We start from the raw sequence: 60,948 nt of genomic DNA, 5'->3' as shown, positions 1-60,948 counted from the left end.
TGAGCTAGCACTCCAAAGCCGATTTGCGTGGTACTTTAGCCATCAGCCAATAAACATTGCAGCTTTCATGAATTCAGCACAAAAACCACGCCAAACCAGTTAATTAAATAATTTTGCATGAAATGATCTTCATTCAAGCGCAAAGTTAACGTTAGTAATTTACTCCGTTCGCGTACTAACATACTAACATACATATTATGCTGTATGTAGTGCTGAGAGCCACAATGCCCGCGTAAGTTTGATGTGGAGCTCTAGCACAATAATTCACAATGGAGAGACTAATAAGATGGCGCTGCTCGTGGTAACGCTACTTTGCTCTCAGCGAATTTGACAGAATCGCTGTGTGTGTGATGTCGCACTTGTGCAATTTATTCGTGTGTTGTTTGTGTAATTTCTTCTTGCATTATTGTTCCCATTTACACATCTCTCTCATGCTACTGCACCAATATGACGGCACCCACTCTCTGATGGGCGCAACCTTGTTTCTATCTTTAACTCCGCCACGGGCGTACGGGCATTTATCGTTTTATTCTTCTTTTGTTAAGTGCGATAAAACGTTAGCAATCAGTGAACATAAAAAAAAATTGGTACTTATTTATTATATTACGGCCATACTAATCGAGTACATTTGTGCGTAATTGTCACTCAGCCAAACTTGCATTCGGCGCCCATGGGAGATACGAAATTGCAAGAGATGAACAAGTTTGCATTCCAAGAGACAAATCTCATAACAAAAGCGACCTTTCGCTTTTATAGAACACCATCAAGCAGCACACCATAAATTGGAGAATATGGGCTAACAGCGCTTTTTTCCTCCCCTTTTTCTCATTTAGTTTTGAGTTCTTCCTCTCCCTCTCCCTCGAGCAGAAAATTATGAAGACCTTTTACTTGAAATAAAAGCTGAAATTAATTTTGTATTTTATAGTTTTCCAACTTATAGTCCTGGATTATGTGTAGTGTCTATATGACTAATTTAAGACTTATTGCTTAGAAAATTCGAGCGATAAGCTAGAAAATGTAGATAATTTGCTTGTAGTGTACGTAAACATACTATAAGCATGCAGCTTTCGCCAGCCCTATTAAATCACGCTTTAGGCGTTCGCCTTCTTCGACTACTCGTTATATATAATAAAACTCGCTAAGGTTTGGGGTTTCGACTCGCGTGCGTTTTTTTGTACTCTACGTAGAAATTCAAAGAGATAAAATAAAAAATAGAATTTGTATAAATTTCACAGCTGGTGCAATATTAATGTGAATACATGTTGTTTTGTAGTTTAGTGTTCCAAAAATTATAAATACATGCATATGTAACAAGCAAGTGCACGTGTATGAGTATGATTACGATTCCATCCGCTAGAAAAAGAAAAACACGTAAAAAAATTTAAGCAATCGGCCATAGTTCCTTACCATCCACATAAACATGCAAACCGTTATTCAACAACACCAAATTCAATGCCATCTTTTCAGCACTCTCGCCAACCAAATTCTCACGCCCAAAACTGTGCACCCCTTTTTAGGTAAGCATTTTCGAAAAACATCATGCAACGCATTTGTAAGCGATTTTGTTTTCATAACTTTAGTAATAAACTAAACATTTCTTGTTGTACCACAAAATATCATTATTTAAAAAGAAAAATAATAATTTAAAAAAGCTGTTACTATTTATAATCAGCTTGTATCGCAACTGGTTTACTTTATCGTAACGTTAATAACTCAAAAACTACAAAAAAATTAAATACCTACTAATAACTAAACGTATTTATCAAAACAGTGTTGCATTTTGAGTATACTCGTACCAAAAAAATAACAAAAAATGCAAAACTTTTGAAAATTGTAACACCAATAGCACAAGAACAGGAGTAAAAATTCTTAGCAGAACATAAAAAATTAAGAAAACAAAATCCAATATTTACATAAAATAATTCTAAAAAAAATATTTAAATAAAAATGAAAGTGATTTTCACAAAACATTCTTGCGTACTATTTGAATAAATATATAAACGTATAAATATAAATGTTGCATATAAATTGCAAAAGCTGTAAAATTAAAAATAAATACCAAAATTATTACAACAAAACGTATGTTTTCTAAAAACCAAAAACAAAAAAAAATACAAGTAACCCCTACCAAGATAAACGTGGCACTTTAGAAAATTAATTTAATAAAGTACATAAATTATATAAAATAAAAAATAGTAAACACGTTTAATAGTAAAGAAATATATAAATACATTCAAAAATATGTATAATTTCGAAATTCATTATTACAAAAAACAAAAATGAATCTAAAAAAAACAGAAAAAGATGAATATAAAAATCTTCAAAACTCTAATTAAAATTAAGTAAATAAAACTAATATAACAGATAAGAGCAAAACAACAGCAGAAATCGTAAACCAGAAAATCGAAAGTAACAGGATTGTTAAGGAGTAAGCGGTGAAGACGTGTAAAAATAATAAATATGCAACAAAAAACAATAAAAGTGTTTTACTTAGAGTTAGGTTAGGCATGTATACACAGATGGCCCAAAGCTCGAGGGCGGGGTGGGCGGAGGTGTATACTCCGAACATCTGGGCATCTCCTTCAGTTTTCGGCTCCCCGACAACTGCAGTATCTTTCAGGCTGAACTGATGGCAAAAATGAAAGCCGCGACACTGATTCTTCTGATTCTGCATACATTTTCGCTGATAGCCAAGTGGCGACAAAATCCTTCACAAAACAGTCGACAACTTCCAAGGTGGCCATCTCTTAAAAGGATGGTTAAGTCATTTCACCTGACGGTAACATAGGTTCCTGGCCATCGTGACATTGAGGGTAACTGTAGAGCCGATGAACTAGCGAGACTCGGCACTAAATTGACCGATGAGTACATAGACAATGACATAGAGATACCCTTACAAACATGTAAGTTACTCATCCTTAAAGAAATTGTAAGGAAAGCAAACGAAAGATGGCGTAATGAAGCCACCAGCAAAATCGCCCGTCAACTGTGGCCGACTCTAAATGCTAAACGCACAGAATCTCTGCTAAGCCAAAACAAACACAGTTTCAGCACACTGATCTCAGTCATAATGGGGCATTGCCTAATAGGTAGACACGCCAAAAGGATGGGTGTGCAAACACATGACGTCTGTAGATGGTGTCTAGATGAGGACGAGGAAGAGACAATGTCCACTGTCCTGCTCTAGATTTTTGATAGATCGCAAATAAAAAAAAAAATCTTGACAAAATCGTGTGTCTTCGCATGTGAGCCCATTTATGGTGGCATAACAAACTCTATTAAATATAAATGGATGGAAATTTCAAGAATGATGGAAGTTGAAAGAGTGAGCTTTGTGGAGAAGGTGTATGAGAGTACGAATAAGAGCGAAGTTTTGTTAGGTTAGGTTAATAAGGAAAGGAAAATGATAGAAAAGAGAATATAACTGAAACGGTTCACAAAACAGGGCTAGTTTACCTGGGGTGACAGCCTTTGGTCGGGAAAACCCCGAGTCATTCCGGTAACGTAGATCCGGCTATCATGGGAATGCCGAATAACATCTACTGGAGCAGATCGGACCAGGCAGTGTTTAGACAGGCAATAAACGACATTCATCGGGAGACCATCACTACGTTCTTAAGCTTTCGACCACCGAATGCCACCTACAGCAGATGAAGAGCTCCATCTTCCCCGGGAGACCACACTGGCACAATTACGTTCTGGATATTGTGGCATGTTAAACTCCTACTTATCCAGAATTGACCCCGACATACCAATCATATGCCCTGCATGTGAAGGCACCCCGCAAGACACTAACCCCCTTTTCACATGACCCTCAAAACCCACTCATCTAACACCCCTAACCCTTTGGACCCAACATGTCGGAAAGCATGTTTCCTGGGCCTTTACCTTTAGATGAGTTAGACGAAGACGACCGGTGATATGCTCTACATTGACAGGGCTTGTATAACTGCTACAACAACAACAACAGCATATAACTGAAAAAATGTATAAATAAAAAATAGGTTTTAAACATAAACATATAAACAGTTGGCTTTGCCCAATTCGCTGAGAACTGCTGAGAAGTGGTGGGGCATATTTCTCAATCGTGCCTAAATTTCCCCTCTGACAACGGACAGCTGCTTTGATATGTTACTTAACCCTATAAGTACGAATATGTGTATGCCTGAATATTTTTAAACATCTATTTTCTTTGCATAAAATGTTTCTTTTTTTATTATATTTGCAAAATTGTTACTTGCGCTCGATTCGTACAAATCTGTTCATGACAATAAACGCTCCCTAAAGTACTGTTCAGTTCTATGCAATCAATGCAAATTTTATTACTTCTATTAATATAAAATATTTCAAATATTCTTATATTGTTTTTTTTTTTTTTTTGTTGGGTTCTTATCGTATATACATATGTATAAGAAAGTGTATATGTATATAAAAGCTCAGCATTACACACATTTTTTCACAGTATTGCACATTAAAGTAGCGAATCTCATGGCGAAAAATATTAACAAAAATAACAAAACCAAAACGAAGTGGCAACAAATCGCTAAATTTTGAAAAAAAATTTGTTTTTTTCTAAAAAATTTAATTTTCCTACAAACTATTTAGACTTGTTTTAATTTTTGTATCTAAAACATGTCCACAGCATATTTTTCAAGCATCCACCAGTCAACCCAGCAGCACCTTCCGCATCATGTAACCACTGGCGCCACTTGTCTGTGGTCGTTCCGGTTCCGGCTCAATACATTTGGAGGAGCATAAATATTGCAACAGCGGCACACGATACTTGCCGCAGAAGTCCACGAATTTTATATGTTCAACGCGATTGTCGAAGAAGACACCCTTACAGTTGGGGTTCACACAGCAGTTGGCGCTTTGCAGATACTCGTTTACTGTAAGTGGCACAATGCCCGGTCCGACGGGGATGGCGGTGACCTTGACAACGCGTGCAGCCAATTCCATCAGACTCGGAGGCATCATGGCGATATCCTGTACGAAGCGCACCACCAATGGATTATCGCGCAAACTTAACTGTAAGAGAGGGGAAATGAGGGATGTGTGAGAGAGTGTAAGATTAGTATATGAAACAAATTCAATGGAGCTGAGGTCTCTTGCTTCAGCATACCTCTGTTAAATTCTTCAAAGCAATTATATCTTTGGGCAAATGTCTAAGGCGATTTTTGTGCAACAGCAGAGACTTTAGACTATCCAAATGTGCAATGCTGGTTGGTATTTTCTCAATAAGATTATCACAAAGTACTAGTGCTTGCAATTGGCTGAGCGAACCCACCGCTTCGGGTACATCGTTGATGAGATTGCCGCCCAACGAGAGTACCTGTAAGCTGGAATTAAGAAAAAGTAAAAGCGATGGAATTATAGAGAGATGAAATAATTAAATTCATTAAAATGTAACAGATTAAAAGTTTTACTTGAACACTTTTTACTATCTTTTAATTATAGTTAAAATTCGTTTACTGCAAATCGTTACTAATTTTGATTATTTTTTAATTAAATTTAAATTTAAAAAAATTATTAAAAGTTCTACCTCTTACTATTTTTTAATTAATGTTAAAAATTTTCTATATACAATTTTCATTAAATCAAAGTTAAAAAAAAATTAAAAATAATTTTAATTAAAAAAAAGACTTTAATTAAAAACTTAAAAACAATGCATCTAAAAAAATTAATTGATTAAGTAACTAAAAAAACTTTAGTAAAAATTAAATAAAAAAATGTAAGAAATTTTAATTACAACAAAATTAAAAAAATTAACTTAATTAAAAAAAACATTTTTAAATAAATAAAAATAATGATTAAAAAAATTAAAAAATCTTAATTACAACAAAAGTAAAAAAAAAATTTAATTAAAAAAATTAAAAACAATTTATTAAAAAAGATTTAAAAATAAAAGTAAGTTTAAAATTAAAATTTTAGTTAAAATTGTGTGAATTCGGTCACGAATTCAAGTTGTGAAAAATTCTAGTTGAAAATTAAAATGAAAATTTTTTGCCTTTTATTATTTTTTATAAAAATTCTGATTTAAAATTCAGTCAAAGTTTAGAAAAATTCTAGTTGAAGATTAAAATGAAAATTAAGCTAGACCTAATAAAAAACTAAATATTTTTTAATTAAACTTTAAATACATTTTTTTGAATTAAAATTTCATGTTTTTTTTGGTAATTTTTGTTATTTCAAGTTTTTCAATAAAAAAATAAATTAAAATATTAAATTTCGTAAGAAAATATAAAATTTTGAAAAGTATAAAAAAATATTTAATTAAAATTTTTTTTTAATTTTCTTTTTTATTTCCATATTTATTTTATGCATTTTTAATTAAAATCTTTTAAATAAAAAGTGTATTTAATGATTTGCAAAAAATATTTTTAACTATTTTGTGGTTTTACAATACAATTTACCGAAAAAAAAAACTACAAAATAAATAAAAAGTTGGTTGTTTTAAATGCTGAGGAAGGTTGGTTTTTAAGTCGTTGAAAACAACTCATAACTTTTTCTTGAAATATAATTTTTATAAGATTATTTCACAACATCAATTCAACAAGTACAAAACTTTTGACTTTGCTCGCGTTTCTTCTGGGTTACATTAAATCCTTATTTAGGACCAAACTAATGTCAAAAATTTGAATCCTGTTAGTTTTAGCTATGGTTTAGAGACTCAGCGGGAGAAGAGTGACTACCAGTGAGCAATGGTTTTGGAACAGAGGACTTGGCTGTTTTCATATATTAGGACGCGCCACATCAAAGCCACTACCAATAAAAATATCGAATAATCTACGAATGGCAACCGACGCAAGTTCGCAAATCAAACAATTATAGAGCCACATACGAAAAATATACCCAATGCCCTCACCAGCCATGGCATGCGAATCAAAGCTCAAGCCCTCAAAGTACTCGTGGAATTCCCAGGCATAAGTGACTGTGAGGCAGCCAAAGGCGGATACTATCTGTGCGTAAGAACACCCAATTGGAGAGAGGCTTGGACTGACTTCAGCTGGCCAAAACCACTTAGGTTATTATTGCGTCGATAAGGAAGGATCAAATAAACACGTTTTATAATAATTTTCTATAGAAAAAATATGCACGTGCGGCTATGACATGATACATCTGTCCAAATACCTCACGTGCTATTCACGTGACCCACTATTTCAAAAATCAAATCAGCTGTCGCCCAAACACTTATTACAATACATACATATAAACGGTGATTTTTTAAGAGTTATAGGAAAGTTTTTCAAAAAAAACACACGTCAAATTCAGAAAAATGCATGAAATTTTTATTGAAATCGATAGTACAGTCCATATAATTTAATGTTTGAAGATTATTTAACGCAGATGTTGACCGCGACTGGCATACTATTTCCAATGTTTCGGCCGGTATCTCACATATAAATGCTTTAATGTTGTCTTCCAATGCGTTAATTGAAGCAGGCTTGTCTGAATAGACATGAGCTTTAACATAGTCCCAGAAAAAATAATCTAAAGGCGTTATATCGCACGATCTGGGTGGCCAATTCACAGGTCCCGAACGTGAAATAAAATGTTCACCGAACTCGCCTCTCAACAAGTCCATTGTTACGCGTGCTGGGTGGCATGTGACATCGTCTTGCTGAAACCACATGTCATCCAAGTCAAGCTCTTGCATATTGGGCAAAAAAAAGTTGGATATCATTTCACGGCAGCGCTCACCATTCACAGTTATGTTACGATACCCTGCATCTTTGAAGAAGTAAGGTCCAATGATACCTCCAGCCCATAAACCGCACCAAACTGTGCCCTTTTCTGGATACGTTGGTAGCTCTTGCAATTCTTCTGGCTGATCTTCACTCCAAAATCGACAATTCTGCTTATTTACGTACCCATTGATCCAAAAATGAGCTGAACACAATTTTTCGATAAAAAAGTGGATCTTAAACTTTCTTAAGAGAACACGCATTTTTATATATTAATAAAATGCAATGATTTGAAGCGTTGTTTGTTTGTAAGACGATTCATGGTTGAATTATAGACCAAACTGAAGATGTTTGACAGTGAAACAAAACACGAAACGTGCGTTAGCTGTTTAAACCAACTGTTTAAAGAGATAATAGCTAAAAAATCACCCGTTACTTAATACAACACATACATACGCATACTGTATACATATATATTTATGAGCTTATTATTGCATATTACTTAATTTATGATTACTCTGTTCTGGTTATCGCTAGAAAAATTACTATTGTTGGGCGTCACAACACACAACAGAATAATAAATGCAAGTAAGGCAATGTTAAACTTCAGACGGTACGTAACTTTCCATTTGTACGAGTATTTATGTATTTGTCCATCGCGTGTTTTAACGTAATCTCTGCTCTGGCTAGTGGTCCAATCAGAACTGATATGAACTCAGACGCGATAATTTGTCCATGTGTCAGAAGCGATTGCAAAAGTATTTGTATGCTGGGTGAAAGAATTTGATATATCTGCCTCGAAGACAGATCCGGAAGACTGGACTTAGAGCAAAATGGTTACTGGGTAAGTTGTATATATATATATATAATTTGTGGAATTGTGGTATATATATATACAACTTACCCAGCAACCATTTTGGCGCGTACACACTTGTTTTGGGGTGTTGGGCCGAGCTCATCCTCCTATTTGTGGTGTGCGTCTTGATGTGGTTCCACAAATGGAGGGACCTACAGTTTCAAGCCGACTCCGAACGGTAGATATTTTTTATGAGAAGCTTTTTCATGGCAGAAATACACTCGGAGGTTTGCTATTGCCTGCCGAGGGGCGACCGCTATTAGAAAAATTTTTTTTCTTAATTTTGATGTTTCACCGAGACTCGAACCTACGTTCTCTCTGTGAAATCCGAATGGTAGTCACGCACCAACCCATTCGGCTACGGAGCCCGCGTAAATTGTAGAAATGAAAATGAACAGTAGCACCTTCTGTGTATATACCAAGCTTTGAAGAGGAAGAGACGAATCACTCTGGAAGAATTTAAATACAACTCTGTGTACGATTTATCGCCACAGACTTATTGATTGTAAGATTATTTCGCAGCACAAATTCAACAAGCGCAAAAATTCTGAGTTCACTGAAGTTTCTATTTTCTAATTCTATTCTCGATTCTATTTAATAAAGTCATCCAGGAATTGTGGTATCAAACTGTTGCTAAATACCTGAAATTCCCTACGACAATCGGCTCTACATTACCAGAATGACCCGCATTTATATACTGTTAAGGGTCATCATTCAAGCAGCATTCTCTCTCTTTTGCATCACCTCTCGAAATCATAAAATACTTTGCGTCGGAAAGACTTTTACTGTTGGTTTTAATGAAAAAGAATTTTACAGGATTTCCAAAACTATTTTTTTTTCTCAAACTTTAACAAAAAAGTAATTTATTGCGAATTATTTCGTTCTTGGTCACAAGAGAGAGTTTTCGTTCGCGCGGACTATTCCGCTCTTGGTGATAGCAGAGAGTTTTTGTTCGCAGATTATTCCGTCGAATGGAATTCCAATTATACGATGAATAGTTTTTTTTTACATTACTATTAAAACCGAAGTGCATCTAAATAGTTAGTATAAGCAGAGAAAAATGGAATTTGAATTAAGCAGAGTCGAGTGTAGTACCTGCGGGCGTTAGCTCATACATACATATGTTTTGTGCATACATATCTACATACTCACGCCATACTCACGCATGGCAGCAGCCGTCGTAAAAGTGTTGTAAAGAAAAGTGCTCGGCAACAATCGGAAAAATATATGAAAATATTTCAAAACAGAAACAATTTAAACAAACGAATAACCAATAGTCAAGGTCCAAACCCTTGGCATGAACTTGAAGCATATTTTTTTAAATGGAAGCGCTGTGATGAGCGCTTAAAAAACAAGTTATTTGGCTTAGTAACAGATAAGCGCATAGTAAATGCCACATTATAATCTTTGTTTATATTTTGTTTCACAATGTTTGGTTTTAATTGATCACCTATAATATTTTTTATTTTATTTTATGGTATTTTAATTTACTTTTTCTTGCTTTTTTATTTTATGTTATATTTAATCTTATTTTATGTTATGTTATGTGTTGTTATTTAATTTAATGACGTTTTAATATACCTTATTTTACCTTTTATATATTTTTTTTCTTTTTATTATCTTTTTAATTTACTTTATTTTACTTTTTCTTATTTTTTTTTTCTTTTTATTATTTTATTTTATGTTAAGCAATGTATGCCTTGGCTATTTCGATTTGAGTCTCCACTATTGTTTTTCTAAGACTCCTTTCCTTTTCTTCTTCTTCTTAGCCGCCTTTACCTCTTTTGATGGTTGAGACGTGCTCCGTACCGGATATCATAATACTCTGCGTGCACTCTGATCGACGTTTTCTGTATCAGTTGTTTTTTGTTGTTGTTCTTCTTGTTGTTGAATTGATTTATTTTTTGTATTCTGGGTCTCTGCTTCAAGTCTCGCTATCTTTGCATGATTTACAGTTGTCATGAAACAGTTCCCATTATCTATGCAAGTGCAGGGAGGCCACGCGAGCCCTTATGGGAGGTTGTGTTTAGAACCAGATTCAGACACAAGTCATGAGTTGTCTCAGCTCAACCTGTACCACCAACTTAATGGTGGCGTAGCATAGAAGCTACTTGCAGGCCTGCCTCAGTTTTAACGAGACGGAAGCTGTAGTCTGTCAGCCATTTCAGAGAGAAATGTCACCCTCCTGTATTGAGGTGATAGAATACTCCTTTCAACAGCCCTTTGACTGTTTGATCGGAGTCACTTTTCCAGTATAGCATAATCAGGATCTTATGGTCTCGATCCTGATGAGCTTTGGTGCCCTGCAGCTGGAGGTTATCGTGCGATATGAGGCCCTTCAGGTATGCCTTACCGCGGGTGACCCGACCCGCTAGAGAATGCTATGTTGCGTTACGTCATGTTATTGAATTATGTTATATTTAATCTAATTCTGTGCTATATTATTGGAGGTTGAATTAGTTTTAAAGGTGACACACAGATGGCGCTATTTATCACTTTATCGCGTTGGCAATACTGAATATATATTCATGACAAAGCCTCATCCCTAGGCTTTGTTTATCAGTATCTGTCATTTCGCTGAAGTATAAACAACGCAGTGTTTTCGTGCTCCGAGTATGTCAACTTTCGTGCCGTCGAAACGCAATTTGCGGGAAGCTTTGCTTTTCTGCTTCAATTTGAAAAAAAATACAGCCCAAGCCCGTGAATTGCTGCAGGAGGCCTACCCAGACCATACTCCGTCGATTTCAACATGTGAGTACTGGTTTCGACGATTCAAAAGTGGTGATTTTCACACCGAAGACAAGGAGCGTCTTGGCCAGCCCAAAAAGTTCGAGGATGCGGAATTGGGGGAATTGGTAAACGAGGACTCGTGCCAAATCCAAGAAGAGCTTGCTGAATCATTGGGCGTTGATAAATCAACCGTTTGCAAGCGTCTAAAAGCGATGGGAATGATCCAAAAGCAAGGACATTGGGTCCCGTACGAGTTGAAGCTGCGCGACGTCGAACGGCGACTTTTTACGTGCGAATTGCTGATCGAGCGACAAAATCGGAAGGGTTTTTTGCATCGGGTGGTGACTGGCGACGAAAAATGGATCCACTACGATAACCCAAAACGCAAAAAATCATGGGGTTTGCCCGGCCACGCATCAACGTCGACGGCTAAGCAGAATATTCACGGCAAGAAAATCATGCTCTGCATTTGGTGGGATCAGGTCGGCGTCGTATATTTTGAGCTGCTCCAACCGGGCGAAACAATCACGGGGGATCGTTACCGACTGCAATTGATGCGTTTAAGCCGGGCATTGAAAGAAAAACGGCCGGAAACAGTAAAAAGGCACGACAAGGTTATTTTGCAACATGACAACGCTCGGCCGCATGTTGCTCAACCTGTCAAAAAATACCTTGGAACGCTTGGCTGGGAAGTGTTACCCCACCCGCCGTATAGTCCAGACATAGCTCCCTCCGATTATCATTTGTTCCGGCATATGAGTCTCGATTTGGCGGACCAGCGGTTCTCCTCGTACGAGGCTACCAAAATATGGGTTGAGTCATGGATAGCCAAGCAGCGGCCAGAATTTTGGAGAAACGGCATCCGGAAATTGCCCGAAAGATGGGCGAAAGTTGTAGCTAGCGATGGCCAATACTTCGAATAAAATATTTTGTACCGTTTTTTCACAATAAAGCCCCAAATCTTCGAAAAAAACCTTTAAAACTAATTCAACCTCCAATATATAATGTTATTATATTATATTTTACTTTTTTTTCTCAAGTTTTCTTTTTTTTATTTTTGAACTTATTTTACTTTATTTTAATTTCATTCCGTATTATTATCCATATCTTAATTAAATTTGTTTTATTTTATGTTATGTATATTATGTTGTGTTATGCTATGTTATGTTATGTTATATCATATCATTACGTCATTTTATTCTATGTTATGTTGTGTTATGTTTTTCATATTATTTTATTTTACTCAATTTTAATTTTAATTTTATTTATTAATTTTTTTGGTATTTTACGACATTTTTTATTTTAGTTTGCTTCATTTAGTTTTATTTTTTTTTTAATTTTTACTTTAAATTTCTTTTATTTTATTTTATCATATGTTATGTAAAGTCATGTCATGTTATTTGAACTTGAACATTTTTATGTTATTATATTTAATCTTATTCTATGTTATGTTGTGCTATGTTTTTGTACATTAATTTGTTTTACTCTATTTCAGTGTTAATTTATTTTAAATTTTTACTTTTTTATAATTTTTTATTTTTACTTTTTTGGTGTTGTATACATTTTTTTATTTTGTTTAACTTTATTTTAATTTAATTTTATATTTAATTTTGATTTTGATTTAAAATTTATTTTATTTTAGGTTATTATGTTATTCTATTTTGTTTAATCTTATTCTATGTTATGTTGTGTTATGTTTTCTTTGTATTTTATTACAAATTTTATTTTATTTGACTTTTTTTAATTTGTTACTATGCTATGTCATTTTATGTGATTATGACGTTATTTTATTTTATTTTTACTTCACTTTAATTACATTTTATTTTATTAATTTGCATTCAAATTAAACAAAAACTATGCCTATGACCGGCGATTGTTCTAATTTACTGTTTAATCGTAGTAATTAATTGCATTTATATAACTGACTCGCCAGTGGCCTTTCGCCACAAACAGGTTATCGTTTTTCGTAGTGCTGCGCTAGCTGATTATCAACAATCCATTTCACAACTGTCGGTTTTATTTCAGCATGTGTATAAATATTTCAATTCAAAATAACATGGGAGTTCATTTAAAGTAATAAAAATGCGACTACATTACTTTATCATATCAATCTACACACACATGCGCTAAGCGCCCACTAGTAGATGTAGATGAGGTTGCGAATCAGAGCATGGCGAGCTTGGCACTTTGTTCACTTTTGCAATGTATGCAGAAATCATTTTGCTGGCAAGTTTCTTGTTTTTCTTTTTATTAGTTATTATTTATGAAATTTTCACTCTTGAACTATTGGAAATATGCAAGTCTTTGTATTATTTGAAAAACACACTTCACAATAGCTGTAGACAATCAGCTAATATAGGCACTTACATATGTACATATGCACATACACACACACACATACACACAAAAGAATATACGGAAAAATGGCAATTGGTTAAATCGAAGAAGAACCAAAAGGGGTCTACGCAGAATACTCTAAAGCGAGACGATAAGAAGACGGAAAATAGCGACGCCAAAAACAATCGCAGACGGAGAAGACCACCACGTAAGGACGCTATTGTAGTCAAAAGCGCTGGTAGCATCTCATATGCCGAAATCCTGAAGCGCGTTAAGACAGAGCCAAGTCTTAAGGAGCTTAGCAATAATATACAAGGAGTAAAGAAAACAGCCAAAGGAGAGTTACTGCTGCTGCTAGAAAAATCATCAGACCCAAATACCTCGAAGGTCCATGAAGCTGTTAAGGCGGCCTTAGGGGAAACTGTAGATGTCAGGGCGCTTACGGAGCTGAGGCAGGTCGAAATTCGTGACCTTGATGAAATCACGACAAAGGAAGAAGTCCACGAAGCGGTAGTAAAACAATTTCAACAGCTAGAGGTACCTATCTCAGCCATCCTGGGTCTGCGAAAAGCTTATGGAGGAACACAAACGGCGACGTTAAAGGTAACACCGGAAATCGCTACCAAACTGGTGGAAGCTAATAAAATCCGTATAGGCCTCGTAATTTGTCGCATACGGGAGAAGATCGAGCCAAAAAGATGCTTTAAATGCATGGAATATGGGCATGTGGCAGTAAGCTGTAAAAGCACAGCTGACCTTACAAACACCTGCTTCAAATGTGGCAATAAGGACCACCAAGCCAAAAACTGCACACAAACAGCAAGCTGTATAATGTGCAAGAAGGAAAAGGCAAGTGATACGGCGCATGCGATGACCAGCAGTAAGTGCCCTCAATATCTGAGAGCTCTTAAAGATATTCGGCAGAAATGAAGATCTTGCAACTAAATCTCAACCACTGTGAAAGCGCCCAGGACCTACTCGAGCAGACCATACGGGAACACAAAATAGATGTTGCTATACTTAGTGAGCCCTATAAACACAAAAAAGGTAACGGCTGGGCCTCTGACACAACAGGCAAGTCAACGATTTGGAACTGTGGAGTAAATAGATCCCAACTGATGAGCGTGAATGCAGCCCGCGGATTCGTACGTGCACGCGTTGAAGGCACATACATTTACAGCTGTTATCTACCACCCAGCTTAACTCTGCTGGAAGCAACAGGCATCCTGGAGAACCTCGCCCAGGATGTAAAGGAGCATAGACCTGTCATCGTAGCCGGTGATTTCAACGCTTGGGCTGTTAACTGGGGATGCCCACGGACAAGCCCTAGAGGGCAAGCCCTGCTGGAAGCGTTCGCTATGCTAGATATAGCCTTGATGAACACAGGAAGTCAACAGACGTATCAAAAGGCGGGAATGGGGTCTATAATCGACCTTACCTTCGTGAGTTCTAGTCTTGTTCGCGACACGAAATGGTTCGTCAGCCAGCATTACACTCGGAGCGATCACCTCGCAATAATCTGTGAAATAAGGAAGCACGGCGAAGAAAGGTTCTCAAATAACTACGACACGCGGTACAAAATTAAAACAATGGAGGCTGAGATTATCGAAATCATGCTGGCAGATGTAACTCTCGGAGGGGATGCATCTGAGAAAACAAAACAAACCATGAGACACCTAACAGAGGCATGCGACGCAGCCATGTCCAAAACGAGGCCCAATAAGCGCAACAGCGAACCTGTCTACTGGTGGACAGCAGACATTGCAGAACTGCGCAGCGAATGTTTAAGAGCAAGGCGAATCTACCAACGATCTAGGGGTACGGACAGTTTTCAAGAAAACCAGCTCCAATATAAGCAAAGAAGGAAGGCCCTAAAAAAGGCAATCAAAAACAGTAAACGCCGGTGTTTCCTGCAGCTATGCGACGATGCCGATAACGACCCTTGGGGCCTCGGTTACAGGCTTGTTATGAAAAAGCTCAAAGTCTTTAAGCCACTCCCAACAACATGCCCAACTACACTGCGTAATGTAGTAGAAACTCTGTTCCCCGTCCAAGACACTACAAGAGACCACGAATTGGTAGGATCCTGTGAAGGCGACCAAAATTTGCAGCTAACCAACAAAGAAGAACTCCTTATGGTCATAAAACGGATTAAAAATAATAAAGCTCCCGGACCGGATGGAATCCCCAACGAGGCCTTAAAAGTTGCTATCCAAAGTCGTACCGACATTTTTGTAGATCTCTACAATACATGCCTAAAGGAAGGTACATTTCCAACCCAGTGGAAGTTGCAGAAACTGGTTTTAATACCAAAAGGATCCAAGCCTGCGGAAGACCCTACAGGCTACCGCCCCCTGTGCATGCTCGACACTGCAGGAAAAATCCTGGAACGACTGATTGCAGTCCGTCTGGAGGCTGCTATAGAGGATGTAGGCGGTCTATCACCCCGACAATTCGGATTCCGGAAAGCCCGTTCAACAACAGATGCTGTGTCTGCAGTCAAGACCATTGCGCAGAAGGCAATTGAAGGTACTCGATGGCTAAACGGTAGCAAGGAGTATTGCCTAATTGCGACACTAGACGTCAAGAACGCCTTCAATACGGCGAATTGGAGCAAAATTCTGATCGCCCTTGATAATTTCCACGTTCCAAGGTACATTCGCAGGATTGTCGCCAGTTACCTTTCCGACAGAACACTGCGCTATAAAACCGATGCTGGGGTAAAAGAGCACAAAATAACTGGCGGAGTTCCACAAGGCTCAGTCCTGGGACCCTTACTTTGGAACGTCATGTACGATGGAGTCTTGCGCCTCAGTCTGCCTCTAGGGTCGCAAATCATTGGATTTGCTGACGACATAGCTGTTGTGGTCGTGGCCAAAACACTCCGTCGAGCCGAAGAAACATGTAACCGGGCTGTCGGCATGGTAAAGAGATGGTTATGTAACAGTGGTCTAACTCTTGCGGACCATAAAACTGAAGTCGTACTAATTAGCAGCAGGAAGATTGTGGAGTCAGCTAATATAATGGTGGGCGACCATGGTATAGAATCGAAGCCATTCATTAAGTACCTGGGCGTAATAATTGACCGTAGGCTCAATTTTAAAGATCACTTGGTGTACGCGAGCAGCAGGGCGGCAGAAGCAGTAACTGCGCTAACACGACTAATGATGAATATCAGAGGCCCTAGGCAAAACAGCAGGAGACTTCTTAATACTGTGGTCTCATCGATTTTGCTGTACGCAGCTCCGGCATGGGCGGAAGCCACAAACTACAGCTCGTATGTGAAGTGTATGAAATCGGTGTACCGATTGAGTGCCCTCAGAGTGTGCTGCGCGTTCCGCACGGTATCGGAAGACGCCATTATGGTCATAGCAGGTCTACTCCCAATAAATTTAATGGCAAAAGAGTACGCTGAAGTTTACCAAAACAAAGCTACTTCAGAACGACAGACAATACGCAGGATAGCAAGGGAGCGCAGCCAGCGTTTATGGCAGGAAAAATGGAGCTCGTCTCCCAACGGACGTTGGACGTACCGTTTGATTCCCATTATTTCCAAATGGATTAACCGTGAACATGGACAGTTAGATTACTACCTGACCCAAATACTGACAGGACATGGGTGCTTCAAATCCTACTTATACAGGTTTAAGCACGAAGACGACCCGTACTGTTCTCATTGTGCACCAACTGCAGAAGACGCAGAACATGTTTTGTTTGTCTGTCCGCGATTTGCGTTAGAAAGGGGGGAACTAAGCACTAGGGTGGGGAAGCCAATTACGGCTGATAACCTAGTCGATATTATGATAGAGTCCGAAGAATATTGGTCCGCTGTATGTAATATGGCAAAAATAGTAATCTCCAAACTGCGTAGCGCTGAACAACAGCGCAGATCTTCATGAAGAGGCAATAGGCCGCTCCCCCTTCCGTGAAGTACTACTTAACGGTTGTCCCGCGGGAGGGAAACGGAGCTGGGGTGGGTTTTTAGTGGGTGAGCCGAAAGGCAAGTCTCACACTTTTCGGCTTTCAATGCTTTGTGCCACCTCCATAAAAAAAAAAAAAAAAAAAAAAAAAAAAAAAAAAAAAAAAAACACAAAAGAATATACATACGTGTAGATACCCAGACTTGATGCTGATAATCTTCGGCCGAAAGGGTCAGTGACGGCAATCAACGCTCAAAAATCGAAAATCACTGATATGGCAAAGTGTATTCAATTGAATTTAAATACATACAGACATGCATAGATGCCATATACTAACAGGCGTTTGGGTAAGCAACCTATAAACAAAGTAGCTGCTGCCTGTTTTCCACCGCTAAGTAGACAATCGTTAACCTTGGAGCGTTTTTTCTGACTTAAAAGCCCTTTGTTTGTGCGAAAAATTCAAAACACAAAGTACAAACTTGGAATGCTCCCAGCTAAAAAGGCCGACAAAATTATGTAAAACAGAATATTCCATTATTCGAAGCTTAAAAACCTCTTAAAGCGCTTGAAGTAAAGCTGTCATTTGGGCAACTTCCATACGTTGCAGTATATTTCCATACTTTTTTGACACTTGTCGAAGCAATGCAAACTTGAATTAGACCCTAGGACCCATAGTAAGCTAGCATGGGTAAAACTCCAAACACAAAAACCAAAAAAAAAATCTTCAATTTCATCACTCATTCACTCGTCTACCCACCTTTGCATTTTCCATATATCCTTTGAAATCGCTGAAATCTTATTTGCGCCCGCATAGAAGTAGCGCAGCTGCCTCAACTCCACCACCTGTTCGGGAAAGTGTGTCAGCTGATTGCCACTCAGATTTAGCTCCTTCAAGGCTGAATTGCGCATCACAAACGATTTTGGCAGCGATTTATTGGTCAGTTGGTTATTTTTGGCTATCAGTGTGACCAATGGCAGATTGCATATAGCCTCGGGCAACTGTGTCAGACAATTGGAGCTCAGATCCAATATTTTCAAATTGGTGAATTTCATAAGCGCCGACGGGAGACGCGTAAGCCGATTGTGATTTAGCAGCAAAGTTTCGAAATCTTTGTGTGTTTTTAGCGTCTTCTTTGCGTGTAAATCGTCGTCCAGCGTGATTTCCAGGAGGTTCATGCGTCCATAATCCAGTGTTTTTTGCTCGCGCGCGTCTGTGTCGCTGCTATCCGATGTGTAGACTTCCATTTTTCTTTAATTTTATTTTATTGCTCTGATTAATTTGTATTTTTTGTACCGTTATTTTTCTTGTTTTTTTTTTTGTTTGTAGTGTTTGTAGTTGTCTTTGCACAAATATAAATTTTCACATTAATTTGAAGTAATCGGCGTTTTAATGTGTTTTCTTAAATATTAATTTAAGCTAATTGCGCTTCAAGTTATGATTTTCACATTGCCGCTCGTCTGTAGTTCTCGAGGGACTGCTGTGAAGTGTTTTGGAACAAGTATTTATTGCAAGTACTGATTGCCCATTACCCGACTGAGTTTCCGTCGTGTTGCCTGGCGTGAGAGCTGCCAGTTGTTCGGCAAAAGTTATACCGAAAACAAAAAAAAAGAAGTATTTTACTTAATGAAGCGCTTGGAGTACCACACCGCTTAGGTAGCACGGACCAGCGTTCAGTGCGATTGAGCCAATACTAAATACTAACTGATAGCGATAGCTGCTGTATACCGGCCTAGCGCAATCACTTTAACGACAACAACCCGACTACGAGTACTGACTGATTAGCTCTTTGAATGACGCCATTCACTTGGTTTGGGCTAGTTAGTCGCCTCACAGTAATATTCAGTGGCATTCTCAAAAAAGGCTTAGTTCAGTACCAGTCACTTTATGATAACTTCCGAATTCGTGCACAGTGCAATCAAATTGGACCAGTTGCAGTGCAGAAACTGAGCTAAAATGAATGCAAAAAAAAAGTAATACACAAAATCGCTCATCACACACTTGACGGCTGAAAACGATTGCCACCGATGGTCTCCGATAGTTGATGTATTTACTGTCAGTACTATCGAATAATACAAATTATTATTTTGACTGTATAAGCATAGGGTAAAGGCGCTAGTTGTCGGACACTTACCTTTTTATAAATTTAAAAAAATCATAACTTTCGTAATAAGGGTCTTTCAAAAGTGACGTCTAGCTGTCAGTAGTAAACAATTCCTATACGGTATCTTTTTTTTAGACAACTTTAACTCTTGTAAAGTACAATTTGTACAGATGTCCAGATTTGTCCACAAGAGAACATAGCTTAAAATTTTTGAAACTTATGAAAATGGTCGATCTTTTCAAATAACATATCGCAAAATTCGTGTTTTCTTTGGTGGAAATGATCGTCCGAATGAGTCGACAATTTTAAGGAAAAAATTATGCGCATAAAAGAATGAGAGGATGCAAGAAGGGCGAAACGATAAGGCTATTACAAGACCGCTGGAGAAACGAAATGCTATGCTTTCGGGGCAAGGGTATTTCCAGAAATCCCAGTTCAAAAGACGGAAATGCGAACACCCCACATGCATATACAGTGATGCAGCCGAAGATGACGCTGAACACAACTTTTTCCAAAGCATGCGTTGGGAACAAGAGCGTCGAACGCTAGAGAATGCAGTCGATCACATAACCACTGAAAATGTAATCGTCAAGATGCTAAGTGGCGAAGAAAAGTGGGAGGTTATCAGTGGTTTCGCAAACTCTTAAGCATAGACCTTGTAATGAGAAAGATAGAACGCCACTCTGAAGTAATGTGAAAGCGGTTTCAGGGTAGGCGACGGTTCCAAGCGAGGGAGAGTTTTTGACGTGATAACGTCTTATAATTCGATTTAGCCGGCTGCACGCACGAAAAAATGTGTCGTTACCTTGCTCATTAGTGTTTCCTTGCTCATTAGTGTTACCTTGCTCATTTGTCGTTACCTTGCTCATTTGTAGTTACCTTGCTTATTTTTCGTTACCTTGCTCATTGCCGTTATCTTGAATGAACTGCAAGCGAAAGCGCGGAACGAACAAAGCAAACGAACGGCAACGTTCGACATCTTGCTCTCTCCTACTTAAGTGAGCGTATATATGTATGTATATGCGCATATGTATTTGTACTTGCATATGCCTTCTTACTGATTATTATTAATTTGATTTACTTGAAGAATTTAAAATAAAACCAAGTTTGTTAATAATACCTGTTGTTTTAATGTTATTATTATTAATTTTTTATTATATATGTTGTATACTAATCTTATATATAAAATAAAGTCAATTTTTTGTGTGTGTTCGCTAACCGGCCGTGTCTTTGCACCGAATTAAACCAAACTTACACACATTGTTAAGTAGGTATTGAAGATGGTTTACGTATAGTTTGTATGCATATTGGTGGATAGGGCTCGAGATATAGGTTAAAACGTGGACCCGGGTAACCTTCGGATGTGTATCAAATGGAAGCTGTTGGTGAGTGCTTTAGTTCAGAGTATTTTATATGCCGCTCCGTGACTAGGGTCTCGAGATAGAGACCAAAATGTGGACCCTAGAATGTGTTTGTACAATATGGATATCAAATGAAAGCTGTTGGTGAATGCTTTAGTTCAGAGTATTTTTCATGTCGCTCCGTGACTAGGGTCTCGAGATAGAGACCAAAACGTGGACCCTAGAATGTGTTTGTACAATATGGATATCAAATAGAAGCTGTTGGTGAATGCTTTAGTTCAGAGTATTTTTCATGCCGCTCCGTGACTGGGGTCTCGAGATATAGGTCAAAACGTGGACCCGGGTAACCTTCGGATGTGTATGTACAATATGAGTATCAAATGAAAGCTGTTGATAAGTGCTTTAATACGGGGTAATTTTCATACCTATTGATGACTAGGGTCTCGAAATATATGCCAAAACGTGGACCCGCCGTGTCTTTGCACCGAATTAAACCAAACTTACACACATTGTTAAGTAGGTATTGAAGATGGTTTCCGTATAGTTTGGATACCCATTGGTAGATAGGGTCTCGAGATATAGGTCAAAACGCGGGCCCGGGTAACCTTCGGATGTGTATGTACAGAAATAAAGAAACATAAATTCACGTAAAAAATAATATTCATTTTAAATAGAAAAATGAATTGAATAAGGATTACAATTGCTCGTAAAAAGGCCTATAATACTTAGGAATGTGATTTTTCTGTATCAATTCTAGCAGATCTTTTTTTTTGCGGTCCGCTATCTGAGGTTTTGTATAAAATGCTCTTGTCATTGTAATATCCTTCATGTTTTTCTTTTTAATGATATTATTTGCCACCTTAAATTCGTTTTCGTTATAAGATGTTTTAAAGAAAATGGTGTTAGGTGAATCGCGCCGAACTTGCAGAACCACCACTGTGGAAATTTTTACCTGTGCCATATTTTGGAGTCCCATTTCAGTTACTAAAGCCTTCATATCAAAGAAGTCTTCAAAGCACAGTTCCGTAACGTTAAATAGCTTTTCATTTTCTTTTCCACTATTTCTCATATATGCAAACCCGGCATAAAATATATGTAAAGATGCATACAAATCATATGGACATACCAAATATACGAATCTATTCCGTATGCAAGCAAATGCATGTTTATATACATAAAATGTTGTTTATGCCAAAGCGCTTGAATAAAGAATAAAGAATTAATAATATGAAAACCATATCTTTTCTGTTCTAAACCATATATATTCTATTTTAGTGTGCCCAGCGAAGCGGGCCGGGTTTAAAATAAAACCAAGTTTGTTAATAATACCTGTTGTTTTAATGTTTTTGTTATTAATTTATTAATATATATGAAGGAAAAAATGTATGGTAATATTTACCACATACCTTATAAGATATGTTGTATACTAATATATGTATGTATATAAACATGCACACATACATATACTTTGGTGCAATTTTCATAGTCTAATACAGTCCAATCGTGATAGTCCGACACATACGGGACCAACTCGTTGTCGGATTATCAAATATTGCGGACTACCGAAGGTTCCATTTAATGATACGAAAAGACAGAAAAAAATCACATCAACACCGTCAGAAATCGCGAGAGAACTGGCGTCGTTCAAATTTAATGACAAATACGTTGTGACCGGGAAACAAAACAATCCCCCTCTGCTGCTTTGCTACGACTGATCAAAATAAAATAATGCCAATTGCATCCATAGACGTTATGAGGTTGTCGGATTACCGAACGTGTCGGATTAAGAAATGTCGGACTATCACGATTGTACTGTATACATATGTCCTATGCCAAAACATATAAACATCCATATACATATACAATTTCGCGCAATTTTCAAAAAGAACAAATCTATATGTAAAGATACATACAAATCATATGGACATATCAAATATACGAATCTATTCCGTATGCAAGCAAATGTAAGCTAATGTGCTTGAACTGCAATTCCATTTACCTCCTCCTCTATATCCATACAAAATATCTATCAAACAAATAAAATTAAAATTTTGTTTTGAAAATTGCAACCATTCCATCAATATTTTCTTATGACGTTGTCACGTTAAACTATCGTCAGTAAACCGACTTTACAGACCTCTTTTTAGTCTCCGGACATACCATTGCTGCGAAGGCAGCTTTGACGATGTATTAGGAACTTTCGACCTCCTCATCCGCAAAAAAAAAAAATTACAAGATGATGACCATACCAATAGTTCGGTCTCAAGAACTACTCTATCGGCAGTGTGAGAAGCACATGTGCATATCATAAAAGAGGAGCTAATGGCCATTTTTGCATACTTACCAAACAATTTAATTTTTTTTTTTGGGGCTATGTCGTTCTTTCAACAAAATATCGATATACATACATATATTTCCTGCTTCTGAAAATGTGTACTTTGAGAACTCTTTTAGTTTTTTACTTAAAAATGTTAGCCATAAATGGTCATCCTGCAAATATCCAACATCCACAGTTAGTCTCATCGTATTTGGGGTTTCGTAAAAACTACTTTTAACTACAAATGGCATCTTTTAGGCGCACTCTTCATATATTTTGGAAACTATGCGAGTTCAACAACCTCTACCTATATAACGCAGATTTATGTCTGCATTCTTGCTTATTTGAGACACCCCACTTTTGCGTCGAATACGGCGAGCTAATAGCCCCAAAGACTGTGCCTATGTGCATTTTTAATCAAAATACCTCAATTAAATATTATTTTTATTACGCTTTATTTATAACCTTATTTTTCACTATACTCATAGATTTATACTACACTTTGCCAGCATATGTACTTGTGTATGTGCATGTATATGTATACATATATTATTAGGGTGTCTATAAAAGAGCAGCTATTAGATTAGATTAGATTTGTGGGGGGGTTGGACAAGTCCAAGCAGTCAGTCAGGAAGACCATTGTGCTTATATTACACGTGCTAATATTACAATACAAAGAATAGAGAGGCAGGATAGATACAATATGGCTGGTAAGACGGAAAAATTAGTTTGAAGTTACGCTTCCGCAAATCTTTTGGATTCATTGAAGAGTCTTAAGAGATCCGAAAGAGGAAGAGTATGAACTTTATCGATACTCAGTACTGAAGGAGCTATAAATTTCATTATATTTTAGGGCTTCCGCCAAATTAACAAGATTTATGAGAGCTGGAGCGATTTGAGAATATGTACTTCGTAATTTCTTTTCCTAAAAATAAGCTCAGATAATAGAGGGGTGTAAGCTTGAAAGGTCTACATAATTGTTTTTAATTTTTCAACGCAATCAAAATAATTAGGTGCCATTTCTGACTTTATTTGATAGATAGATTTAAGAAAAACTTGAATAGCTCAGCTAAATCTGCACCGATTTATGCTTCTAAGGTTTTGTTGGAATGGTATTGTCTCACCTTCGTTATTTTCTTTCCATTTACGTTTCAATTTCTTTTTCTCATGCATATACAGTACACTCTCCCTTAGAAGCCACTTAAGGGACTAAAAGTTTCTCTCCGCTTTATCAGAAAAATGTAAAAAAAAATTATTAATAATTTGTAACAGATCTTTTCAGTTTTTTCTTGTTTTAATTGAAGTAGTTTAATCAGGGAAGTTTTAAGCGAGTTTTGTGGATTTATTTTTGAAATATCGAATTTTGGTTTTTTGTTCTTTGTTTTCTCCTTAAGCATAGGGCTTCTTTAATGTTGTGCTAAAGTTTCATGGAAATCCAAGAAAAACTTACTGCGATATATGACTTTAACTATTTCTTCTTAATTGGCGCTATAACCGCTTACGCGATTTTGCCCGAGTTTAACAAACTGCGCCAGTCGTTTCTTTCTCGTGCTAATCGGCGCCAATTGGACACACCTAGTGAAGCCAAGTCCTTCTCCACCTGATCTTTCCAACGCAGAGGAGGCCTACCTCTTCCTCTGCTGCCACCGTCTATGTCGTCGAAAAGCTCATACAGCTCATCGTTCCATCGCCTGCGATATTCGCCGTTGCCAACGTGCAAAGGTCCAAAAATCTTGCGCAGAATCTTTCTCTCAAACACTCCAAGCGTCGCTTCATCGGATGTTGTCATCGTCCAAGCTTCTGCGCCATACGTTAGGACGGGCATGATGAGAGTCTTGTAGGGTGTTAGTTTTGTTCGTCGAGAGAGGACTTTACTACGCAATTGCCTACTTAGTAAAAGGTAGCACTTGTTGGCAAGAGAACTTCTACGTTCGATTTCAAGGCTGACATAGTTATCGGTGTTAATGCTGGTTCCTAAATAAACGAAGTATTTTACAACCTTGAAATTATAACTGTCTACAGTGACGGGGGTGCCGATACGCGACTTTAACTGAAGTGGTCTAACTAAAGAGCTCTAACCAAAAGACACTTAAAACGAGTTTTGTGGATTAATTTTTGATATATCGAATTTTGGTTTTTTAACTTTCTCCTTAACCTTAGACTCCGCTATGATCAGAAGTGATTTTTTTGTAAAAAATATAAAAAAAAAACTCAATTTTTGGAGTTGTTTTTAAAACAGTCCAGTTCACTATTTTTTCGATTTATTACTATGGATGGACACACATACATTGTTACTTTATTGAGCTGATACTAGTACAAGGTGGCGCGAAGTGTATCAATTATGTTTTTGAGTAACTTTTTTACTAATTAGAAAAAAAAAAATTCTTATGATGCCAATTTTTATTTGGATCTTTACGCGCTACCATTGGTGCATTGCTCATCTGTTTGTATACTGCAGCTGTCTAGTTCACACGTGTCAAATCTGGTCGTTGACACATTTTACGCCACCTTGTAGTTAAAATGTATATAATATGCGGCTTAGTTGCAAAATACACAAACAGCTGGCGTGTGGAATTGTACGAGCACGTGTATATATGTATGTCTGTGTATATAAAAGTATTACAATACAACAACAACATTTATCAAGGAATATTAATCGAGATTTATTCGTTGGTACTTACGAAATTCAAAATTTATGACTTGTATGTACTATGTATATATTTAAGTTATATTGTAGTTATATAAGCAACATTGTTTCACTTATTACTGTATTTTTGCTGTTATTAATATTACCCATCAGTAGTTTGAATTTATTGTAAAACTTAACTGAAAATATTACATTTTCCAACTGTAGAAAAAACTCAAAAGTAAAAATAGAATTTCACTCGAATAAAAGGCTGAAGTTTTAAATTTAAACTGATATTAAAACGATAGAGTTTTAAATCTAAAAACCTTACTTGTAAGTATATATGGATTCATGCATGAGTGTGTTGAACCTAACCTAATTATTTTATCTCACAACTTTCCCAAATTTGGGGAAAACCAGAAAACCCATCTCAAGTATACTAACAAAAAAACAAAATGTACTAAATACCAATTGTCGATATGTACATTATTTTCTGTCTAAAAACGTCAATTGGTCTTAGATTAAAATTTTAAATTTAACAGTCCTCGGACACCTTTATTATTCCCTGATAAGAAACTTAGTGATTAAAGTCCCATTTTTGTTTACCTCGAAGTCGATTATTTGCAGTGACCCCACATACATACATGCATTTTTATGGTTCCCTGTTTTTGACATTAATAATTTTTAACTTTTAGCCAGATAATAGATCAGGCTAAGATTAAAAGTATTGGCTATGGCCTACCGTAGTAACAACCATATTGAAGCAAAATACTTTCTTTTGCCATGCTTCATTTATAAAAGGTACTTCGTTAGGAGCGCTCCATTTTTCAGTGAGTCAGTTTACTCATTTGACATTGCTTTCAGTAAGTTAGCGTTCTCAACTTACCTTCTCAGCTACTCGGATAAAAATAAAATAATAAATAAACAAATTGAAATATTACCAAAGCATTAAAAATGCTACAAAAAAAAAGAGGTTGTCTGTAAATTCGGTTTACTGACGATAGTTTAAAGTGACAACGTCATAAGAAAATACTGATGTAAGGGTTGCAATTTTCAAAACAAAATTTTAATTTTATTTGTTTGATAGATATTTTGTATGGATATAGAGGAGGAGGTAAATGGAATTGCAATGGAATAGGTCAAGTTACATTTACACAAACGTGAAAAGTGACGAAACATTTATCAAATTCATGAAAGATATGTTCAATTTCGATTGTGCATCAGACGTTAATAAGTCAACAACACTAAGAGGCACCATCATCGATTTGCCTTTTTCAAGACACTTTACACCTTTCATTTCCTACTTTTTCTATCATCGTCCTATTCTCAACAGAGAAATGGTTCATTATCATGCACACAGGAAGAAGGCATATGCAAATAGAAGTATGTGAATTTATATACAAATACGCATATACATACATATGCATACATATATACGCTCACTTAAATAGGAGAGAGCAAGATGTCGAACGTTGCCTTTCGTTTGCTTTGTTTGCTTTGTCGTTCGTTTCGCGCTTTCGCTTGCAGTTAATTCAAGGTAACGACAAATGAGCAAGGTAACGGCAATGATCAAGGTAACGACAAATGAGCAAGGTAACGACACATTTTTTCGTGCGTGCAGCCTGTTAAATCGAATTATAAGACGTTATCACGTCAAAAACATGAATATTTATGTATATGTATGTATGGTATGTATGTTTACCGTACGCATGCTCAGTGCTTGGGCGAAGGCAAATCGGCAAGGCACTTCGTATCGCAAAAACACCTTTGCTCACCTCTACAACTTGTCGCGATCATTTGCCTTCCTCCTCATTTCCCCTTTTTCATCAGACCACACAGTGGTGATTTTTTGACACATTTTGTTTAAAAATTGCTACAGGATCCAATTTTTGACCTCTTTTAAATATCCAATGGACAATGAATTCTTATTCAGCAACCTCAAAAACATATACACCAAATTTTTTTTAATACTTCCGGTGAACATTCTGCGTTTAACCTTGAACTGACCTTCAATTTGACCACGCAAGAACAAATGGATAAGAATTTGGACTCAACAAGCCCAAAACCGTTTATAACAATTTTTTGAAAATTTTCCGGTGAATATCGTAGGTTTGTCCTGGAATAAATTAGTTTTAAAGTTTTTAGGTAGTTACTGGGTGAGTTCATCTCTTAAAGAGGGCTGGAAATTTGAGTATTTGTAGGGATGTACTTATACTTATATTACTGTTGATTAGAACTACAATGAAAAAAATTCCAAACCGACTTTGAATACATAGAATTTTCTTTAATGATTTTTTGAATTTTTCATCCTTTCAAGGATGAGTTTTGATATAATAAAAATAAAAAATTATTAAAATCGGCCAATAATTGCCTTCTCTAGGATTTATGAACAAAATTTGTCGAAAAATCCTCATTGGGGACCGCCTGGATCTTTATGACCGTTTACCAAAAATTTAATGATTGTGATTCTATGTTATTACTTACTCAATGATTTAAGTCTTTTGCTTAATGATAACGAGTTGATCCGTTACTGGCTCGAAATTTTTTGCAGAGGCAAGAATGATACATTCTGCCAAAAACATATCGGGAATTTGTCTTAAATTTTGTTGTTGAACGGGATTTCGTATGCCGAAGCGTTGAAAATGTTGCAGAAAGCCTATGGCGAGTGTGCTTTATTAAAAACACGTGTCTACGAGTGGTATAAGGCTTTTGCAGAGGACCGAGAAGTCTTAGAAGATTTAGATCGGGGCAAATCAACGTCTGAACGGATGAAAACGTCGACAAAGTCAAGGAAATGGTGCTGGAAAACCATCATTTTAGTTTGAGGGAGATAGCTCGTGAACTTAGCGTGTCTCACGAATCAATTCGAAACATTTTACTCTATCAATTGGGCATGAGACGCGTGGCTGGTCGACTCGTTCCAAGACTGAGACTTTTTCCTTTCCCCAAAACTTAAATTGCCACTCCGCGGACGCCGCTTTGAGTCGATAAAGGCCATTACGGAGAATTCGCTGAAGGAGCTGAAGAATATCTCTTCAAACGCGTTTAAAAGGTGCTTTGATGGCTGGACTAATCGTTGGCATATGTTACACATACATTCGAATAGAGCCTATTTTGAAGGCGACAAAATAAATTTTGACGATTAAATAATTATTTTGCATTTTATTGAACAACTCCCAGTACTTTTTTGACGGAATGTATATTACAAGGTTCGACCAACCGAAGTGAAATTGTGAGACTAACTTTGGCTGCCGCGTCATCTGGAATTCGACAGCAGAATTCTACCTGCTCTTTTCACACGTATTCACACACGAGTTCAATGTGCCGTTATTCAGACGGCAACGAAGCAACACGAGCGGAGTCTGTACCGATTTTTTTCGCATATCACCAACACAATCTCAGTTTATCCGCAAACAAACTGCTGCCGTAACCCGGGTAGCGTCAGCAAGTCAGCTGATTACTTCAAAATCGCTGAGAGCCGATTAACGGTTCAATGTTGGTCACATTCTCTGCATTCTGTACTTCGTGCATCAGAGTAGAACACGAAGCCGTGGCTGTAAACAGGTGTTTGCCTCACTAATTTGCATTTCAGAGCCATGTCTTGTCGCCAAATCATTTCAATATAGAGATGTCCGAGAACTCGGCTGAGGCTCACAGCATTTCTTTGCAACTCTTAATTTAATTACGCCAATAGGAAGGAAGCGTCGAAATTATTTAAAGATCCTCTTCGTATATATGTAGCCATATATCTACAAAATTTCACAAATTACCAATGTCATTTCAGTAATTATAAATTTGCTTTCCCGTGTCGACAATAAATGTCACTAGTACTTATGTCCATATATTTATACACATACAGATGACCATAAATGTATTGTTGGCAATCGTTATCTGCGATCAGGCCTCCCCTGCTCGTGCCTTCTCCTGTAATAAAACAACCCAAAGTGCGGATATTTGTTTTTAATTAATCGCTTATCAATAATTGGCTTCAGGGTGGGCCGACAGCTGGTTTAATTTTAAATGGCGTGATTTTGATACTGGTACAAATTCGAGCTCAAAAGGTAGCAGAAGCTCAGTGACAGTAGCAACATATTGAAATATTGAAAATTTGCTTACAAAGTGTGAATTGTGTGGCCCAAGTTTTGAGTTTGTAAGTGTAAGATTAAAAACCATAGAACATCGACAACAAAAAAAATGCAAAACAATATCTTAGACTACGAAAATTTACAATATCAATAAGAGAAATATTTAAATTTTTACGATATTTTTTAGACTTTTTGATACGATTTTCTTTAAAATTTAATAATTTTGTATGCAACCATGTTACAGAAAAACATATTTTGGAATCAGGTAATCAGCTGTGCGCATTTTTTGACGGCCAGCTGGCTCTCTTACTTATGAATCAGAACGAAGTGTTATGTTAAATGTTATTTTCTTTTTTAATACTGCTCGAAACAACAATTTGGCTACGACTCATAATTACTGACATTTTTTTAATTAATGTTGCCAATGTGAATTTTTGAATTAATTTTTTGTATTAACAGGACGGAACTCCATGTCACAAAGCTCAAACAATCTATATCTTGTATCCCGAAGCTGGAAGGAAAAAATATTAGATCGGTTTTTTGTATGGTGACGTTAAAGATCGTTATTGTGCGTTAAATCCATAAACCCTCCAGGAACCCTTCGGGCGAATATCGGTCGAGGCATTCGTGAGATAGGGCTAGAAACGGTTAACAGGGCATAGCACGGCTGCGCTACTGCGGGAAGTTATATTCCACAACTGTTTCCAACATTATTTATTTTCAACCAAAAATTATAGCAAAAATATTGCAAATTTTTTTAAGAAACCAGCTCTTGGCCCACCCTTTTTATACAGGTATAAGTATGCGTCTAAGTAGACAAATATTTATTCATATGTACACAAGCAACTTATTTTTTACACATTTTAGCACAGTTTAATATTCTCGCAAGTCATATTAATCAACAGCCAACCCAAATAAAAACAGTTTTATAGTATAATTATATACAGTAGGTTCTGTTTTTATGCGGCTTTTTTTTATGCGGTTTTGAAATAGTGCGGTTTTCTTTTAAATTACAAAATGCATGTCGACCTATCGGGAATTGTACATATAAACAAGATTCTAAACCAGCTAAGCAAAAACTCATCACAGATTACATCAGAAATGCTAACCCTACAAGTATGGAACCGCCTGCATAACTATCTAGATCAGACGTGTGCATTTCCTAAAGTGACGAAAGTGATTTTACGCCAAATCTTAAACGAACGCGCAACATGTGGGTATTGTCTGATTCTATTTCTGACTTAAATTTATTTTTCGATTCTGACGTTTCTTAAATAAAGATATAATTTTCAAAAATACAATATTTTGTTTATGCGATTTTATTTAATTATTTCAGATTCATGCGGTCTATGGAACGTATCTATAGTTATAATATAGGACTAGTGCCCTTTTTTATGCGATTTTATTACATTATTTCAGATTTATGCGGTTTTAGCATTTGAAACGTATCTATAGTTTTACTATAGAACTGGTAGCTTTTTTATGCTGTCTTTTTTTATGCTGTTTCTTGCGGAACGTATCTACCGCATAAAAACAGAACCTACTGTATATGTAAACACATACATACATACTATATTCAGATGTACATACATAGGTACCCTGCAGTGAAACACCAAACTTGTCAGCAAAAATACTAGTTTACAATTATTATGTCAGCCTTGAAATCCAACGGAGAATCTCTCTTGCCACAAGCACTACTTTCGATTAAGTAGGCAATTGAGTTGTAAGGTCCTCTCTCGACGAACACAACTAACACTTTATAAGGCTCTCATCGCAGAAGCTTGGACGTTGGTGATATCTGCTTTGGAGGGCTTGAGAGGGTTTGATTTTTGCACGTTGGCGACGGCGAGTATCGTAGGTGATCACACAATGAGCTTTACGACAACATAGACATAGCGCATCGAATAAAGATTCAGCCTCTCCGTTGGCTGGGTCACGTCCTTCGAATGGATACAAAAACTCCGGCTATAAAAGTATTCGATGCGGTACCAGCTGGTGGTAGCAGAGAAAGGGGAGTGCCCTCTCTGTGTTGGAAAGATTAAGAGAGTAAGAACTTGACTTCATTTGGTGTGTCCAACTGGAGCCGGTTAGCACGAGAAAGAAACGACCGCTTTGTTAAGCGGAAGCGGTAATCGCACCAATCAAGATGAAGAATATTTTTGAAAATATACTTAATTTAAAGTTGTTTATTTGTATTCATAAATTTATTTTATTTCTTTATTTCAAATTTGTGTTTTTGTGTCATAATTTCACTTCCATTTTTTTTTTTTCTTGTCTAATTTGAACTAGTTTGAGACTGGTATATTTCTGATAGAAATCTGGCAATTGACACCAGGACAATATCAGTTGGTTGTATGGGAAACAAGCAGTTGCCTGCCTAGTTGTGAGGTAGTTTATTAACTCGTTTATTTAACTATAGGGTGTACATAACATGTAATGCACCTGAAATACCACTACAAACATGTCTTCAATTTACTTAAATACTGTATACAATTGGCAGACTTTTGTATTTAACACGCTTTCCCCTCACTTTCGCTAACACTGATTTCCATTTTACTTATTTGTTCGCTTATATTCTAATATATTTGATATAAATTGCCAGAATAGCTTATCAATTATAAATAGCCTGTTATCAGTCTTTAGTGCGCCATCACTGATGCACCTACGAATCCGCTTTGTGCACAAACAAAGCGTGCGTTTTGGGGTTATCTTCGATATATTATTCTGAAATTTTTTACTTAAGTAATTAATTATTATTATTAAATTTATAATTATGTATTTATGATTTCGATAGACGTTCCCCGTAAAATTAAGATGAAACAGCGTGTCTGATATTTGAGAGAAATTTAAGAATTCAATTCAATTCACAGAAATTAATCAACAAATGCAAAAAACAAAAAGACTATAGTACTAGATAATAACATACGACCTGTGTTACATAAAATTATTCTCTAACACTGACTAATACGGTTTTTATTTATTTATTCAAGTCTATGAACCAATATTTTTACAGACTCGTTGAAGTAAACTAAAGCCTATAGGCATTGAATTCTTGCATAGCTGTGGGTAAGAATTGATTGCAAATTTGGTTTGAGCATTGGACCATAGAAGAATGCTTGAATAACATTGAAGGCAAAATTTAATGATAATGCAGATCTACGGCTTTAGAGAGTTTTCAGATTTATCAACAAAAGACGAGATTTGTACGATGGTATAGTTGTTTGAAAATTCAGGAAACGAAGAGAAAATTTCTCTCTTCTCTGCTCTATTGCTACACTCGAAAGTTGATCGTAACTTTGAGTTTACACAGACAATTCCCTGACGACCATTGAAAAAAAGTATTAGTTGTCAAAAAAAAAAAGAAAACAATTTTATGTAACCTAGACAATTCATTTTTAAGCAACCGCCGTTAGTATCATTTCGTTGAAAATTACTTGCGTTGACTTCGACAAGTTACGCGCTCTTTTGTGATTAAGTTCATTTTCTTTCGCGAATCTCAACGAAAAGTCGCCAAATTGGCTAATAACGCCAAATCATTTGCCAAACCAAGTTTACTGTCTTTGAAAAATCAGAGACAATAACGAAGACAATGAGAGAACTATGAATGTATTAGTAAAACTGACTCTTGTAAACTTCAAGTAAGGTATCCAAACAAAGACTGTATTTTCTAGATGAGAACGCACAAGACTTCAGTAAACTTCAGATCAGTAAACTTCACAACATTACGACATAAAAAACCAAGAACAGAGTAAGACTTCCCAATAACAAAAATTTTAAAGCTGGGCTTTCGTCAAAAATAATACCCAAGTCTTTAGTTTATTTGCCGTTTTGTAGAATATTGTTGATTTACAATACGATGTATTATGAATATTTCAGAAATTTTCTTCATATTCTTTATAAATGAAAACCATTAATAAAAATTTTGTATTAGCCGAACGATTAATTACTAGATATTCTAATATATTAACAAAATTTGTTTGGTTTTTTGATTTCAGATAATCCAATCTTGAGTTACGATGTACACCGTAAATCGTCTTTTTTTAAAGGAGGTTCCAGAAATCGCCTGCAGCGCGCTCTATAATCAACATTTTCATAAATAAAAAATTTTGTTACGTTCTTGAAGGATGCTTTTATAACCGCCAAAAATTTTCAAACTAAAATATTCTGAAGTTTCTTCAGGATAAATTCTTGACAACCCGTCTTTTATTTGCTTCATAACTGCGTATAACCCCTTAAGTAGTTTACGATGCGTGAATCGTAATCGGATAATTTCAGTGTGCAATAGATGCTGATATAATAAAGCATCAGAATACGACTTTATTTTAAAATTTTAAGTTTAAGTTTGTATATATTTTTCAAGTGCAACACATATTCTATTTTAAAGTTTGCTGAAATTACAGTACACTATTGAGAATGAGCTGCCGTCAAAAAGCAGCACATATAAAGAAGCATTTTGACGTTTCTCATTGTCATCAGCGACACTATGCTAAAACAATACTTTTGGCCCGTGACAGCATAAAATCGCCCAAACTTATTAGAATTATTCTCTAAATAATCTTAGTAAAACCACTTAGAATAATAATAAATAAAATAAAGAACAAAAAAATACGCAAATACAATGCCAGATCTCGACAAGTGGATAGAAACAGTGAAGGAGTGTAAATACCTGCCAGAGAATGACTTGAAGAAACTGTGTGATATCGTGTCTGAGATTTTGCTCGAGGAGTCCAATATACAACCAGTTAGCACGCCCGTCACGGTCTGTGGAGATATACATGGGCAATTCTACGATCTGGAAGAACTATTTCGTACAGGTGGTCAAATACCCGACACTAACTATATCTTTATGGGTGATTTTGTCGATCGTGGGTACTACAGTCTCGAAACATTGACACGTCTGCTTACGCTGAAGGTGAGCGTCGACAATGGGTGTTGATTATGTGATTGGCACACTTAATTTTATTCTTCGTTTTCTCAACATTTACAGGCACGTTATCCCGATCGCATTACATTATTACGTGGCAATCATGAATCGCGACAAATTACCAAAGTTTATGGCTTTTTCGATGAGTGCTTCACCAAGTATGGTAACGCTAATGCATGGAAATATTGTTGCAAAGTATTTGATTTGCTGACTATCGCTGCGGTATGTTTCATAACTTGTTCATTGTAATAAGCATTTAAATTGATGCGCTCACATCTTAGATTATTGATGAAGAAGTGCTTTGTGTGCATGGTGGTCTAAGTCCTGAAATAATCACACTCGATCAAATACGCACAATTGACCGCAATGGCGAAATTCCTTACAAAGGTGCATTCTGTGATCTGGTTTGGTCAGATCCAGAGGATATGGATCTATGGTATGCTGATATATATTTTATTATATTATATTTTATCTTTAATTTTATTTTCAGGGGTCAAAGCCCTCGTGGCGCTGGTTGGCTGTTTGGTCAGCTAGTTACCAAAGATTTCATGTATATCAATAATTTAGAGCTAATATGTCGCGCACATCAGCTCGTCAACGAGGGCATTAAATACATGTTTGATAGTAAACTTGTAACGGTGTGGTCGGCGCCGAACTATTGCTATCGCTGTGGCAATGTGGCTGCGATTTTGAATTTCAAAAACGTCAAAGATCGTACAACCAGTATTTTCAATGCGGTGCCAGAAACGGATCGAGTTATACCACATCAAAATACTACACCATATTTTTTGTAAAAATGTATATACTGTTATTTAGAGAACGAATTTTGTTTGTCAACCCCGCCCACAAATGATTACTCATTGAGTATTATTTGCCTTTAATGTTTACGCCTGTGTTCTATCTATCTGCATTCTTTTGATATACTCGATTTATCATCGATTTTTAGTAAAAATCTATTAAAAAGACAAATATCTGTTATCTATCAAAATTAAGGAAATGGTGTTCAAATGTCAAAATGATTAGCCCAATTGCAGTTTTCACCCTCACTGAAAATTATATGGCAACGTTTTCTAATACGTATCTTAAAAATTGGTTTTTATTCCTCTACGTAAAAAATACTTTGGTTTTACATATAAAAAAGTTGTATGGAATTTAAGAATGTGTAAAATTTGTTTTAAATATTCGACAACTAATTTTTATAATCATAAATTCATGGTTCTCTTCGAGAGAAAAATATATTCATCTCTCCCTTCAAAAACTTTTGAAGTTAATTTTTTGCCTAAAACTGTTCAGTTTCTGTCTACTTTGAGCCACTGGTTGCACTTATCCCTAACATTTCTTTCATTTTGCAAAATTACACTCTTTCAAAAGTGCACAAAATACGAGACTAAACGAAAATGTCACTGCAGTTCGCAATTAATGTAGATAACATAAAAATCTCTTCCGTTAAATTAGTCATATGCTGTGGAGTAGCAATTAGTGTTGGCGCAAATACGGTGGCCAAGTTGTGTTCATTCATTTTGTTGGCGGCATAATGAGAAGAAACTCTAAAATGAATAAAAGGTCGTAAATAAACAAACTGTTAACTGCCTATTATTTAAAGTTACCTTTTTAAATGCTCTGCCATGAATTTCAGGCAATTATAATGCGCTGGTGGCAAACGCTTAGCCGAGTCAGTCATATTTTTTATCTGCTCGACAGTATTGGAAGTTCCTAAAAGCAAAAATAATTTGTTAAATAACCAAGAAACGAAGCGATGTATTTTGTTTATATATATATATGTATATTGTTTTTGTAGTTAATTACTTGCTGCTTGCATAAAGCTCGGATAAGCTTGGAACGTTATAAGCGGTACTGGCAGCAGCCGTAGATAGAGTTTTAAAGTGCCTGCTATAACATTAACATTGCCGTAAGCTGCCTCCGACATGTTCGTTTTCTCACCATCGCGGTCCAGCGCCAACTTGAGTGCGTCTATTTCATCCGCAAACCCAGACACGCGATAAATACCCTCCTGTAGCATGCCACGCGCCTCCACCTCTTCCACGCAACGTCGCACAACGAATGGTATGCTAGATTGGTACAGCTGCACCACCGTCGTCAAATCAGTACCAAACACACCACGTATACGCTTCATATCGGGCACACATTTAGCCGGCACAAGTTCTGCGCATTTGAAATGCGCCATAAATCCACACGCCTCACACTTCATGCCCTGTGCTGTAAAACCCCAAAGAAAATTTGCACAAAACTCACACCAATTGAGTCCTTTAAAATTGTGCACTCGGAAGGTGTGCACCTTTTCGTAAACTAGTGGCAGTATGGAATCAGCAGTGTCACTTGAATCTTTCGCCACAATAGAGTTATCATTATGTTGAATTGGCTTAGTACTGTTCGAGATGTCATTTAAATCCGCATTTGCGTTTTGCTCAGCTTCGCAATTACTTTTCGCCGTCACAATTGACCTACCCAGTTCATGAGAAAGTGCTCTTAACTTTCGACGATTAAGCGTCATATATGGGCTCTGTTGGTAGCAATTCCGTGTCTGCTGATTGATTTGCAGTATAATGGGTGCGGCGTGCAATTGCATATAAAAATTAACCAATCCATCGGCGACCAGATCATGAATTGTATCGTAGTGTTTGGATTGTTCTTGTAAATAATGTCCTTTGCCACGCTTATAATAAATCTTGAAGTGCTTTGCTCGATTGTTGAAACGTACGCTCAATGTGAAATAATCGATAGCATTTGGACTTCGGCGTAGCATGTAAGTGCCATCAGGCTTATTGGACAAAAGTTGCTCGGCTTCTAGGTGGCCTATTACACCATGATATTCCGGCCCATAACAATGGCTTTCATTAGTAATGCTGGCGGGCAAAGGACATGTGCGATGCAAGGGTTTGGGAGTAGGCGCTTCTAATTGAATTTTATACACTACAAAGATGCGGATTAGAAGTGGAGATGGATTCAAATAATTAAACTGCTTACATTCTGGTTTCCACACTTTTTGCACAGGCGAACTGGGCTCGGTAGAAATAGGCGTAGGCCGCGACATTGCGCTACGTTACTCTAGCCGTATAAATTATTTTTTAATTCTAAATTGAATCATTTCCATAAAATCTTTTATACATTGCACTTTCGTAGAAAATTGCATTTGTCGAAAATTGTAAAAAAAGTTACTTGTACAAAATAGCAGCAGAAAACGTAATGTCAAGAAAACAGGGCGTTAGGTGAATGCCAACTAAATTAATATTAATATAAACAGATTTACAAAACATATGTTCAATTCATAATAAAATACTTCAAAGAACTATTATTGAAAAATATTGTGAAAATACTTTAAAACTACCAATATTAATCAGCTAATTGAAATATAATTTTTATTTAAGGTCAGAACATGCAGTTCTTCCTTATGGTAGTGTTATTTATGGTCCAAATCTACATATTACTTTTCCAGCACTCCAATCATTTTTTGTAAATTTTTTCAAACTTAATTTGGTTTGAATTTTTAGAAAATCCCCTAAACCATCTCATACATTTTCTTGTGAATCGCCCTGCATTTTGCTTTTGTACTGATATTTGCTCATCCGTTTCATCAGCAACATTGTTAAGCCTGCGCAGATTGTGAGAGAAGCAAATGCAAGAAGAAGACATAACAAAACAAAAATTTTCCATTTCGGGTGATTGATAAAAGTGGAAATGTAATAGCGAAAAGTCGTCTAAATTAGTGACAAATCAGTGAAAACTATTATCAAGAATCTATGTGAGATTAGAAACGCGCGAGAAATTTGATTAGTGTCCTATTAGATCGCTGGCGAGAAGTACATAGAAAAAAAGAGAGAACGGACACGCAACCAAGTAAGAAAAAAAGAAAAGTGAGAAAGAAAACAACGAAAAGATCGGAAGGAGAGGTGCGGTATGACGGGAGAAAGCAGACCCATAGAAGTGAGACCTTGAGAAAAAAGGCGACGAATATTGCTTAGAACGGTGTAAAGGCAGAGTGCGAAGGAATGGCGTGTGACTTCCAGCAGCCATAGCGGATAAAAAACAGGAAAACAAACGCAGAAACAAATCAAATAAATCACAGGTGAGCATTGTTAAGTGAGGCGGCGTAATTGCTGACAAATATGGCAGCAGCTGAGGCGGAAATCGTTTCGGAAGGCGGTGTGGTAGGTGGTGCGCACAGCAGTCGGGAGGCTCGCAATTTAGCCGAGAAGAATCGAAGAGACAAACTGAATGCAAGTATACAAGAGCTAGCCTCCATGGTGCCGCATGTTGCGAGTTCAACACGCCGTCCAGACAAGACCGGCATTTTGCGCTCCGCAACGCATGGATTACGATTACAATACGTATTTGGTAAGTCTGTGCCACGGAGGCCGAGGAGTGGCCACATGGCAGAGCTAACCGAGGCGCCTCAATTCACGGATGCTCTCACAGATTTGCTGGACAGTTTCTTCATAACATTAACATGTCATGGCCAAATCGTTGTCATATCGGCAAGCATAGAGCAACTACTCGGTCATTGTCAATCCGATCTCCATGGCCAAAACATACTAAGCATTACACATCCAGACGACCAATCGCGTCTGCTACAGCAATTAATACCACGTGACATGGAAGCGTTATTCCGCAGTAGCAATGAATATAGACTACATCACCCGTCATCAGGTAATGAGGACGATGAAGCTTTAGAGTCTGACTGTTCAGCGGGGGATTATTACCAGCAGCAAACGACACAGCAGACACATCGCAGTAACAGCCCCGAACACACAGATGCCTACTTAAATGACATTGATCGACGCTTGCGTAACGATCGGCGCACTTTCACAGTACGGTTAGCGCGGGCAGGTACGCGGACGGAAGCAACCCGAAAGTACGAGTTGATGAAATTTGACGGCTGCTTTCGGCGCAGCGATTACTCCTGCTCAGCCGGAACATTCCCCATTGTGTCACAGTTAATACGGCGGACGCGTAACAATGGGAGCGTCGGCCTGCATATGATGCAGCACGACGTCATTGCACAGGCAGCGATGCACGGCATTAGTGGCAATGATGTAGTGCTTGTGGCGATGGCACGGATTATACGATCACCAAAGATAATAAACTACTTTTCGAACGATAATGGGCGATTGGAATACCGAACGAGGCATTTAATCGATGGACGTATTGTTGACTGTGATCAGCGAATAGGGCTGGTAGCTGGCTATATGAAAAAGGAGGTAAGCCGGTTTATCATTAAATGCTGTGCTTCGCTGAATAAACACAAGTCGTATCAGTGCTGTGATGGCTAATTAGACAAATTAGGGAAGTAGGCAAGTGCAAAAGTTTCGGGTTAAGGTCATAGGTACTTTAATGCTAGTTGTACGGTATTGCTTCGGGTAGGTTCGGTCGGTCGATTGCTCGCAGTGCTCTTTTGTTTTGTTGGTATGTTTCCCTTGTGTCTTATCAGTGAGTGAATATGGCATATAAGTGAGATTTATGTACATATTATTATTAAAAATATACTTAATAAACAGTGCAGCTTATCGTTCAACCGATACATACATTCTAACATTTGTATGTTCATAGGTGCAAAGAGGAAAACAGAGAACATTCAAGCATAAAATATAATAATAAATAACGAAATAAAAAAATGTATCTTCAATTGTGTATGATGAAAACAATTTTCGCTATATATATTTGCTTGTATCTCTCTTTCTTCTCTCTTCGCTCTATTTACATTAGCACGTTGGGAATATCGTTTTGTTTTCCGTTGTCAAATTTACTTGCTGGATTAATATAATGAATTAGTCACACATTTATAAAATACCATATTTAATATAATTATTTGTTGTTCAGCTCATCAGTGAAGGCATTCACTCGCACTGTCAAGTATTCGGCCAAATTCAATGGAAAACAAAATAAAAAAACACTCCGGTTTTTAGGCTTCCATTAAAAAATTTAGTGACAAAATTTGAATTTTCTGTCCGTTTTACAAACAGGTTTTGTCAACTGTTTTCAACCCAACCGACTGAGGGACGTAAAGTTTTTATGACCGAAATTTAATTTTGTTACATAGTGGGTAGTTAGCAGTCTAACATTGAAAACACAAAAACAAAAAAACACAAAGCGGTCAAAAATTGCTATTCCAGATGCGCAGTTAAAGAATAATTCATAGATAACTAATAAATATAGACACAGATAAGTAGGAAAATAATTATCATAAACCAAATTTAGAAGAATTCAGTTTAGTGGCGATGTGTAGCGCTTAAAATGCCCTACAAAAAACGAACACTTCCTCCCATACGTGGATGTGGACATATATGTATATGTATGTGTGTACGTACATACAAATGTGTACATGGATGTTGTTCATTGTTTACTACACACATACATACTACATATCGTCAGCGCTATTAAAATGCTGTACGTTTGTTAGAAATAGAATTATGTAGATGTTTATGTGCAACTATTTTTTTCTTTTATGCATTCTTAATACTTTTTGCCATATCACTCAAGAGCTTGTAAATAAAACAATTTTCTTAATAGCAGTCCGTGACCCCTCTGGGAGAATGTATTCACTGTAGGGGCTGATATCGTGTAGCTATATAATCTACATACATATACATATGCAAACATAGATTAATGTGGTGACGCTATACAAAATCAAATGGAATATATGTATGCTTTCATGCTTGCAAATGTATGTACAGTATTCGATTCGAACAATCAAGCATAACTACTTACGAACATAGTAATTACATCACGGACCGCATAAACTTGACTCGCTGAGGCCCAGTTTCTCATTAGATTTATGGCGCGCGAATTGACGAATTGACTTTTGCTCGCCAGTTGGTTTTCATAGACCTCCTAAATGTATGCTTTAATAATGATATGAATTAAGGGGGAAGTCTACTGTGACAAGGGGAAAAACAGGCTTATTTTCCGGATTTTATTTCTAACAAAATATTGCTCGTACATAAAATCTATTTAAACTCTTATCTTTATTATATATTTAAGTTTTTGAAAAAAAAAATTTTAAGTCAAAATATTCAAAATGGAAATCTTACGTTTCGGTGATCTAAAACAAAAAAACAAAATATTGTTATCATATACATAGTATTGACTCTCGTCTGACGTAGGATTATGTCGATAAAAAATTTTGGCGTTGAAAAAAAAATTCTTGAAATTTTTTTCTTTTTTTTTGCCTAAAATTGATGTTACTATTGTTTACAACAATTTAACAAATAACGATATCAAAAAAATCCTATGTCAGACGAGAGACACTATTACAGAGAATATATAATTAAATTTTTAAGCTGATTCATTTATCAGAACTCGAGATATCGTGTACACCGTATACAAAAACTTAGTTTCGAGAAAAATGCGTTTAAAGTTTCAGTATAGCAGGTACGCGCTTTGGAGCGCTTCGGGAAAAGGTCGAAATTTCAACGAAGAAAAATTTAGCCAGCTGTAACACATATTGTACCTTATTTAAGAGGGTTCAAAGTATTTTTTAAGCTAAAAAAAAAAAATCGATTTTTTGAAAAATTCACAGTAGACTTCCCCCTTAAAGAAACGAGTTAAGCAGTGGTTAAAGAGAAAAGCTTAAATTTAGATTAATGCAAGGATGAAAGTAAAGGTGTAAATATGTAGATGAACAAAAGGTTTAAGGCAAAAATAAGAATACTAATATAAATGTCAAAAGATAAAATGACAAGGATAAGTGGAAGCTTAAATTCCTTAATGCAAGAGCAAAGGTGAAGGTGGATATGTAGATGAGGAAAGTGATTTTTAATTCACCTAATATATGAAGCTTTCCCGAATTTTCATGGAATTAAAGGTATTAAAAAAGCATTCTTTATCTATTGAAAATTATCAATATTATCGAATTATCAGTTTAAAGATCAGGTAAAAACTGAACCTATAACGTTTGGGGTAATAATCAAAATGCCATGCACAAGCGCACCCAGCTACGGCGTTGTTTAAAAATACGGTGCACTAGACAGGGCTAGTGTACTGGGGCGGCAGCCCTTGGTCGGGAATAAAAACCCGAGTCATTCCGGTAACGTAGAACCGGCTGCCATGGGAATCACCCAGGTAAACCGCGGCCTTAACCAAAACCGCCCCTGCGAGAGGACTGTCCTAGTAGCGTTGGACCTACAAAAGGCTTTCGACACAGTCAGCCACGCCACGCTATTAGATGACATTTTACAGTCGACACTCCCGCCAGGGCTGAAGAGGTGGACCGCGAACTACCTGAGTGGTCGTCACTCGTCGGTAGTATTTCGAGACCAAACCTCAAAACAGAGAAAAATAAAGCAAGGAGTACCGCAGGGTGGTGTCCTTTCACCCTTGCTTTTTAATTTCTATATTTCGAAACTCCCCCAGCCACCAGAGGGAGTCTCACTGGTCTCATATGCCGACGACTGCACGATAATGGCGTCGGGCAATGACATTGATGGCCTATGCTCAAAAGCCAGCCTTTCTCGCTTCTTCACTGCGAGAAACTTAAAACTTTCTCCCACTAAATCCACGGCGACCCTATTTACCACCTGGACAAAGGAGGTCAAGCTGCCACTTCAGGTACACGTCGACGATACCCCAATTCCGACGATAAACAACCCCAGAATTTTGGGAGTCACCTTTGACAGCTTGCTCTCCTTTTCGGCGCACACAACCGCTATTGCAACGAGAGTACAGAATCGCAACAAGGTCCTCAAGTCGCTTGCCGGCAGCACTTGGGGCAAAGACAAAGAAATGTTGCTGTCGACTTTCAAAGCAATAGGCCGACCGGTTCTGAACTATGCCGCGCCTGTCTGGTCGCCTGGAACCAGTGATACGCAGTGGACGAAGCTTCAGACCTGCCAGAATACTGCCATCAGGACCGCGACAGGATGTCTCCTGATGTCCCCTATCCACCATTTACATGACGAGGCGCACATGCTCCCGGTTAAGGAGCATAACAAAATGCTCGGCAAGCAGTTTCTGCTTGGGTGTCACCGTAGGCCTCACCCATGCAGACACCTGCTCGAGCCTGAGCCACCTCCCAGGCACATCAGGAGACACTTCCTCAACTACGTGGACGAGATCCAGGACAAAACGGACAGACCTCTCCAGGATCGGACAGTATACAGACAGGCTATTAACGACATTCATCGGGAGACACTTACCACCTTCCTAAGCTCCCGACCCCCGAATGCCGTTATCGGAGTCCAACCACCACCTATCGCAGACGAAGAGCTCCAGCTTCCTCGAGAGTCCCGCGTAATCTTGGCACAACTACGTTCTGGATATTGTAGCAGGTTAAACTCCTACCTATCCAGAATCGACCCCGACATACTAAACATATGTCCTGCATGTGAAGGTACCCCGCACGACACTAACCACCTCTTCACATGCCCCATCAAACCCACTCATCTAACACCTCTCTCCCTCTGGACCCAACCCGTCGAAACTGCCAGTTTCCTGGGCCTACCGTTAGATGAGCTAGACGAAGACGACCGGTTATTTACACTACACTGACAGGGCGAAGATACTGCTACAACAACAACAACAACGGCGTTGTTTAACGTTTGTTTATTTGTGTAAGTTTTATTATACAATAGACGTAAACAAGATAGCATTGAGAAGTCGATGGATTTAGCAGGCCATTCACAGTTGGTGAAACTTTACTTAAATATGTATGTACATATGTGTGTGTACAAATGTCTTATTTATTTTAAGTCCTTCGTAGATAATTTACAAATCGCAGTGAGCGATTAGAACGTAGACTGTAGCTCAAGTATTTCGACCATATTTAATTTATTTTATACTAGCTGACCCGGCGCTAGAGGCAATAAAAAATCAGATTTTTGGTTTTATTAAGTAAATTTTTTTATTAATCAAGTATTTCAATGAAGCTTTAATAGACTTCACTCTCCAGTTAAGCACCTTGTGCTACAGGACATTTTTGGTTTTATTATCAGGTGCAAGAACAAATAACGAAGATGGTTTGCCGACCCGTGAACATGCCACATATAATTGACCATGTGAGAAACATTGATTTTCTAGATTCAGACCACAAACTTTCAAGGATTGGCCTTGTGATTTGTTAATTTTCATGGCTAATGCAAGACGGATCGGAAATTGAAGTCTTTTAAACTCAAACGGAATATCGGTTGGGACCCTCGGGATGAGAACTTCTTCCCCTTTGAATTTTCCTTTAAGTATCGTCGCGTAAATCACATTGTTCATCAATTTATTTACCACTAAACGCGTACCGTGCAAAGTTTTGGTGGGCTTATGTTTCGAAGCATGACTTCTACGGAGCCAACTTTTAGGCGTAAATTGTGCGGGGGTAAGCCAGGCACATCCAAGGAGTTTACACATTCAATTGGATAGTTGGTGGCTTCATCTTCGTTTGTTACACAGTCAATGGATTTGAATGAATGCATTGTTCCAATGATATCATTTTGAATTATGTAGTTTAGGTCATCTAGTAGTTTAGGTCATTAGGTCCTTGCTCGCTCACCCAACCATTCATTATTTTTGTAGTTATTAATGATGTTTGGGAATACTTTATTGATAAGTTCGTCTTTCGATGAGACAAAGTTACAGAAATTCTGAGGAAATGAAATCAATCCGCTCGATTCGTCGACAGGTACCCGACCATTACCGATAGTCAGTAATTGCTCAGAGAAATCTTCAGTAGATGTATCATTAAGTAATGCAACTCTCATGTTTGTTGTCAGCTGAAGTTTCTTCACATAGCGCCATAGATTCGATGGTTTGAGGCAAGCGTTTATTTCGTCAGCAGCCGTTGGTCTTGGAATTATTGGCAGTGTTTGGCGGAAGTCGCCAGACAGTAAAATCATTGCGCCTCCAAAAAAGTCAATAATGGCAATTTCACTCTTCCACTAAGGCAGTACAATCCGTGCGTTTCTCCGGAAAACTTCAATGCGCCACAATACTCGCAAACAACGTTCATTGGCCCACTGCAAACGCTAGGATGCAAGCAGTAAACAGTGTTGAAATCATATCGAAACGCTGTTCGATTCAAATCAGCACTTGATAATCTTGTGCGTCGAAAATGATCTACTTGTTGATCTCTGTTATTCGCTCGACGATTTCGCATTGCCAACCGAGCCGTTTCACGGGCTGCCTCGTTTTGCTCTTGTGATTGAGAAGCACGAAGCCGAGCCATACTAACGTGGCGCTCTTCACGGGCAATTCCTTGTGCTTCTTCAGTCGTTTCATTCGCAATGTTTCGTATCCATCTTGCATTACGGCTTTGTCGGGAAAGATTCGATCGTCTTGGTCGCGGTATTGATAATGATGATTCAAAGAGAATACAAATTACTGTGATTATGTATTTCTGACAAAATTTATATTATCAAATTTTCTACTTAACCATAGACAAAATTACGTTTAGCTGTCATTTGCGTTTTGTTATTCCATATCAGATGCGTTTTTGTTATACCACATTTTATAGTGACTTAACGGAAACGCATTCGAATGGGATAAAAAGTATCCTATGTCCTTCTCCTGGCTCTAATCTACCTCTCCATCAATTTTCAGCCAAATCGGTTCAGCCGTTCTCGAGTTATAAATAGTGTAACTAACATGACTTTCTTTTATATATGTATATAGATTTTACATACAAGCATATTCAAATAGAACAACTAATAAAAGCAATGTACGTATGGACATACATACTTTCAAAGATACTTTTGCTATTTCCGGCTCTTTTATTACATACTTAATTCGGTGTCAGAGTTGTTGTTGTTATAACAGCATGGAACATTTCCACGTACTTTGTGGGGAATGCTGCTGAAATGACAGCCTTTGGCTGGATAATAAATTCGGTTAGTCGCAGTAAAGTAAAACTCACTGTTATCTGTGCAAGACCTACGTGTCCAATATCCAGGTGGTCAGGGTAGTGATAAACAATTTTTTATTCGCTTATAACATCCAGAACTTAGCTTAGCGTGAATCAGCTCTCATATCACGTAAGGATTTTATCTCGTTGACATTGATGGGGGTGGGTGATCTATGAGCACACTTTGGGCAAAGTTCGAATAGCGTCGCGATGCTCATATATCCTTCAAGCTTACATTTGAATTTGAAATTGAATGGTTTATATTGGTGTAGAAACATAAAAGGGTGCTTACACCCTTTGTTAGGTGCTTTTCCGAGCTCATCTCCAATTCCTAGCGTGCGTCTTTTTTAAACAAATGGAAGGTCCTACAGTTTTATGTCGTTTATGAGGAGCTTTTTCATGGTAAAAATACACTCGTAGGTTTGCCATCGCTACATCAATTGGCATACAAGAAAGAATACAAGCTGCAAATAAATCTTACATCCCCAATACAAAAGTGATGAGGTCGAGACTAATTTCGAGCAACCTGAATCTTCGAATATATAAAACATACCCTCACATATGGAAGCAAAGCCTGGGTACTAAAATCAAATGAAGTCGATGAATTAAATTGTTACGGGAGAAAGATTCTCAGAAAGATATATGTTCTTGTATGATTTGAAGATGATACTTACCGCATTCAGTACAATGACGAGTTATCAGAGGAGCAAATGTTAACAGATACGTTCAAGCGAACTCATAAGGCGGTAGAAGAAGAGGTCGGCCAAGAAAGAGATGGAGAGATGGCAAAGAAGACATACTAACTATGGGTACATCCGGTGGCAAAGGAGAAACTGAAGACCGTGTGCCGTGGATGCGAATTATAATGGAAGCAATGGTTCACACCGAACTGTGATGCTGTGATGATGATGGGGCGTCTCCTGTATGTTTTTCTATCATTTTGGTGCTTCGAGGCCGGGTACTACCGTATGGTATTCACGCCCAAACCCATCCCGCTACGGTATACGGTTAGAAGTTTTTGAAGTTGTAGCAATATAAGCATTCTCCATAAATGTTTGGGGACTATTGCTAGAGTGACAGTCCTTGGCCGGATACAAATCCGGATCGTTTCGGTAATGTAGGATCTACTATCGTAGGAGTTCCTGAAACGCTCTGGGCTCCTTGTAATGTGCCAGGTTATAAGTTGTATGCGCCATACAATAGCCATTATTATTACAGTTATAGCCGGACGGTGAATGATGGCCTAATTGACAAAATGGGTTAGAGGGCACTTCGTAAGTTCGCTTATATGCAGCCATTTTACAGCCGTGGTGCCTTGAGCGTAACCATAGTGACCCAAACCCAGCCTTTAATTGTTATTCTTTATGTGAGAAATCAGAAGGCGAATTGAAGATTAAGCAGATTATTTTGGGGTGCTATCACAACATTGACAGCTTAAAGATTTTAAAACATTTCCTAGCTTTTTTTTATAAAATTTTCGAATTAACTTTTAACATTTTTTTTTGTTTCGCATAAATTTTCTTACCTCTTCCAGGTCTTCAATCTCAGCCCTTTCTCATTTATGCATCAGGACGATGTGCGTTGGGTGATTGTGGCGCTCCGCCAAATGTACGACAATAACGAAGATAGAGGCGAAAGCTACTATCGACTACTCACAGCCAATGGCCGCTTTATATATTTGCATTCGATTGGCTACATCGACGTCGCAGATAAATCCCGTAATGTGTACTCTTTTGTGTGCATCAACACGCTGCTAGACGAGGAGGAGGGCCGTCGACGGTTGCAACAAATGAAAGATAAATTCTCAACGATTATCAAAACAAAAATACCTAGCAATTCGCTGCTGGATGTACCTGCATCGGAGAATCCCCAGCAACTAGAGCGCATTGTACTTTATTTAATAGATAATTTACAACCACGCCATGATAACGGTAGCGGTACGGGTTGTGGTGAAGACACTACCACACAGGCGGATAATGTGCGGTATGCAAAGACGCCGCCTCTATCACTTGTTCCGCCTGAACCCGCCTCGGTTAAAAGCTCAATTTCCCAATCTGTGTCAGTTGTAAATGTGACGGTGGCTAAAAATATGCAAAAAAATCTCAACCAAATGAAAAGTCCGCACAGCGTTGCCAGCAGTGAATTGTCGCTATCGCCAGCAAGCAGCATCGATTTAGGTGATGATTTCGGCGATCACATGGGCGCCGTACCGCCCACTTCCATTCACTCCAACACAGCGCCAGCGACCATTACACAACGGCCGACTGTGCTCCAACTAAATACACAAGCATCCACAAGCGCGCCATTGACATGCGCACCGCAGTCACCGCCTCAGCGTCCATCACCGAAGTCGCCACGCAGTGTGCTCGAACAGCGTCTAACGGCACCACCGCAGCCAACCACTTCAAGCGCGCATATGACCGCCGCATATAACTGCAATGGTGCTAACGATGCGTTGCAACAACCCATGTCCGTGCTGAAACGATTGCGTCCAGCAGCATCCAGTAGCACAGCCACCAGCATTAATAGCAACAACATTAACTGTAGCACCACGCTTGAAGAGAGTGTCAGTCCGGCAAAACGTTGTCAAACAGCCATTCCGGTCAACTCATCACCTGAACTGTTGCCAACGTCGATTATTACCAAGCCGGCTGAGATACATGCCGTCATCAGTAATTCCCTAGAGAACATCGACCAGTCGCTGCAGAGCATACAACAGAACGCACGCACGTTAAGTCAACAACATGCACGTCTGCTGCCCAAAACTGTGGTGCCATACGCCTTCAACCACAAATTGGACGCCATCTTTGTAGAGCATCAGCGACAGGCCGAGCAGCTCATCAATATCAAAAATGAATATGACGTGCATTTGCAGCAGCAGCAACAACAATTCGCATTGGAAAATTTCGTGGTGACAGAAACAACACAATTTCAGGAGCTACAGCTGCAGTTGCAGCAGCCGCAGGAGCAACAACCGGACACCGGCGGCGGTGGGGTCGAATTGCAATTGACGGTGAATTATGTAGAACCGACAGCAATGTTGAATCAGCTGGAAAAGCGGCTGTAGTTTGTGTGGCCTGCCTGTGGTAGCAGGTGGCTTGGGCAATAGCTCTGAAGATGGCGATTGATGAGCTAAGCGCAGTGGCAGCATTTTAGAGTCTGAGAGCAGTGAAGGCCCGCTGCGCAGTCAGATGCATAAGCACAAAGGCTGGTGAGCGTGCAGCTATTGCGTGCATTGTGCTGTGTTACACAATTAAAACACAACAACAAACAACAAAACAAAGTTCAAATTCTTTTAAATTCTCTAACTAATCAACAAAATATTTTTCACATAACATTTCTACGGTGATTAACAAGTATGAATGTGTGTGCATTGGCAAAAAAGCGTAGTTACATATGTATGTATGGATATCGGTGTTGTTTAGCACTGTAGTGGCTCACCCAGTGCACATCACCATAGATTTGTGCTTCTAAGGTACTTGCGTTGAGAATCGTTAGTGTACGAAGTGCAGCTAACAAGCGAATAAGCAAATGGAAAGTGAAATGCCGAAACTGATGGCAACATAAGATGTTTCTGCATAACTAATATGCGGGAGTATTTGGATATTATCGTAGATATTGCTTCACTAATAAGTGAATTTCGCGTTGGATTTCCTGGAAATCAAAATTTAGTACACGAAAAAAGTTTGGTGAAATTGATTGTGTAAATTAAATTTAAAAAAAATATTTACGAGCAAAAATGGTGCACAATTATAAAAAGGCCTATAAAAATAAACAAATCGGCAATAAATGTTATTTTTACATTTTGTACAAATTCCGAAAAAAATCAAATTACTCACTTCGCTTAAAGTTAGTTGCTTGCTTTACATTTTTGTTATTTTGCTATTTTTCGAAGGTCTTTTGATAACTTCATCAAGTGAAAGATTAGGCGTAGACTTTTTCCATGATGACTTGCAAAAAAATTTTTATATGGCATTACACGAAAACCACAACTCGGGAGTTGTCAAATATATGTAACGAGTTTGGGCGCTTTTCGCCAAATGTTTTGTAGGAGACTATACAATGCAAAGTAAAAGCGAGCATTTTCATTAAAAATTAAAAAAAAAAAAATATTAATAAAAAATAGTAAAAAAAAAATAGCTAAAAATCTTTTGAATAACATTTAGCGAACAAAACAAAAAACCAAGTTATAAAAATCTAAATAAAAATATTTTTTTTTATAAAACAAGGCGTGCAACCTTGCAAATGATTAAACAAATTTAGTGACTGTTAAGCCAGATTTAAGCTTGCTATAACTATTATTAAAGCAAAAACAAAACAAATACTAAAGGTGCAATGTTGGTCGTCATTTTTGTCGCATTTTGTTGTTAAAGCATTTTCACTCTACGTGCTTTGCTTTTCGCAGTTCTCAACTTATTTTTAAATTTTTTATAATATAATCTATACATATTTTGTGTTACTTATTTTTCTCTAAAGTGTTTGATTATATATTTTTTAAACAACTAAAATATATTTAAAAAAGTGCTATCACTTTTTAATTAGGTTTTTAAGTTTAAACACAATTAGGTAAATCTATATCAGTCTTTTTACAAATATGTATGTATGTTTTATTAAATTGTTTTACAATTTGTTTTGTTTTTTATTTTTTGTTATTTTACTACGTTTATTAAACCTAAGCTAAAAGCAAAAAAAAATATATGTAATATATTTAAGCAAATATTAACACAACTGTGTGGTAGAACTAAATGTGTATGTATATTTAAATATCACTGTTTTTATGATACACTCTATATGCTACACACCTTCACACACGCATATGTATGTAACTGTTAAGCATGCCACTCTGGCATGATAATTGCAAAAATTTGACGTTGTTTTTTTTATAAAACAGCGTGTAAGTAAAAATTATATGTACCAAATGTGGAATACATGAATGTAAATCTATGTATGTAAATGTACTATATATGTTCTTCGCAAGCCATATATTGGGAGTAATGCAACACATACCTGTGGTATTTTGTACATAAGTTCAAAACAAAACTAATATGCGCAGATTTAATTTTGGAAAATCAAATAATAAAAAATTTAACGTCAAACATATGTATGCAGAGGAGAGCTCGTACTATTTTTTAATGTATTGTATTAATATAAGAAATAAATTAAAATAAAATGAAATAAAGGAACGTGTAATTCGAATTTCTTTACTTTCTTTCAATTGCGGTATTTCTGGAAAAATAAAAATTGCAAAATTACGGATGCGTTAGCTTTTTCAATATGCAAAAACCACGAAAATCTGTTTTTTAACCTTCCTTTGGGCACCGCTCTCATCGGAAGTTAGGTATCTTGGAGTGATGATTGACTCCAAACTCCATTGGAAACTACACATTGAAAATCGGGTAAAGAAGGCCAGTATAGCCTTCTACTCCTGCAAATCTATGTTCGGTAAAATACCGGGGCTCAAGCCACAGGTCGTGCTGTGGATGTACAACGCAGTGGTTTTGCCAATTTTAACTAACATATGGATGCCTGGTTTGGTGGGAAGCTCTTTCGAAGGACTATAATATCATTGAGCTGGGGGAACATGTAAAACTTGCCCCAGTGCTGCCCTGAATGTCCTTTTGCACTAACTTCCCATCGATTTTTCCGTAATTTCCATCGCAGCTCAAAGTGCAATCAGGTTAAAGGAGATTGGCTAGAGTTTGAGGGTCATGCTAGAGCAATCTTTCTAAACAGGCAGGATTGGATCGAGGGGAAAATCTGCACTGAAACTTGCACCTCTGTCTTCACTGACGGTTCCAAGATGGAATCGGGAGTTGGAGCAGGGGTTTTCTCTAAATCAGCCAATTTATCTATCTCCTTTAAACTGCCGAACACTGCTAGTGTTTTTCAAGCAGAAGTCTTTGCGATCTTGCAGGCATGCAAAATGCTTAGGGAACGCGGGAGCGATTATCTCCGATAGTCAAGCCGCGACTAAGGCTCTGATGACGCCATGGTGCAGAATGAAATTAGTAAACTCCTGTAAAGAAGAGATCAACTCTCTTGGGTGTACAGGTAACATTTCTCTGATCTGGGTTCTAGGACATAGGAACATAAGGAAATGAAATTGCTGATTGCCAGGAAGGAGACTGTATTTGCCTCAGATACCTCCAATCAGGTCATCGGCATCCCCTTGACAGTTGTTAAAGGGTAACTGCACAAATTATTTCTCAGGAAAGCGCAGAAAAAATGAAGAAGAACTTTCAGAGAAGAACACTGTAGAGCATTTTCCCTGTAAATGTGCGGATTTGGCAGCTAGACGACTAAGGTCACTGGCTTCTCCATTATATCAACAGCTCTGGCTGGCTGTAGATACCTGATGTTGGAGGTCTCATAATGGTATCAAAACGGCGCTTTAGTGCTACTTGAGGAGTGCCAGATGCACTTCAACCATTTCACCTACCTACCTGGGCACCTTTTGTAATTGCAAGGAAGTTGATGGGCTCAAAAATGGTGATGCGAGATGAAATCTTTTGACGGATTTTTCGAACACATTGGTCCTTGCAAACATCGAAAATCGTATGAAAAATCCAGCCGTTATTTCTAAATTCACTACTCGTTTGACTATAGAATCATTTTTCAACAAGCCAATTACTAACCCTGGGAATATAGTAGTCAACCAACCAACCGGAGCCGATACACTCACAGGGAAGAGAGATTGTCGTCTTTGTCCTTGTAGGAGGTGAAAAGCTTTGTCGAAAAACTCGTTGCTATTGTATTGTATGTAAGAATCCACTATGTTAACAGCACTCAAAAATCTCTTATACATGTTTTGCTTGCCTTTATTTCATATTAAATTTCATTGTAATCAACTCTTTTTTTCAACCATCTTCAAAATGAGTCACAATAAAGAACAAAACAAAAACATCCTTTTTTTCATAAGCCAACATATTTTCAGCTACTATTTAGCTTCTGTAGGTGGCTCAATGCACGCAGGCACCAATGAAAAAGGTAAGAAATTAAAAATATATATCGCAGGTAATGAATGCGATTAAAAATGATTATAAATGTGGCGCATTTGCCACACATTTCCTTACAAATGCATTTAAAAACAGGACGAAAAAAAGGATAGGCTCTTTTTAAAAGGTTATATCCATAAATCGATCGAAAATTCAATTTTAGGAAGCTTAATTCGTTCAATATATTATATTCATGTCCAAAGTCGAAAAAGGTCTGGCCAGACCTGGGTGCCCAACGAAGGATTAAAAAAATTGGTCAGACGAGCCTAAAGCCTCTCTAGTACCAAGTTGCCATGGCTAAATTCTTTCAGTTAAAGTTCTTTAACTCCCTCAGTTTTTCTCTAATTTACTGGAAATATTTACACCAAATTACGGATGCGTTAGCCTTTCTAAATACTGCCCACGGCATATAGCTTCAGGCACTTTTCTGCACAATTTCAAGTTGACGGCTTTAAAATTCAGAGAGTTAACGATTGTATACGAGCTACGCAATAATTAACGCAGTATTATAATGCTTATACTTTATGCTCTGATGCTGATGAATAGCTGATAAACTGTTGCAATATTGCAGAAATGATTTTGCACAGAATTTGATATTTGGGAGCATTTAAAGGAAAAATGGAAATTGTAACCTATTTAATAGACAGATGAGGCATTGGAGAAAAGCAGTGACATATATGGGAAAATTTCTATTATAGTTTACAGCTTTTTTTAGAGTTGATCATTTCTAGGCGTAAGTTGTGGAGCACCACTTTAAATTTTTTCCATACCTTTGCCCCAAAGAACCGATTTCTCTTTCCGATCGTTAAAGTCCAGTCGACATCAGGACAACATTATCGTTCTAGTGGAGCATAGTTTGTCGATAAGTGAAAAAGTTCAACAAGTGGGTCCACTATCAGACATTTAATCCTAGGATGATAGATTAAAAGGTTTGGCTAATAACTTTAGTGAAAAATTAAATTGTAAGGGGAACTTCGGCTGCGGCGTAACGGGGATGATTCGCGAGCCGAATTCTGCACGATCATTCCGCACATATTCACACACTCGTCAAATCTGTCGTTCAGATAGCAACGAAGGGACATTGTGTTAATTTGTTTCGTATATATCACTAACCCATTCGTAGTTTTTTGTAAACAAACCCATTCTCCTTCGAACTCCTGCTACGTCCGCTCAATCGCTCATTCTCTCGAATTCGTTGAGAGCCGGCTAACGGTCTGATATTGATCACACCATTGAACATCTTTTCACCATGATTTAACCGGCTCTCAGCGAATTTGAATGAATCAACTGATTGGCTGACGTAACCGAGGCCATCATAGCGGTTTGTTTACGAAAAAACTGAGACTGCGTTGGTGATATAGGTAAAAAGCAACACAGCCTTCACTCACATTACTTCCTTGCCGTCTGAACAACAACTGATTGGACGAGTATGTATAGGGTTGTTCAATAGGTGCGCTTCAACGACGCAATATTTTTTATTTTTCGCTTGTCATTTGTAAACTTCATTAGTATACATTTCATCATGGAACGCTACACACTTGAGCAACGATTGCAAATCGTGCAAATTTTTTATGAAAATAATCGTTCTGTTGCTGCTACTTTAAGAGCATTACGGCCATTTTACGGTCCATTTAACAAGCCGTCCCGTTTTGGGGTTATGTGAAGTCATTGGTCTACAGTAACAAGCCGGCGACGATTTGTGAGCTCAGAGCCAATATTGAACGCGAAATTGCTGGAATTTCGGCCGATTTATGCAAAAGAGTGGTCGAAAATTGGGTTCAACGATTGGACTTCGTAAAACGTGCACGCGGTGGTCATGCAAAAGAAATCAAATTTCATACTTAAATGTATATGTTCAAACTCGATAATAAAAAAAAATTAGTTAAAAAAGTCAAGCCGTTTGTGTTTTATTCAAAAAAGTTCAAAAGTTGAAGCGCTCTTACTGAAAAACCAATCTATTATTTAAGATTTCCATACACTGGGTAGAATTTATCATTCAAGTATATAGAATAAGTTGATTTTGGTTTCTTTGCCTCTAGGCAAGCAATGGCAAACCTCGGAGTGTATTTCTGCCATGAAAAAGCTCTTCATAAAAAAACCATTTGCCGTTTGGAGGCGGCACAAAACTGTAGGTCATCCCATTTTTAGAAAAACATCAAGACGCACACCACAATTAGGAAGAGGGGCTCGGAATGCATAAAAAAAATCTTTGGCTCTGTCCGTGTAGGCCACCGAAACAACAAAGATGTATTGTGACATGATATGAGCTCTATAACAAGGGTCTTATAAATGGATTATATTAATTATTCATGTCGTACGTGTGCACAAAGACTGTTCTTGGCTCCCCAGCTAGTGGAGGAAGTGCATTGTTTGCACTTAGGAGGGATAACTGGAGCAACTGCACACAGATGGCAGGCAGCCGTCAGAGGTTTTTCAGCTTAGCTAAGTCAATAACTTGAAACACCTTTTAGGTTAGGGCAAGTTATATGATTGCCCATTAGACGGCCCGCTTGGACGAGAAAGCAAATAAGTTCCTTGAGTTACCACTACACAGGAAAAGCACTCTTTGAAACATCCTTTAATTATTCACAAATCCTTACATGTGGGTGTGGGCGAATATTGTAGTGCAGTAGCAACTACTTAGAAACCAGACTCTAATTGCACTCATTTGTTTAAATAATTTGTTGCTTCATTAAGGCATATTAACATGTTTAATTTTTGCAAAGGCATTACTCATACTGTCTCATTGTCTTCTTCTTTAGAATGCATTTATTGTGTACACTTTCTTACATTTTTTTGCTGCCCGTGAACTTGAACTTCATGAATGCAAAAGACAGACTTACATTGGAAAATCACAGGCAATGCAAAAATTTGCATGCAAGCAACAAATGTTTTAATGTGCATACATAGGCATATCTATATTTGTATAATTATATGTATGTATGTAGGTATGTATGTCAGCATGCACCTCCAGCTGAGTGAGAGAATTACAATATTAAGTAACAAATAAATACATACGAATATACCCACAGGTGGGCAAGTGCGCTTTATAGCACTTAGATATGGTTTGACATGCATACATACATACATGCCTATGCACATGGATGAGCAAAAAACTTAATCTAGCGTTTGCATGTAGGTGTTTCGATGACGTCGTGCTGGCGACGACTTCAAAACGAGGAATATCCATTTGTGTAGATAATGAACTGACCAACTGTTTATGTGGGAGACGCTCGTCGATAGCGCTGATGCAGGGTGTTTCGAATTGTGCTATGCAAAAAGTTTTAATATCAAAAATAGAATAAATTCAAAAAATAAAAAGAAAATTTACTAAAATAAAAAAAATGCCTTTGTTTTTTCGCTCTATGAGCAGCAATGACTGGGGCACACTTTTATGTTCATATAAACTTTAGACCGACTCTCCCTAAACTAGCCTCCAGTAGATAGAAAAAGGCGCTAATATGTTGGGCGAACAGGCAATTCTGTTCAAGGATCCAAGAAAAAATAAGCAAATCTCTAATCTCACTTGACCGTTTCTCAATTGGCATAGTGATAGGCACCAGTACAGGACCCTGCCGCTTAATTTTCACGTACGGCAAGCGAACGGACATCCGCTCGAAAAATATACACGGTGTGCACGAAACCATTATCAAATTTTACGATTTTTAATTAATTGTAAGCGTTTCATTGGGTTTAAGTGGATTGGGGTGGTCGCCCCACGAGTGCATGTGAGCTTTTATTTTTTCCTTACTAATACTTTAAATATGACATACTCAAAGGATTAAAATGACAGATATTTTAAATGCTTCTATTTATAATGTTGGCGTAGGCTCTCTTACTACGACGCTCAGTGTAGCGTCGCCATATATCGCGTGGACAAAAATAGTAAACGGTGTTCGATTTCATTTATAATCGGGATATGCCTATATTTTAGCCCAGTTAGAAAAATGTGAAAATTTTATAAAAAAATAACATAAAAAATCTGAAAATTTTATAATAAATTAAATAAAATAATATGAAAACTTTACAAAAAAGTAAAATAATTTTATAAAAAGTAAGATAAAATATATGAAAATTTTATAAAAAAATTCTTTTTAAATTTAAAGATTTTATAAAAAAATATATTACAATTTTATAAAAAAATGAGTTAAAAGATATGGAAATTTTATAAAAGAATTAAGTTTAAAATATGTATATAAAAGTTTTATAAAACAAAAAATAGAAATAATATGAAAAATTTATAAAAAAGTAAAATAAAAATACATATATGAAAATTTGACAAAAAAATAAGTTAAAAAATATTAAAATTTTATAAAAAAAAAAAGAAATTAAAAATACATAAAAGTTTTATAAAAAAAATAAACTAAAAAAAATGAAAACTTTATAAAACAGTAAAATAAATATCTATGAAAATTGTATAAAAAATAAAATAAAAAAATAGAAAAAATTTGTAAAAGAAATACAACAAAAATATACAACATTTTTTTAAATATAAAATAATTATTTAAAAAAAACTTAGCTCCCCTATAAATTAAATCATTATTTGGTCATAAATCCACCAATATTAAGGCTATAGCCTGAAAATTGTACATATTTTAAATATAATTTTAATTATAATTTTAATTGGTTAAAAAATATATATGTATTTAATTCAATAACAAAAAACACATAAATCCAAGTTTCCAACTTTGAGCAAAAGCGTTAAATATTCATCCAATTTCCATCAAAATTTTACATTTTATATTCAGAATTTTTAGAAAGCTCTGGTGTAAGCAGTTTTATAGTCTATTTAATTCTAGTATAATAAAGTGCAAGTTTGAAGTGGCTCAAAAATCTAATTCATTTTTGATGTTTTTTTTTACCTTGTCGGTGTTGCGTATTTTCTCCTTATAACGAATGCCCGATATTCAAATTTTAAGAATCAATGAGAATTTTGAGCAACTTCAAACTTGCATTTTATTGCACTAAAAATTAACGGGCTACAAAATTGCGTACGCAAATTTCTTTTTAAATTCCGATTAAACAGTTTAAAATTGTTGGCGGGAATTTATCGGATTTTTATAAATGGCGTACAAAGTTTGAAACTTCTATTTACGAAGTTGTTGTTTGAAAAGTCTGCGCAAAATCAGAGAGATAACACTACTGGTGCATATAGATGTTATATTTAGTTAGTAGCATCTGTTGGAAGAACACACACCGAGTTTCAGCCAGATCAGTCTACTTCTTTGCGTTCGGCATTGGCTTGAATCGAGAAGTCGAGTGATTTTCCTTTTCCATCATGCCATGAGAGTGAGAGAGAGAAAGAGATAGGATAGGAACGTCTTTTCTTCCAAGTTTTAGCAGAAAGTTCGACAATTTTCTGTTCGGGATTGCCCCAAACACTTTCCAGTTCTGCAGCGTTCTTTAAATATTTAAATATTACTTAAAAAAAGATATATTTTTCTCTACAGTTTATGGCATGTAGAATAAAGGGTATTTTTCAGAGTTTTAATTTTTTTTTTATGCAAACCGTGATGCTCCGAAAGTCTAAATAAGCTGCTGCTAATATTACTAAATTTAGAGCTGAAAAATTTAAAGTTCTATAAATGCTTTTTTTTTGTTAGTTTCTTACTTTAGTTGCTACTAACCCACCCACTTACTCACTCTATCACTTAACTTACTTAATTATTTATGCTGTATGGCTTTGCCGCTCTACGGTAGTCACTTAACGAATTTATAAATAATTAAAGAAGTCGTCAAAAATCCAAAAATTGCCACCAACAAATCCAAAAAGAGTGTAGAATTACTTATGTAAATACTTCTTAAGCAGCTGTCAAATATTTTAATGCGAATATGAATATTTGTTTTTTCTAATAACTAAGTTATATCTTTTTTTTTGTGATTTTGTTGCTACTCATGTTTGTTGTTTTGTTCGTTTACTGCGTTTTTTGCTCATATTTCCCTTACCAGATTTTGTTTCTTGTTTGTGGTTTTTTCTTTGATTTTACCCATCGACGATAATTGGCAATTTGAAAGGCCACTTCAGTGTTTAACCAATTCTTGTTTCTACACCTACGCGCAGTGCGTCTTTTTGTTGTTGCTGATGCCTCCACTAACAAGTGAGATTATACAAATATGAAGGCCATTAATTACTGGTATGGAGAATGTGAGGAAAAAGTTGTAAATAAATATAATAAAGTAAAAGAGCAAAAACACAGCAAAACTTGTATTTGTTTCTTATGGAACAGTGTTAAGTGTCTACTTCATTAAATGTTTCGCAGAAGAAAGAACAAATACGAAAACAAAAACAATTGACAATACTAGAACTTTGCGAGACACAAAGCTGTGGGATAGCAATGAGTGCGAAAAGTCAATGAATGGGTGTTCCTAGAAATCAATCTTTGAGCTACAGTGGGCATTTATATAATAATAAATATAAGTAATATAAGACTCACGCATACATCCTTGAAAAATATGTGGGCCAATCGCCTCCTCCTCAAATTTGTGTAGAATTGTTGGCGTTGTCCAATAGATGGAGGACCCTACAGTCCTGCACACAGAGCGGCAGGTGCTTCTTTTTTTGTGGAGACTTTTTCAGTGCCAAAATAGAAATGAAGGAGAGGGCGGCTATTGCCTGTCGAGGAGCACAACAGCCGTTAAAAAGTACTTTTAGATGATATTATATTCAAACTCGGTATGTGGCGCAAAAAGTCATGCAGCAGCCATACCTTAACCGATAGAAAAGAAGTGGCAAAGTGATTTATTCAGTTTATTTCCTGCGAAGTTGCTTGCTTCCCATCGAACGCGTCCACAGGTGTCGAAATAAAATACAGCCCGCGGACCAGAACAAGCACGCACCTACTTGGAGGTGCAGATACACATCCTATCACGAAGCTAGGGTAGGCGGGCTAGTAACTTACCTATCTAAAACTTCGTTGCCAACGACCCGATAAATCTACTGTCTTACAGTTACCGATTGCTGGCATTTGTCGCTTGCGTACCTCCTCTATCGCAGCGCCAGTATCATTTTTTAATAACCACAATTCGTAAATCTACTTACGAGTGCCACCTTTGTAGCGCACTTGTAATGCCACTTATGCCTAAATTGTTTTCTTGCTATTTCGTCAACATTTCTGCGGCACATTCGCACCCCTGCAGTCTCTATTAGTCACCAACTCACGGAGATGAAATTCTA

General features: G+C 37.1%; 4 protein-coding genes across 4 annotated transcripts; 2 read left to right on the top strand and 2 right to left on the bottom strand.

The window, feature by feature from the left end:
* Positions 1-4,417: 4,417 nt before the first annotated feature.
* Positions 4,418-19,235, bottom strand: LOC128859187 (leucine-rich repeat-containing protein 58). Its single transcript, XM_054095963.1, has 3 exons — positions 18,286-19,235; positions 5,123-5,339; positions 4,418-5,028 (listed from the first exon to the last, which is right to left on the bottom strand). Exons 1-3 carry the CDS (start codon positions 18,771-18,773, stop codon positions 4,666-4,668), a joined length of 1,068 nt encoding a protein of 355 aa, XP_053951938.1. The 5' UTR covers positions 18,774-19,235; the 3' UTR covers positions 4,418-4,665.
* A 15,254-nt stretch (positions 19,236-34,489) lies between these two features.
* LOC128859182 (serine/threonine-protein phosphatase 6 catalytic subunit) lies at positions 34,490-35,850 on the top strand. The gene is made up of 4 exons (XM_054095957.1): positions 34,490-34,931; positions 35,007-35,165; positions 35,225-35,379; positions 35,434-35,850. Exons 1-4 carry the CDS (start codon positions 34,638-34,640, stop codon positions 35,735-35,737), a joined length of 912 nt encoding a protein of 303 aa, XP_053951932.1. The 5' UTR covers positions 34,490-34,637; the 3' UTR covers positions 35,738-35,850.
* A 273-nt stretch (positions 35,851-36,123) lies between these two features.
* LOC128859181 (N-chimaerin) lies at positions 36,124-38,142 on the bottom strand. Its single transcript, XM_054095956.1, has 4 exons — positions 37,929-38,142; positions 36,750-37,874; positions 36,551-36,656; positions 36,124-36,490 (listed from the first exon to the last, which is right to left on the bottom strand). Exons 1-4 carry the CDS (start codon positions 37,993-37,995, stop codon positions 36,331-36,333), a joined length of 1,458 nt encoding a protein of 485 aa, XP_053951931.1. The 5' UTR covers positions 37,996-38,142; the 3' UTR covers positions 36,124-36,330.
* Positions 38,143-38,535: 393 nt separating this feature from the next.
* On the top strand, positions 38,536-51,969 carry LOC128859180 (uncharacterized). Its single transcript, XM_054095955.1, has 2 exons — positions 38,536-40,159; positions 48,314-51,969. The coding sequence occupies exons 1-2, from the start codon at positions 39,068-39,070 to the stop codon at positions 49,844-49,846; spliced, it is 2,625 nt and encodes an 874-aa protein (XP_053951930.1). The 5' UTR covers positions 38,536-39,067; the 3' UTR covers positions 49,847-51,969.
* The last annotated feature ends 8,979 nt before the right edge of the window (positions 51,970-60,948 follow it).

This window comes from Anastrepha ludens, chromosome 3, assembly GCF_028408465.1.
Source record: "Anastrepha ludens isolate Willacy chromosome 3, idAnaLude1.1, whole genome shotgun sequence".
In the NCBI taxonomy this organism is placed as follows: Eukaryota; Metazoa; Arthropoda; class Insecta; order Diptera; family Tephritidae; genus Anastrepha; species Anastrepha ludens.
The sequence above is the reverse complement of the archived record's forward strand: the minus strand, read 5'-3'. Positions and strand labels throughout refer to the sequence as shown.

Bases quoted from the DNA above. Each gene is read 5' to 3' on its own strand.
- LOC128859187 (XM_054095963.1), bottom strand. From the start codon at position 18,773: ATGGAAGTCTACACATCGGATAGCAGCGACACAGACGCGCGCGAGCAA. The intron at 5,340-18,285 runs GTGGGTAGACGA...TCTTAATTCCAG, and splicing joins GATATATGGAAAATGCAAAG to CTTACAGGTACTCTCGTTGG. The intron at 5,029-5,122 runs GTATGCTGAAGC...CCTCTCTTACAG, and splicing joins CTTTGAAGAATTTAACAGAG to TTAAGTTTGCGCGATAATCC.
- LOC128859182 (XM_054095957.1), top strand. From the start codon at position 34,638: ATGCCAGATCTCGACAAGTGGATAGAAACAGTGAAGGAGTGTAAATAC. The intron at 34,932-35,006 runs GTGAGCGTCGAC...CAACATTTACAG, and splicing joins CACGTCTGCTTACGCTGAAG to GCACGTTATCCCGATCGCAT. The intron at 35,166-35,224 runs GTATGTTTCATA...CTCACATCTTAG, and splicing joins ATTTGCTGACTATCGCTGCG to ATTATTGATGAAGAAGTGCT.
- LOC128859181 (XM_054095956.1), bottom strand. From the start codon at position 37,995: ATGTCGCGGCCTACGCCTATTTCTACCGAGCCCAGTTCGCCTGTGCAA. The intron at 36,657-36,749 runs GTAATTAACTAC...TTTTGCTTTTAG, and splicing joins GAGCTTTATGCAAGCAGCAA to GAACTTCCAATACTGTCGAG. The intron at 36,491-36,550 runs GTAACTTTAAAT...TATTCATTTTAG, and splicing joins ATGGCAGAGCATTTAAAAAG to AGTTTCTTCTCATTATGCCG.
- LOC128859180 (XM_054095955.1), top strand. From the start codon at position 39,068: ATGGCAGCAGCTGAGGCGGAAATCGTTTCGGAAGGCGGTGTGGTAGGT. The intron at 40,160-48,313 runs GTAAGCCGGTTT...TACCTCTTCCAG, and splicing joins CTGGCTATATGAAAAAGGAG to GTCTTCAATCTCAGCCCTTT.